At 39.3% G+C, this 72089-nt stretch overlaps 1 pseudogene; it reads left to right on the forward strand.

Moving 5' to 3' along the window:
• Nucleotides 1–23482: 23482 nt before the first annotated feature.
• LOC147001036 (prolactin-like) lies at nt 23483–54091 on the forward strand (annotated as a pseudogene).
• Nucleotides 54092–72089: the final 17998 nt, after the last annotated feature.

A 72089-nucleotide genomic window follows, 5' to 3' on the forward strand; every position in this document is an offset into this window, starting at 1 on the left:
CTGTTAGGTGTGCATACACACACAGCCATCCAGCTTCATTGCAACCAGCTGACCCAGAATGGTTAAAGGTAATCCAGAGGTGATGTATCCAGAGGTGATGTAGTAGGCTACCAATTTACAGTGAAGTAAAGAGTGGATGGGAAGAACCCACTCCTCCCATTTGGGTTAGAAAATCCTCTGTTGTAGTAGATATCCAGTGTTTCATGAGTTATTCAGCATTGTCCACAAAGTCTAGATATCAGTGAAAAACACCACTATATAACCTACCAATGACCCAGGATAAGAGAATATGAACATTGTATGTCAATACATTTGACGCAAATATAGAAGATCAACAAAAGACCAGACATCAAAATTAATCAAAGAGGAAGCAGAAACTTTGACTCCACTGGTGTCAATAAAAGAAATTGTATAAAAGTATGTTCAGGTTATGTGAAAATGAAACATAAGTTTTATACATGGACTTGATTCTTACTCCTGAGATACTTTATGCTAGATCTGCAAGCTTTATAGTTGGAAAACAAATTCCAAAGATGAAAGCAGTCTGGTCCCTCCCAAGTCTTTCACACCATTTGCATACAGATGTAACTTCTGTGATTCATGTACTGATAGCTCATCCATGACATATATTTAAATTATAAAAAATACATTCTATAAAGCACTTGCATACATACTATGAAAACATATATTTACAGTGTTGTAATGTGTTAATTAATATATTTACAGTGTTGTAATGTGTTATATGAAAATGCTAAGTTTATAAGTGGAGATGCCTGGTTTTTAAAGCACTAAGGTTTAGTAATAGATAATAAAGTTTGCTTTCAGATGTAAATCTTTTTTTGAGAATGCAGAATATATCTTACAACCAGCCATAATCACAAATATCAATTTTGACATTAGGAAAACTCAAAATTGCTAGTAAAAAATAAAGAAAGAAAGAAACTTATGGTTGATGGAACATCACACATTCAGGCTTCCACTGTAAAATGTTCCACAGGCCAAAGCCAGTATTGTCAAAGCCCTGCAGGTCATACTACAGATTCTAAAGAGTTGGTGTCATTATCTCTTCCATAGTATTAGATGGATTGCAAACAGAAAAATGTTCTTCGCTCAATTTGTCTCTCTCTTTTTTCTTTTCTCTTCTTTTTCTTTCTTTCTTCCCTTCCCTTCCCTTCCCTTCCCTTCCCTTCCCTTCCCTTCCCTTCCCTTCCCTTCCCTTCCCTTCCCTTCCCTTCCCTTCCCTTCCCTTCCCTTCCCTTCCCTTCCCTTCCCTTCCCTTCCCTTCCCTTCCCTTCCCTTCCCTTCCCTTCCCTTCCCTTCCCTTCCCTTCCCTTCCCTTCCCTTCCCTTCCCTTCCCTTCCCTTCCCTTCCCTTTCCTTTTCTTCCTTTTCTTTTCTTTTCCTTTCTTTTCTTTTCTTTGGATGAGAAAGTAACAGCTTTATGTAAGAAATTATTACCCTGATAATTACAGTATAAATTTTCTTTAGCATTGAACACTGGAACAAAGTGGTCACCAGTGGGTCCAGACAGAGAGCTGATATGTGTTGTGCACCACAGTTTTTTTTTTTTTGTACAGCATAAAAAGGTGGTACATGCTAGTAAGTTAGCTCCTTAGTGAAACATGCGTTCTATGTTCACTATTAACCCCATAAAGCAGTTGCCAGTGAGTCACACACACACACACACACACACATACTGTATTATATTACACATTTTTATAATCACACAGACTTTGTGTTTTCTCTGCCCTGATTGTGGCATAGTCTCTAAAAGTGCATGCCAAATTGTCAAAGGCTGTCAGACTGTAACACGGTGTTCGATCTGGAGCGAAGAGTGTGTCCTCAGGTTTCTGGCCTGTCTTTTATGTCTCAGAAGCACGGATTGTTAAACAATCTGGGGAAATTGAAAGCAGCAAATGTGCAATAAAATACCCTATGTAGTTCAAGGCTACCAAACAAAGAAGGCCAAGAAGCTCTGCTGTACTCTGGCATTTCAGGGTGGTTTACCTGAAGAAAGTCCAGTCACCAGACATTTAAAGAAAAACAGATGCAATTTCACAAATAGACTTCTGGAAGTGCATTTAATGCCACTTTTTCTGTATTTCTGCTAAAGCTCAATGCTTTCTTAAATATTCTGTCGTAAAAACTAAACGAGACAAGAGCGATCTTTGTGTTCCTCTCCTCCCAAGGCTTTCAGCATGGCCTTTAAATGACCTCCCTCTTGGAGAGCACTTTAATTAAGGACTGTATTGTGAGAGGTCATAATGTAAACCTAAGATCTCCCTGTGATAAGCATGCTTTGTTTATGACTCTCCCTCAGCCCTGTGCCGTATCCTGTTGGGACAGTCACTGCTTCTTCCTTGCTTCTGCATGTGCCAGAAAACTCCCGGGAGCTCAAGATGTCTGTCCAACTGAGGCTCTGTCTTTGTGCTTCTGGGAGTGGCTCCCAGGGCCTCAGGCATTCAGGGTAATCATTGTACCCTAGAGTTGCAATCTAACTATCTCTTTTTCCTCATAAAGTTCTTTCTCCCTCAAGAACTCTCCTCTGGTCACTGCATGGGTCCTGGTGAACTTATTGTCTTAAAATGTTGTATTTACTTAGATCAAACGAAAAGCCACTATATTGAAAATGAGACAGTTAACTTTTTTTTTTTTTAAAGAGAATTCCTATCTTTCCTGCCATGAACACTATATGTATTTTAGTCACACCAGGAAGTAGGGATGAATTTGACACCTTCTATTTTATCTAAGAAAGCATTTTACTTTGGTTTTGCCTTGTAACAAAGGTAAAAAGGATAAAAACACCTTAACTCTTCAGGGTCAGAATTAATTTACATGGATATGTTTTAGAATTGTCTTCATCTTCTAATGCTCAAATATAGCACTTAATCAAAGAAATGTAAGGCAGGTGTCTGTAGCAAGGTAAAGGGATAGAGCTCAAAATGCGGAAGGCATTATAAAGAAGCTGGCTTAGCAAAGTCTGAATCTAGATGCTGCAAGGCACGCTCATGTGTCAAAACAATCCAGCATGGGGCTCTGCCATTTAAGCTAGGTGAAGAGGTGGTTGAACTATGGACTCCTGAAAAATATGCCTAAGATCAAACTCTGGCAGCAAACTCTTTTCCTCGGGCTCCTATACCAAGTTCCACCAAATCAAGCCATTTGAATTTAACAGAAATATAGTTTGGACAATGTGGAAGCCGGAATCAAAGACTGGACAGGTTTGTTTCTTTGGGAGCCAGTGAAAGAGAAATGATCATATCTTTCTTCTGGTTCCCTAGTGTGTGTCAGCCGTTGTGATGTTCTTCAGCTCAGAGTCATAGCACTCCAGTCTCTGCCCCTACCTTTACGTGGCGTCTGCCTCATGGTGTATCCTTTTCTGATTCTTACAAAGAAACATGTCACTGCACTTAGTGACCTCCACAATCCAGGGTCATCAATACATACCTAGATAAAGACTCTATTTCAAACAGTATCCCATCCTAAGGTTTTGGGTGGACAAGTATTTCACTGGACCAGTATTCATTCCACTGCATCATAACAGGAAGTGACTGATGCTACAGAGGAGCGAATGCACATAAGACATGGCCTCACCTGGGGTGTCAGGCTCCAGCAGCAGTGAGAAGGGCTGATGAAGGATTGGTCAATGAGGGTAGAGTGCTCACATAGTTCAGTGTCCCAAGGAAGCTAAGTTCTTGCTGCCAGGGTAGGAAGTTAGCATTTGCTACCTAAATGGAAAGGGTGGTAGGGTTCCCAGATACCACCCTAGAGATACTGAGAGGTGACTTTACAGTATGGTAACAAAAATGTAAATGTGAATGTGTATTACCTAGCCTTGACCTGTTGTGACCTGGCCACAAGGCCATGCAACAACAATAAGCGCAATCAGCTTCCACATCTTTGTAGCTCAGCTACTTGAAAAATGGCTTGAGGGCAGCAACCAAAGTATAATGGAGACTTTGGTTTGTTTAGACCTTTTGTCTATGAGGTGGACCCACTCACATTCAGGAAAACCATGTGCTCAAAATAATCCTCCCTTCCCCCCCACCAGAACCCCATCATAGATACAAATAGAAGTGTACTTTACTAATCTCTTAATTGCCTCTAAGGCCAATCAGGTTGACAAGGTTAGTCATGGATGGGGGAAACTATTATCAGAGAGGCAACTCAGAACTAAGAGTCTAGCAGATAGGAAGAAAAGAATAAAAAGGAATCTAGCAAGGCAGGAATGTGAACGTTGGTGTGTGATTCTGAACTGGATCCAGAATTTTGACCAGTGAATGTGGTATGAAAATAGGAGTTCCTTTGCTTAGGGAATACCTGGAGTAGAGATGCCCATTGCTTTTAGTTGTGGTAGTGGTGGAGGAGGAGGAAGAGAAGGGTAAGGAGGGTGAGGAGACATCTATGACAAGAATGAAAATGGAAGGATGGCTGAAGAAACCTTGAAATATCTACATAGCTTCTGTGCACTAAATGTTTTAGATTCCTGGAATAGAAATTGCCTGATTTCATATGCAGAAACCACTTGTCTAAGTCTAATCATGTTATTTCAATTTATTTATTTATAGCCGGGCAGTGGTGGCGCACACCTTTAATCCCAGCACTTGGGAGGCAGAGGCACGTGGATTTCTGAGTGCGAGGCCAGCCTGGTCTAAAAAGTGAGTTCCAAGACAGCCAGGGCTATACAGAGAAACCTTATCTTGAAAAACCAAAAACCAAAAACCAAACAAACAAACAAACCCCTCCAAAGTCCCCCAGAAGACCCCCAAAACATTTATTTTATTTATTTATTTATTTATTTATTTATTTATTTACATTCTAAACACTGTTCCTTCTCCTGATATCCCTGACCCACAGAGTCCCTTCCTGTACCCCCTCTCCTTCTCTTTTGAGAGGGTGAGACTCCGTGGGGTTCCCCTGCCCCCACATATCAAATCTCTGCCAGATTAGGCACATCCTCTTCCACTAAGGCCACACAAGGCAGCCATACAGATTGAACTGCATGTCTACTACAAATGGGTGTGTGTGTGGGGGGGGGGGCTCGTTCCAGCCAGTGTATGTTCTTTAATTGGTGGCTTTGTTTCTGAGACCTCCCAGGGGTCCAGGTTATTTGACACTATTGGTCTTCCTGTGGGGTTTCCATCCCCTTCAAGGACTTCAATCCTTCTCTCACCTGTTCCATAAGAGTCCCAGACCTCCGCCCAATATTTGGCTGTGGGTATCTGCACCTTTTTCAGTCTGCAACTGGGTAGATCCTCTCAGAGGACACTTCTGCTAGGCTCCTGCCTGCAAGCATAACAGAATATCATTAATAATGTCAGGGATTGGTGCTTGCCCATGGGAAACAGAAACCACCTGTCTAATCAAGTTATTTAAAATTTATGTTATTTTCTTTTTAGCCTTTAGAGAACCTGAAATGTACTTTGTCAGGAAGCCCAACACTGGAGACCCAGAAATCATGAAATTAAAATGTTTTCATGAAAGTGAATAATACAGACTCCTTCCAACAACTAAAGAAGATGGATGAGTATGAGAAGTCAGGACTGCATTACCCCAACATGGGAGAGTTGGGAGCTATTCATTGAGCTTAAGAACTAGAGGAGACCATGGAAAGCATGCCAAGACCTTTTTATGATGCCAGTTTGGAAGGCTGAATCCTCATACTATTCTTCAAGGGAATAATAACTCCAGCTTAATATCTGTATATCTCTGTAGACAGGTTTATGAAATTCAGTTCCCATTAGAGCATTCAGGGTAGTCCTCTGGGTCTCCTCACACATTCATACTGCAAGTCAGTTACAGGGATCAAGCCCATGCATCCACAGGTCATCATTTCAGCCACGCCAACTAAATGCAGCATGCAGCACAGCGGCATCAGAGATGTACCTAGAAAAGTAGTTTCAAATCTGCCACAAAGACATTGTTCTCCAGCCATCCCATGTTGTTGGATTAACTGTAGTATTGTCCCTATCAGCAAAGCTTCATCCTCTGACTTCACTGAGCCTGTCATGTAAAAGACAAATCATTGTTAGTCTGACCAAGGTGGTGAGAAAGATGGGCATGCAGGGCTGTGCTAGTCTGTTTTTGTCACTGTGACAAATAACCTGAGGGTGAAAACATTACAAAGATTTGTTTTAGTTTATGGTTGCATATGCTTTGGTCCATCATAGTGGGAAGGGTATAGTGGAGTAGAGTAAGTCACATCATGGTGACCATGGAACAGAGACAATGTCTGAGCTTGCAATGTCTCTTTCTTCTTCTGCCTTGATTTTATTCAGACCTCAAGCTTATGGGGTGTTTCAATTCACATTCAGGGACCCCATATGCCCAAATGAATCTTCCTGGGAATTGTTCTTATAAATACAAATAGAAGTGTACTTTACTGATTCTTTAGGTGTCCCTAAAGCCAATCAAATTAACAGGTTTAGTCATGAATAGGGAAAGTAACATCAGAAAAGCAACTCAGAGGTGAGAGTCTAACAAAGATGAAGGAAAGAATTAAATAAATAAAAACCCCTAATATTATCACATGTACAAAAGAGAGAGTTGTGGTCAAGAGAAGACTATACTGAAAAGTTTTACCAGCTATGGGAGGCCTACAGAGTCACACAATTAGGATATCTCTCTTTACATTTAGAAAACCAAGACAATAATAACTTCCTTGGTTATAATGCTACCTCACAGCATTGTAATAAGGAACAATTTAAAACAAGAATATTTTGTATTTCAAGTTGTACAGAATTGTGAGGCATCATTCAGTTGAATGTTTATAACGGTGATAGTTTTTAAGAATTATTTTAAAAAACATTCATCTCTGCAGGAGTCCACAGAGATATTTATAATAAATTTGCAAAGGGTTTATATTGTAGTCACATTTCAACATAGATAATATGGTGAATAATTTAAGTGGTAGAATCATCTATGTGGTATATATTGCATAAATAAAATTTACTTAGCACATTATTGAGGATTTTGCTTGTGATAGAGGGTTGACTAAAGATTAGGCAAAATACAGACATGAAAAGCTTCATGGCAGAGCTCAGAGTTCACCAATAGGAAAGTATTGGGCCTGATGGGCATTTTCCCTCCATCATTTTTATTACCAGAAGTTCCTTTGCAAATATTGGCAAAATGGCTTCTACAAACATATGCCTACATCAATTTATTTATGTTTTATTCTTTCACCATTTCACATATGTGAATTTTAGTCATTTTCATGTCTATTATCCTCTCTCACTCCTCCCCTTCTTCCCAGGAAGTCCCCTCCTATTTTCATGCCTTTTTATTTATGTGGCCACTGAGTTTAATTCTGGGTTATTTTGGTAAGTGGTTGTTTGGTTAGGAGTGTGTTGACTTATATTTTTCAAAACCTATTTTAATAAGCATACTTAAATATTTTAACCTCCCTTCTAGTTCACCAGACATTAGAGGTATTGGAAAGGAAAGATTAATAGGGCCAAGGGGGATGTGGACATGTTTAGATATAGTACTTTGGGGAAAATCCAATCTGCATTGTTGGGATATCAGCTGTTCAGTTTATATAAATCAGCAACAGCTTGTCAATAAAAAAAAAACCCAACAACAACAACAAAACAAAAAAACCCAAAACTAAAAACAGACAGACAAACAAACAAACAAACAAACCTGCCAGGTTCTGCCCAATAGCCCGAGTCTCTGGAAATTACAAGAAGCACCAGACATTCTCTAGTGAGTTTTGCTCTAAGAAGTCACAACAAATGATCAGCAGAGTGGCAAAGTGAACCATTGTCACACAGCATCATCCAATGTGCATTGTATTATATTTATAAGCTTCCAAAAATTACATGTTCTCTCAAGTGTTTGCTCAAGCAAAATATTGCATGTTCTTTTTCCAGCTATCTTCCAGAAAAATACCATGGGGCTGTTCTCAGTAAAACATCCCGCATGTGTCTGCTTCAAGTAAAAACATCCTCTCATAAGACAGTTTCCAGAAAAATGTCACATAACACAACTGAGTCTCCAAAGAAACCAGAAATTTCTACTTCAGGGATGGGAGGTTATTTACTAAAGCATGAACAACTTATTTGTGGTTACACCACTGAAGAATGAGATAGCCCTTTCCCAAGCAACCACTAATTACCAGTAGTCACTCAAAGAGAAAATAAGGCCTCATGAGGTTCTTTTTACCTTCATGGTGAAGTACTGATGGGTCCAAAACCATATAGGACTTGTATGGATAGCAACAGCTACAGTGAGTTCATGAATGAAACAGTGTCATGACCAGATGGAATCTGTTTGTAACAGACTTCCCATCCTACAGCTCTTCTATCCTTTATGCTCCTTTTCCTGTAATGTTCCCTGAGCCTTAAAGAGGACATTATAGATGGCCCTTTTAGGGCTCAGCATGTCCTATTCCTTATTCTTAGCATTTCCATGAGTTTTGAATCCTTGCAATAACTATCACTTACTCCACTATGAACCTTCTGTGATAAAGATTGAGAGCAGAACTAATCTATGGGTATATACATAAGTGCTAAACAGGAAATTTTAGCACATCTCCATTTAGCAGAATGGTAGTAGGTTCTGCACTAGGGCTTATTATCTCCCTACCTACCAGTCCTTGACTAAGTTAAAATTCTCTCCTGTGGAGCAGGCATTAAATCCAATCAGAAAACAGTTAGTTACTTCCATGACATTTAGGCCAGTATTTCACCAGTGAGCTCATCTTGCTAGGCCAGTGTTAGTGTGGCATGCAGAGTTTACAACTGACATACTTACTGTGATACTTAGTTTTAGGTCAACTCAACATAGGCTAGAGTCCTTTTAAAACAGGAAAACTCAGTTGAGAAATTGCACCTACCATACAGGTCTGTGGTCAAGCTTGTGGTGTATTTTTTTGATTGAAGATTGATGTGCAAGGATCCAGAAGGAACAAATCAGTAAGAACCACTCCTCCATGTCCTTTGTGTCAGTTCCTGCCTCCAGGTTCCTGCCTTGAGTCCCCTTGATGAACTACAAGCTCTAAGATGAAACAGACCCTTTCTTTTCCAAGTTGGTATTGGTCCTGGTACTTTATCACAGAACTAGAAATCCTAAGTAAAGCACCTACTTTTAAAAAATTACATTAGAACAATGTTGAAAAAAAAACTACTTTGGGTATACTGTCTTCTCTCTATAGTTTGTGACAAGCAGGATATTGATCTGAGATATAAAATAGCATTCTATGATACGGGGGTAGCATAGTGAATGTCATCTGCTTTGCAGTGTGGCTCTTGCAAATGATATTTTGTAGGAAAGAAGACATATCCATTCAATTACATAGTTCGTAGCTGTGTTGTTGCTAAAGTGGCGAAGTTTGTGTGGTTCCAAAAGAGATAACAGGACCACAACATCTAGAATATTTATGAATTTGGACTTTACAGAAAGAGTTTTCTGAACCTTCCCTAGAGAAATGTGTGCTTCTAGGCTCAGCAACATACTCCTTAGAAACATTTGCCAATGTTCACACTGGTGGTCATAGGCTATGGAATCCTTTAGGATTTGCATGGCACTGCTTAGTCTATAGTTTTTGTTTTTTGTCTTCTTAAAGCTGCTAGATATTCAGTTTGATGTTCTGAAAATTTACTCCATTTTCTGTTAAATCAATGTTGCCTCAGATATTTAAAATCCTGTTTAGTCTTTTGCACATTAGTCTGAAAGCACGTTCTCCAGCCTGTTTTTTGATAAAGAAGCCAGAAAGACACAATAGAGAAAAGACACCACCTTCAAAAATGGTGTTGTTCTAAATGGATGTTTGTATGTAAAAGAATGCAAATGGATCCATACTTATCACCCTGCACAAATCTATAGTCCCAGTGGATCAAAGGCCTCAAGCTAAAACCATATACAATGAACCTAATAGAAGAGAAAATAAGAATAGCCTTAAACTCATTGGCAAACGAGAAACTTCCTGAGCAGAACAATAGCATAGGCACTAAGACCAACAATTAATAAATAGGACCTCATGAAACTAAAAATCTTCTACAAGGCAAAGAACATAAAGGCAGGCTACAAAATGGGAAATGGTTTTTACCAACTCCACATCCAACAGAGGGCTAATAGTCAAAATATATAAACAACCCAAGAAACTATGTATCAATAATCCAAATAATCTAATTAAAAATGGGGTATAGATCCAAACAGAATTCTCAATAGAGGAATCTCAAATGGTTGAGAAACACTTAAAGAAATGTTCAACATCCTTAGCCATCAGGAGAATGCAAATAAAAACTACTTTGAGATTCTATCTTACACCTGTCAGAATGACTAAGACCTACAACACAAGTGACAGTTCATGCTGCAAAGAATGTGGAACAAGGGGAACACTATTCCATTGCTGGTCAGAGTGCAATCTTGTACAGGTACTATGGAAATCAATATGGCAGTTTCTCAGAAACTGGGAATCAGTCTACCTCAAGACCCAGCTGTACCACTACTGGGCATGTACCCAAAGAATTCTGCATTCTACCACATAGCTACTTGCTCAACTGTGCTCATAGCAGCATTATTCATTATAGGCAGAAATTGGACACAACTTATATGTCCCACAACTGAAGAATGAAGAAAATGTTGTACATTCACACAATGAAATATTACTCTGTTGTTAAAAATAACACCATGAAACTTGCAGGCAAATATATGGAAGTAGAAAAAGAAAATTATCCCAAGTGAGCTAATTCAGACCCAGGAAGATAAACATGGTATGGACTCACTTATAAATGTATATTAGTTGTTAAGTAAATGGTAAGCATGCTACAATCTACAGGCACAGAAAGGCTAAGTAACAAGGACACATGAATCTTCTCAGGAAAGGGAAATAGGATAGATTTTTTTCAGGTGGACTATGTGTGAGTGGGAATGGGAACAGGAGCGAAAAGGCGGGTTGGTGGAAGGAAAGGAAGGAACGAGTATGGGGAGAGATGATAGGAACTGAAGGACACTTGGGGGGTGATGTAGAAACCAAGTGTTGTAGAAACCAAATGTTTAGAAACTCCCAGAATTCAATGGGGTGACCCTAGCGAGGCTCCTACTAATGGGGGACATAGAGCCTACATAGGACATCTTTTGTAACCATGCAACTTTCAGTGGTGGGTCTGAGCCACCAACTCAACCACAAAATCTTTGACCTACAATCTATCCTGCCTGCAAAATGAACTGGAGCAATGGAGGTATAGAACTCATGGAAGATATTAATCAGTGACTGGTTTAATTTGAGGCCCACACCTCAAGAGGGATCCCATCCTTAACACTCCCTGGATGACTAGGAGTCAGAGTTGGATAGCCCAGATACCTAGGAAAAAATCGATGAAATGATTCCTAATGATATTTTGCTATACTCATAGATCTGAGCATAGCACAATCATCACAGAGAAGCTTCCTCTGGAGGCCGATGGGAGCAGATACAGAGAACCAGAGCCAAACATTAGGTGATAAAAGAGCCCAAATTGGACATCTCCATTGGGTCCCTCCCCTTGGAACTCAGGGAACTCAGGGAAATCTCACAGAAGAGGGGTAGGAAAAACTGTAGAAACCAGAGAGGTCAAGAAGAACAGGAGGACATGGTCTATAGGATCAACTAAGTAGGGCTCTCAGGGCCTTAGAGAGACTGAAGCAGTAGTCAGAGCCAGAATGAGTCTGTGCTAGGTCCTTTGTAGAAGTGTTATGGTTGTTAGCTTGGTGTTTTGTGGGACTGCTCATAGTGGGAGTGAAGGTGTCTCTGACTCTTTTGCCTGCTCTTGGGACTCCTTTCCTCCTACTGGGTTGTTTTGCCCAGTGCTGATATTAGGGTTGGCGCCTAGTCTTACTGTATCATGTTATTCCATATTTGACTCATCTCTCTGGGAGGTCTGCTCTTTTCTGAAGGGAAATGTAGAAACAGGGGATCTGAGTTAAACGGGAGGAGTTGGGCGAAGTATAAGGAAGGAAAACTGGGGTTGGGGTGTACTGTATGAGAGAAGAATAAATAAATAAATAAAGAATGGCTAGATTCAAACCTACCCACTATATCATTCACAGTATGGTTAGAAAGGGATGATTTTTTTTCTGCATTGTATTGAAATTTGGATATCCAGTCTCCCTTTCATGTGGCAATAGAAGCATTTTCCACAATATATGCAGTTGTAAGTTGATATTGGAGCAGTTAGTTGCAGTACCCATGTGGATAACAATGTCTAGGGTTGCATAACCCTTTTAATAGGAAATGAACCAATATTTTTATTTTGCATTTTCTTGGATGCTTTATTTCTCTCCTAGATGACTCCAAATACCTAGTTCAATTAAAAAAATTGTGATGTAAATGTTTGTTACACTGAATTGTTTAGGGAATGACAGGAAAAAACTGCATATGTTCAGTATTGACACATAGTTTTTCTCAATAGAAATCTGTGGTAGGTTCAGTCATCAGATGCTGAACCCAACTGTGCTATGCATGTGCGAGTCAGAGCCCTCCGTTACCATGGAGAATAAGGAAATGAAGATGTAGGATTAACTGGTATCTAAAGCATCATGGGATACTGAAGTGGAAACTTCTGGTTTCTTTGGAAAGTCAGTTATATCAAATGATGTTTTGCTGGAGCACGCAGGTGAAAGAATGTTTTGTTAAAGCAGACATATGAAATAATGATTTTCTGAAGCAAACACAGATGAAAAGATGTTTTGCTATAGTAGACATGTGAAAGAATGTATGATGCTTTGAAAGGATATAAATATGATCCCATAGACAGTGGGAGCTCAAGCATTGGTTCTCTTCACTCCACCTTGCTTACTAGTGTTTGCTGATGATATCCATGTATTGGTTCACCTTACATTGGATTGCTGAGCTTTGCTTGTGGTGAAGTCCATCATAGAAAGAAAATCTTTTGTGAGGTTTCTGTGGCTTCTTGACACATCCTCAGACTTGGGCTAGTTGGAGAGCCTTGTGGTTTCTTCTGGCTTGAACTGACCTTGCTGATTCCTATGTGGTGTCTGCCAAGTGGACTGGTCTGTAACTGCTGATTCGTGTTTGGTGTTTGCTAGCAGACTGGATTGAGAACAATGAAGATTGGAATTGCCCCAAAGAACTATTTTTAAACAAGTCCACTTCCCCGAATAACCTTTCTTTTCTTACTACCTCTGATGGGTGGTGGGCTAGAGTGGTGATTAAACCCTTATAAAAGCATGTTGAGAAAAATATACACCTACAAAATATGAACATTAGAATAAGAATGTGAGATATGATTGTGTTTTGGTTTTAAAAAGAGTGTGTCCTGGTAACTCTCACCTTTTTGCAACATTCTGGAAATAAATTAATGCTTGAAACTCAAAGTCTCAAAACAGGATTTTTAAAAATTTTAGGTAATGAAGTTTATTTTTCTAAGGTCTTAAAAATGAATTAAATCAAGACAAAATTCCAGAGCCAGTTTCCTGTCGTTTCTCCTCTGCTCTGTTAGTATTGGTTCTGATGTCTTGCTCCAGTCAAGTGATCCTCTGTTCTATCACTTGCTTTCTGATCCCTGCAGCATCTATAGCCAGATCAAGTGAACCATTTATATGTTAGTAGCTATACTGAATGCTTAAATGCTTCAGCATTAATATGCTGAAGGAGGATAGTGATGTCTTCTAATGTATAATCCCTACTGTGTATGTTTTACCTTGTAGGATTGGTATGTGGCTTTGGATAAACATATTGTCTTAATTGAAATTGTTTTGAAGAAGACTATGTATTTATGTCAAGATATCAACATTTCTTGCTTAGAATACACCTGTACATCCAGCACTGGGGAAACTGAGGAAAGAAGATCATAAGTTTAGCACTAGTTTGGACTACATAACAAACCACAATCTAAATAATTAGATACAAAATAAGGCTTTTAAGGATGGCTCAATGGGTCAAGCACTTTCCACACATGTAAAAGAACCAGTAGAAGGATTCCCAAAACCCTTGTAAAAAGCTGGGCAGACCTAATGTCTCTCCATTGACTCCAGTTTATAAGAGTTAGACACAGGGGATCTGTTGGTTGTAGGCCTCAACAAGAATGTACACACACACACACACACACACACACACACACACACACACATTCACAGACTATACACACATATGGAAAGCATAAAGGAAAGAAGAAGAAAAATAAAGGCAATAGTTTCAGTAAAACACTGGCCAAATGTAGACATAATTGTTTTCAGTTTGCATCATACAGGCAAAATTAATTGTTAAAACGTAGAGCTTGAAAGTTAGCACTTTAGGTCAACTCACGTATTCCTAGCTATTTAAGCATAGATATCTAATTATTGGCAACAACCTAAGAATAAAAAGAAACATTTTTTAACAAGCAAAAAGTGTTCCATTAAGACCTATGACTTAGTAAAGAAGACACAGAATCGTCTCTATAGACCAAGAGAAAATGAAGCCTCAGTTGTACTTAAGCTGAAGGAATGTTATGAATGTAAAAAGCAAGCTAACCAAAATATCCCCTCAAACTTCATGTTATTGCAAGACCAGTGTTTCTTAGTTTTAAAAAAAAGCATAAATCATTTTTACCCACTTTCATTTAACATATATTAACTTTGTTTTTATAATTTCAATTCCTGAAGGTTTTAACTTCAGGAATGACATGGTGGCTGTGATATATTTAAAGAGGGAGCAAATGAGAAAACCAGAAGTAAATTTTCTTAAAAAGACACAGAAATGCCCAAAAGTCAAGAATCTAAGTATATTATCTGAGTAAGAGATGGAGCTTTCATACTTCTCAAATGTACAGAGAAGTTTCAGATGAATTTCTTATGTGTATGGTAAGATAATTACAGTTAAAATTCTAATTACCAGGTACAATTGTATTACAGAAAGTATGAAGAGATTTAAGCTGTCATAGCAAGAATAGCTATGGGAATGATGCATTTTGCTTTATTAAAATGATTTTTATTAGATTCAAATTTTTGTGAAAGGTGATTCCAAATGTAAATTATCTAAAGTACTTTCTAAGTTTAAATTTTAATACATGGCTATAATGTGATTCTCTGTCTCCAAGGCAACAGGTTTTCTTTTAAAAATGTTCTGCTATTCGCAAGTTTTGCAAAAATTAGCGATGAAAGAAGAATTTATGTTTTATAAATATAATTACTTGGTTTTTTGCTAGTCCTTTCCAGATTCTTTGACTATTTGGGAAACTGAGTCTTAAGCTTCACTCAAAAATATCATTTAAATAACTATTTTACAAACAATGATTTTAACAGGACTTTAGTGCATTTAACACAAGTGTCTTTGAATATAAGTATTTAAAGCTGCATATCTGAACTTCATCAAACACTATGCCAAAGGTTTCAGAGCTGAATGCATTTGAGGTTGCTGTGTGTTCTTGCTTATACTTCTTTTTCCATCGAGACATGTACTAAAACAACTCATTTAAGTGGTGTTGTTTATGCTACTTGTTATCAGTGCTCCCACCCTTTGGGAGCTTCTGCTTTTTAAAATGTGATCTACAGAACAAAGATAGAATATTAAAAGCTGCAAGGGAAAAGGACCAAGTAACATGCAAAGTTAGACCTACCAGAATTACACCAGACTTCTCAACAGAGACTATGAAAGCCAGAAGAGCCTGCTCAGAGGTCATGAAGACTCTAAGAGAACACAAATGCCAGCTCAAGCTACTAGTCCTAGCAAAACTCTTAATCAACATAGATGGAGAAAACAAAATATTCCAGGACAAAATCAAATTCAAACAGTATCTATCTACAAATCCAGTCCTAAAGTGGATCCTAGAAGGAAAACTCCAATACAAGGAAAGTATGTACACCAAAGAAAGACAAGATATTAAGCATCTCACAACAAAGCCAAAAGAAGAGAACCACAAGCACATAAAAACATCTTCAAAAACAAACATATCCCGGTCGGTGCCAGCACCGGGTCACCTTGGGCGTGGAGTCGGCAGACACCCCCAAGGTCCCCTAAAGGACTCTCCACTCGATCTTAGGACCACCAGTGAGTGGAACACAACTTCTGTTACAATCCAATCGCATGGGACCTGTGACAGCATTATGAAAGCAGGAAAAGCAGCCTGACCAGGGTCACAAGTCCCTTCCGGTCGACACCAGCACTGGGTCACCTGGGCACAGAGTCAGCAGACACCCCCAAGGTCCCTAGAGGACAGCTTCTGAGAGAGACCCCATTTTGGGCTTCAGACATCCAGGCACCTTCCCTGCCAGAGGAGAGGTGTCCACCCAGCCCAGGATGGCTTTGCCAGAGCACCTGGGGGAGCCATCTTGGTTCCCAGATCCCTCTGAGAGTAGTCTGTACAGGTGAGAATGTGGACTACAGAAGCTAACAGCTTCTGGGACAGGCCGAATCAACACAGCTTCTGGGACAGGTCCTGTTTCAGGCCTTCATCTTCTGCCAGGAGGGAGGTCCGAATGCCAGATATCTGTGCACCTTCCCTGTAAGAGGAGAGCTTGCCTGCAGAGAGTGCTCTGACCACTGACACTCAGAGGAGAGAGCTAGTCTCCCAGGTCTTCTGATAGAGGCTAACAGAATCACGAGAGGAACAATCTCTAACCAGAGACAACTATAACAACTAACTCCAGAGATTACCAGATGGCGAAAGGCAAACATAAGAATCTTACAAACAGAAACCAAGACCACTCACCATCATCAGAACACAGCACTCCCACCTTGCCCAGTCCGGGGCATCCCAACACACCTGTAAAGCTAGACCCGGATTTAAAAGCATATCTCATGATGATAGGAGAGAATATCAGGAAGGAATTTAATAACTCACTTAAAGAAATACAGGAGAACACGGCTAAAGAGTTACAAGTCCTTAAAGAAAAACAGGAAAAGACAACCAAACAGGTAGAAGTTCTTAAAGAAAAACAGGAAAACACATCCAAACAGGTGATAGAAATGAACAAAAAATACGAGACCTAAAAAGGGAAGTAGACACAATAAAGAAAACCCAAAGTGAGGCAACGCTGGAGATAGAAATCCTAGGAAAGAAATCTGGAACCATAGATGTGAGCATCAGCAACAGAATACAAGAGATGGAAGAGAGAATCTCAGGTGCAGAAGATTCCATTGAGAACATCGGCACAACAATCAAAGAAAATGCAAAATGCAAAAAGATCCTAATCAAAACATCCAGCAAATCCAGGACACAATGAGAAGACCAAACCTAAGGATAATAGGAGTAGATGAGAATAAAGATTTTCAACTTAAAGGTCCAGCAAATATCTTCAACAAAATTATTGAAGAAAACTTCCCAAACCTAAAGAAAGAGATGCCCATGAACATACAAGACGCCTAGAGAACTCCAAATAGACTGGACCAGAAAAGAAATAACTCCCAACACATAATAATCAGAACAACAAATGCACTAAGTAAAGATAGAATATTAAAAGCAAGGAGGGAAAAGGGTCAAGTAACATATAAAGGCTGGCCTATCAGAATTACACCAGACTTTTCACCAGAGACTATGAAAGCCAGAAGATCCTGGACAGATGTTATACAGACACTAAGAGAACACAAATGCCAGCCCAGGTTACTATACCCAGCCAAACTCTCAACTACCATAGATGGAGAAACCAAAGTATTCCACAACAAAACCAAATTCACACATTATTTTTCCACGAATCCAGCCCTTCACAGGATAATAATAGAAAAAAACCAATACAAGGACAGAAACCATGCCCTAGAAAAAGCAAGAAAATAATCCTTCAACAAACCAAAAAGAAGACAGCCACAAGAACTGAATGCCAACTCTAACAACAAAAATAATAGGAAGCAACAATTACTTTTCCTTAATATCTCTTTATATCAATGGACTCAATTCCCCAATAAAAAGACATAGACTAAAAGACTGGCTACACAAAGAGGACCCAACATTTTGCTGCTTACAGGAAACCCATCTCAGGGAAAAAGACAGACACTACCTCAGAATGAAAGGCTGGAAAACAATTTTCCAAGCAAATGGTCTGAAGAAACAAGCTGGAGTAGCCATTCTAATATCTAATAAAATTGTTTTTCAACCCAAAGTTATCAAAAAAGATGAGGGACACTTCATACTCATCAAAGGTAAAGTCTTCCAAGAGGAATTCTCAATTCTGAATATCTATGCTCCAAATGTAAGGACAGTCACATTCACTAAAGAAACTTTAGTAAAGCTCAAAGCACACATTGCACCTCACACAATAATAGTGGAAGACTTCAACACACCACTTTCATCAATGGACAAATCATGGAGACAGAAACTAAACAGGGACACAGTGAAACTAACAGAAGTTATGAAAGAAATGGATTTAAAACAAAACATTTTATCCAAAAACAAAAGGATATACCTTCTTCTCAGCATCTCACAGGACCTTCTCCAAAATTGACCATATAATGGGTCACAAAACAGGCCTCAACAGATACAAAAATATTGAAATTGTCCCATGCATCCTATCAGATCACCATGGACTAAGGCTGATCTTCAATAACAACATAAATAATGGAAAGCAAACTTTCACGTGGAAACTGAACAACACTCTTCTCAATGATACCTTGGTCAAGGAAGGAATAAAGAAAGAAATTAAAGACTTCTTAGAGTTTAATGAAAATGAAAGCAAAACATATCCAAACTTATGGGACACAATGAAAGCATTTCTAAGAGGACAACTCATAGCTCTGAGTGCCTCCAAAAAGAAACTAGAGAGAGCACACACTAGCAGCTCTACAACACACCTAGAACAAAAGGAAGCAAACACATCCAAGAGGAGTAGACTGCAGGAAATAATCAATCTCAGGGGCAAAATCAACCAAGTGGAAACAAGAAGAAATATTCAAAGAATAAACCAAACGAAGAGCTGGTTCTTGGAGGAAATCAACAAGATAGTTAAACCTGTAGCCAGACTCACTAAAGGGCACAGGGACAGCATCCTAATTAACAAAATCTGAAATGAAAGGGAGATATAACAACAGATCCTGAAGAAATCCAAACCACCATCAGATCCTTCTACCAAAGTCTATACTCAACAAAAGTGGAAAACCTGGATGAAATGGACAAATTTCTAGACAGACACCAGGTACCAAAGTTAAATCAGGATCAGGTTAATGATCTAAACAGTCCTATATCCCCTAAATAAATAGAAGCAGTCATTAATAGTCTCCCAAACAAAAGAAGCCCAGGACCAGATGGGTTTAGTGCAGAGTTCCATCAGAACTTCAAAGAAGATCTAATTCTAGTTCTTCACAAACTATTCCACAAAATAGAAGCAGAATGTACTCTACCCAACTCATTCTATGAAGCCACAATTACTCTGATACCTAAACCACAGAAAGACCCAACAAAGATAGAGAAATTCAGACCAATTTCCCTTATGTATATCGATGCAAAAATACTCAATAAAATTCTCACTAACTGAATCCAAGAACACATCAAAACAATCATCCATCCTGACCCAGTAGGTTTCATCCCAAGGATGCAGGGATGGTTTAATATATGAAAATCCATCAAGGAGTCCACTATATAAACAAACTGAAAGACAAAAACCACATGATCATCTCGTTAGATGAGGAGAAAGCATTTGACAAAATCCAACACCCATTCACGATAAAAGTCTTGGAAAGATCAGGAATGCAAGGCCCATACCTAAACATGAAAAAGGCAATCTACAGCAAACCAGTAGCCAACATCAAAGTAAATGGTGAGAAGCTTGAAGCAATCCCACTAAAATTAGGGACTAGGCAAGGATGCCCCCTTTCTCCCTACCTATCCAACATTGTACTTGAAGTCCTAGCCAGAGCAATTCGACAACAAAAGGAGATCAAGGGATACAAATTTGAAAGGAAGAAGTCAAAATATCACTTTTTGCAGATGATATGATAGTATATAAAAATGACCCTAAAAATTCCACCAGAGAACTCCTAAACCTGATAAACAGCTTCAGTGAAGTAGCTGGATATAAAATTAACTCAAACAAGTCAATGGCCTTTCTCTACACAAAGGACAAACAGGCTCAGAGTGAAATTAGGGAAACAACACCCTTCTCAATAGTCACAAATAATATAAAATACCTTGGCATGACTCTAACTAAGGAAGTGAAAGATCTGTATGATTAGAACTTCAAGTCTCTGAAGAAAGAAATTAAAGAAGTTCTCAGAAGATGGAAACATCTCCCATGCTCATGGATTGGCAGGATCAATATTGTAAAAATGGCTATCTTGCCAAAAGCAATCTACAGATTCAATGCAATCCCCATCAAAATTCCAACTCAATTCTTCAATGAATTAGAAAAGGCAATCTGAAAATTCATCTGGAAGAACAACAAACCCAGGATAGCAAAAACTCTTCTCAAGGATAAAAGAACCTCTGGTGGAATCACCATGCCTGACCTAAAGCTGTACTACAGAGCAATAGTGATAAAAACTGCATGGTACTGGTAAAGCGACAGACAAGTAGACCAATGAAATAGAATTGAAGACCCAGAAATGAAACTTCATACCTATGGCCACTTGATCTTTGACAAGGGACCTAAAATAATCCAGTGGAAAAAAGACAGCATTTTCAACAAATGATGCTGGCACAACTGGCGGTTATCATGTAGAAGAATGCAAATTGATCCATTCCTATCTCCTTTTACTAAGATCAAATCTAAGTGGATCAAGGAACTCCACATAAAACCAGAGACACTGAAACTTATAGAGGAGAAAGTGGGGAAAAGCCTCGAAGATATGGGCACAGGGGAAAACTTCCTGAATAGAACAGCAATGGCTTGCACTGTAAGATCGAGAATTGACAAATGGGACCTCATAAAATTGCAAAGCTTCTGCAAGGCAAAAGAAACCGTCAATAAGACAGAAAGGCCACCAATAGATTGGGAAAGGATCTTTACCTATCCTAAATCAGATAGGGGACTAATATCCAATATATATAAAGAACTCAAGAAGGTGGGCTCCAGAAAATCAAATAACCCCATTAAACAATGGGGCTCAGAGCTAAACAAAGAATTCTCACCTGAGGAATACTGAATGGCTGAGAAGCACCTGAAAAAAATGTTCAGCATCCTTAATCATCAGGGAAATGCAAATCCAAACACCCCTGAGATTCCACCTCACACCAGTCAGAATGGCTAAGATCAAAAATTCAGGTGACAGCAGATCCTGGCAATGATGTGGACAAAGAGGAACACTCCTCCATTGTTGGTGGAATTGCAAACTTGTACAACCACTAGGATAATCAGTCTAGTGGTTCCTCAGAAAATTGGACATAGTACTACGGAGAATCCAGCAATACCTCTCCTGGGCATTTATCCAGAAGATCTTCCAACCGGTAAGAAGGACACATGCTCCACTATGTTCATAGCAGCCTTATTTTTAATAGCCAGAAGCTGGAAAGAACCCAGATGCCCCTCAACAGAGGAATGGATACAGAAAATGTGGTACATTTACACATTTACTCACCTATTAAAAACAATGAATTTACAAAATTCCTAGGCAAATGGATGGACCTGGAGTGCATCATCCTGAGTGAGGTAACCCAATCACAAAAGAACTCACACAATATGTACTCACTGATAAGTGGATATTAGCCCAGAAACTTAGAATACTTGGGAATTAGCCCAAGATATAAGATACAATTTGCTAAACACATGAAACTCAAGAAGAATGAAGACCAAAATGTGGACACTTTGCCCCTTCTTGCAATTGGGAACAAAATGCCCAAGGAAGGAATTTCAGAGACAAGGTTTGGAGCTGAGCGAATGGATGCACCATCTAGAGACTTCCATATCTGGGGATCCATCCCATAATCAGCTTCCAAATGCTGACACCATTGCATACACTAGCAAGATTTTGCTGAAAGGACCCAGATATAGGTGTTCCTTGTGAGACTATGCTGGGGCCTAGCAAACACAGAAATGGATGCTCATAGTCAGCTATTGGATTGATCACAGGGCCCCCAATGGAGGAGCTAGAGAAAGGAACGAAGGAGTTGAAGGGATCTGCAACCCTCTAGGTGGAACAACAATTTGAACTAACCTGTACCCCCCCGGAGCTTGTGTCTCTAGCTGCATATATATCAGAAGATGGCCTGGTCAGCCATCAGTGGAAAGGTCGTGCAGACTTTATATGCCTCAGTACAGGGGAATGCCAGGGCCAAGAAGTGGGAGTGGGTTGGTGGGAGAGCGTGTGGGGGACTTTTGGAATAGCATTGGAAATGTAAATGAAACAAACACCTAATTAAAAAATAAATAAAATAGAGATTTTCCATTTTATAGGTTGATGCTTCTCCTTTTCAGCATACATCTTTCCTCCTCCATTTTTCTCTCGAAACACCCTCACAGCCACCACTAAACTGTGTCTCCTGGGTGATTCTAAATTCAGTTATGTGGATAACCATGGGTAGCCATCACATTATCCTTTTCAAAAACCTCTACAGCTGATCACCTACCCATCTTTCCATTCATCTTGGGAAGATTCATATTTAAGCCTCAACTATGTGGTTCCCCTGTGCATTTCCTCTTTTGCATGGTTCCTGTACACATGTAATATTTTGGATCTACTGTTCTGGTTTCTGTCTATTGTCAATTTGTTTCAGGAGGCTCATTAGGAAATTTCACATGGACAGTTTGAATTTTATTACAAAATTAAGATAGAAAAATCAGTAGCTCAAAAGGAAAAAAAAATAGGGTCTAATGAAAATAAAAGTGCACTCCTCTTTTATCTTGTTAGCCAAATAGCCAAGTGTTGCTAACTCACAGACTCTAAGTGCTCCTGCTCCTCCACAGTGTTCCTTTCTGTGTGCAAAGAGACTTTAGTTTGGAACAAACTAGATGTCCTAACTTTCCTTTATTAAATGTACCCTTGAGACTATTGCTTATTATTTTTTTTTGCTCCTTCCTCCTGGAAAAGCAGGCATTTTCAATAAGAATTGATTCCATTTATCTTTTTCATTTAGCCTAGTGTCAGGTTATATCTTTCCTAGAGTAATGAATAAAACTGTGTAAGATGAATAAATGAGGCCAGAACCAAGGAATACAAGGTAATATTTCAAAATATTATCCTGCCATAACTAAAGAATTGTATGCCAATGGAAGAGTTATATGGATTGAAATCCCATCATTTTCACTTCTGCCAACTGTCTTACTTCCTAGATGTCAGAACATAAGTGACACAGGGATGCAATACTAAGCCAAGATTGTGATCAAAGAGGTCTAAACACTCTATGTATTGCCTGAACCAACTGTTGCAATCTGGAAGTCTTAAATTAGGATCAATTGTTCCAGTTTGCACCAGTGCCTGGAGCAGACCTCTGTTCTGGATCCAAACCGAAACATCCCACACCTCAGATGCACCTCGACTCCCTAGGTATTCTGACACATCTAGGATCACAGGTGAGACCCCAATCCCCACCCAAATACCTGGCATCCCCATGCAGATACCCCACCCAGACAAAAATCATTATACCTTATGGTTTGCATCTGTGCTTGGAGCATAGCCTCTGCTCTGGATCCAAAAAGACATGGCTCACACCCCAGATTTAGCTCGACTTCCCAGGTATTCAGACACATCCTGGATCACAGGTTATACCTCAAACCCCATCCCAATATTTGGTGTACTGGGTTTCCTGGGACCCCAGGTACAGATATCTGGCCCAGTCAAAGTCCCTTGTGCCTTCTGGTTTGCACCTGTGCTTGGAGCAGAGCCTCTGCTCTGAATCAAAACACACACAGCCCACAACCCAATTGCACCTTGCCTTCATAGGGGTTCTGGCACATCCAGGACCAGGCATCACAGGGTCACAGGCTCACAGGAAGGATAGGCTCCAGTCAAAGACAGAGAGGCCAGTTAACTCCAGAGATAACCAGATGGTGAGAGGTAAGCACAAGAACGTAAGTAACAGAAACCAATACAACTTGGCAACCACAGAACCCAGTTCTCCAAACACAGCAAGCTCTGGATACCCCAACATACCTATAAGGAAATATTCAGATCTAAATTCTCATGTTATAAAGATGATAGAGGACTTTTAAAAGGACATAAATAGTTCCCTTAAAGAAATACAGGAGAACACAATCAAACAGGGGAAGGAATTGAACAAAACGTCCCAGGATATGAAAATTGAAATAGAAACATTAAAGAAAAAAACATGAAGGAAGATGGCCCTGAAGATGGAAAAATGTAGGAAAGAGAGTAACAGATGCAAGGATGCAAAGATTCAAAAGAATACAAGAGATAGAAGAGAGAATCTCAGGTGTAGAAGATACCATAGAAGGCATCAACATAAGAGTCAAGGAAATTACAAAAAGGAAAAAGTTCCTAACTCAAAACATTTAAGAAATCCAGGACACAATGAAAAGGCTCATGTCTCTAGTTGCATATGTAGCAGAGAATGGCCTAGTTGGTCATCAATGGGAGGAGAGGTCCTTGGTCCTGTTAAGGTTATATGTCCCAGTATAGGGGAATGCCAGGGCCAGGAAGCAGGAGTGGGTGGGTTGGTGAGCAGGGGGAGGGGGAGGGGGTATGAGGTTCGGAGAGGAAACTAGGAAAGGAGTTAACATTTGAAATGTAAATAAAGAAAATATCTAACAAGAAGAAAGAAAGAAAGGAAGGAAGGAAGGAAGGAAGGAAGGAAGGAAGGAAGAAAGAAAGAAAGAAAGAAAGAAAGAAAGGAGAGAAAGAGAGAAAGAAAGAGATAAAGAAAGAAAGAAAGAAAGAAAGAAAGGAGAGAAAGAGAGAAAGAAAGAGAGAAAGAAAGAGAGAAAGAAATAAAGAAAGAAGACTGAACCTAAGAATAATAGGTATAGAAGAGAGTGAAGATTCCCAACTAAAAGGGCCAGCAAACATCTTCAAAAAAATTATAGAAGAAAAGTTCCCTAAACAAAAGAAAGAGATACCCATAAATTTACAAGAAACCTACAGAACACCAAACAGATGGGACCAGAAAAGAAATTCCTCCCATCACATAATAGTCAAAACATCAAGTGCACAGAACAAAGAAAGAATATTTAAAGTGGTAAGGAAAAAAAGTCAAGTTACATATAAAGGCAGACCTATCAGAATTACACAAGACTTCTCAACAGAGACTCTAAAAGCCAGACAATCTTGGGCAGATGTCATACAAACCCTAAGACAATGCAAATGCCAGACCAGGCTACTGTACCCAGAAAAAATTCTCAGTTACCATAGATGTAGAAACTAAGATATTACAAGACAAAAACAAATTTAAACAGATTATTTCCACTAATCCAGCCCTACAGAGGATAATAGAAGGAAAAGTCCAACACAACAAGGGAAACGACACCGAAGAAAAACAAAGAAATTAATCTTTTTACAACACACCCAAAAGAAGAAAACCACACAAACATAATTTCACCTCTAAAACCAAAAATAACAGAAAGAACAATCATTGGTTCCTAAATATCTCTCAACATCAATGGACTCAATTCCCCAATAAAAAGACGTAGGCTAACAGACTGGATATGTAAACATCCAGCATTTTGCTGCATATAGGAAACATACCTCAGTGACAAAGACAGACACTACCTCAAAGTGAAAGGCTAGAAAAAAATTCCAAGCAAATAGCCCCAAGAAACAAGCTGGAGTAGTCATTCTAATATCTAATAAAGTAGCCTTTCAACCAAAAATTATAAAAAAAAAATATGGGGAAGGACACTACATATCAAAGGAAAAATTCACCAAGATGAACTGTCAATTCTGAACAACTATGCCCCAAATGCAAGGGCACCCACATTTGTAAAACAAACATTACTGAAGGTCAAGGTACACATTGAATTCCACACAATAATAGTAGGAGATTTCAACACCCCACTTTCACCAAAGGAGAGATCATGGAAACAGAAACAAAACAGAGACACAGTAAAACTAACAGAAGTTATGGAACAAATGGATTTAACAGCTATCTACAGAACATTTCACCCTAAAACAAGATAATATACCTTCTTCTCAGCATCTCATGGTACCCTCTCAAAAATCAACCAAATAATCAGACAGAAAACTAACCTCAACAGATATAAGAACATCGAATTAATCTGACATATACTATCTGTTCACCATGGACTAAGGCTGGTCTTCAATAATAACAAAAATAACAGGAATCTCACATATACATGGAAGCTGAACAACTATCTACTCAATGATAACTTCATCAGGGAAGAAATAAATAAAGAAATGAAAGCCTTTTTAGAATGTAATGAAAATGAAGGTACAACATATTCAAACTTATGGGACACAATGAAAGTAGTGCTAAGAGGAAAACTCATAACACTGAGAGCCTCCAAAAAGAAACCACAGAAAGAATACACTAGTAGTTTGACAGCACACCTGCAAGCTCTAAAACAAAAAGAAGCAAATACACCCAGGAGGAGTAGAGGGCAAGAAATAATCAAAATCAGGGCTGAAATCAACCAAGTAGAAACAAAGAGAACTATACAAAGAATCAACAACATTAGGAGGTAGTTCTTTGAGAAAACCAACAAGATAGACAAACCCTTCACCAAACTAATTAGAGTGCACAGAGACAGTATCCAAATAAACAAAATCGGAAATGAAAAGGGACACATAACAGCAGAAACTGAAGAATTAAAAAAAAAAAAACCCAGAGCTTACTAGAAAAGTCTATATTCAACAAAATTGGAAAGTCTATATGAAATCAATGGTTTTCTAGACAGATACCAGGTACCAAAGTTAAATCAGGATCAGATAAATCATCTAAACAGTCCCACAACCCACAAGGAAATAGAAGCAGTCATTAAAAGTCTCCCAACCAAAAAAAGCCAAGGGCCAGATGGGTTTAGTGCAGAATTCTACCAGATCTTCAAAGAAATCCTAATATCAATACTTCTCAAACAATTCTATAAAATAAAAACAGAAGGAACCCTACCCAATTCTTTCTATGAAGCCACAGTTACACTGATACCTAAACCATACAAAGACCCAACTAAAAAAGAGAACTTCAGACCAATTGCTTATGAATATCAATGCAAAAATACTCAATAAAATTCTCACAAACCAAATTAAAAAACATATCACCATGATTCACCATGGTCAAGTAGGCATTATCCCAGGAATGCAGGGACAGTACAATATATGGAAATCCATCAATGTAATTGACTATATAAACAAACTCAAAGGAAAAACCACATGATTATCTCATTAGATGCTAAAAAAGCCTTTGATAAAATACAACACCCCTTCAAGCTAAGAGTATTGGAAGGATTAGGAATTCAAGGTTCATACCTAAATATAATAAAAACAATATACAGCAAACCAATAGTCAACATCAAATTAAATGGAGAGAAACTAAAAGCAATCCCATTAAAATCAGGGAAAAGACAAGGCTGCCCAGTCTCATCCTACCTATTTAATTATTACTCCAAGTTCTTGCCAGAGCAATTAGAAAACAAAAGGAGATCAAAGGGATACAAATTGAGAAGGAGGAAGCCAAGATATCACTATTTACAGTAGATATGATAGTATATATAAGTGACTCCAAAAATTCTATCAGAGAATTCCTACAGCTGATAAACAACTTCAGTAAAGTGGCTGGATATAAAATTAACTCTAACAATTCAGTAGCCTTCCTCTACTCAAAGGATAAACAGGCTGAGAAAGAAATTAGGGAAACAACACCTGTCACAATAGTCACAAATAACATAAAATATCTTGGTGTGACTTCAACAGAGCAAGTGAAAGATCTGTCTGACAAGAACTTCAAATCCCTAAAGAAAGAAATTGAAGACCTCAGAAGATAAAAAGAGCTCCCATGGTTAAGGATTGGCAGGATTAATATAGTAAAAATGGCCATTTTACCAAAAGCAATCTACAGGTTTAGTGCAATTCCCATCAAAATTCCCAACTTGAGTCTTCATAGAGTTAGAAAGAGAAATTTGCAAATTTATTTGGAATAAGAATACAAAAACAAAAACAAAAAACAGGATAGTGAAAACTAGTCTCAACAATAAAAGAACTTCTTGAGGAAGCACCATCCCTGACCTCAAGATATACTATAGAGCAATAGTTATAAAAACTGCAAGGTACTGGTACGGAGACAGGTAGATTAATGGAATAGAATTGAAGACCCAGAAATGAACCCACACACCTATGGTCTCTTGATCTTTGACAAAGAAGCTAAAACCATCTAGTGGAAAAAAGACAGGATTTTCAACAAATGGTGCTGTTTCAACTGGTGGTCAACAAGTAGAAGAATGCAAATTGATTCATTCTTATCTCCCTGTACAAGGCTCAAGTCCAAGTGGATCAAGGACTTCCACATAAAACCAGATACACTGAATCTAATAGAAGAGAAAGTGGTGAAGTGCCTCAAATGCTTGGGCAAAGGGAAAAACTTTTTGAACAGAACACCAATGGCTTATGCTTTAACATCAACAATTGACAAATGGTACCTCATAAAATTGAAAAGCTCTGTAAGGCAAAGGATACTACCAATAGCACAAAATGGCAACCCACAGACTGGGAACAGATCTTTACCAGCCTTACATCTGATAGAGGGCTAATATCCAAAATATACAAAGAACTCAAGAAGTTTGACTCTAGAGAACAAAATAACCCTATTATAAAATGGGAAGCAGAGCTAAGCAGAGAATTCTCAACCAAGGAATCTTGAATGGCTAAGAAGCACCCAAAGAATTGTTCAACATTCTTAGTCATCAGGGAAATGTACATCAAAACAACCCTGAAATTCCACCTCACACCAGCCAGAATAGCTAAGATCAAAAACTCTGGTGACAGCAGGTGTTGGCAAGGATGTGGAGAAAGAGGAACACTCCTCCATTGCTGGTAGAACTCCAAGCTGGTACAACCACTGTGGAAATCAATCTTCTGGTTCCTGAGAAAATTAAATACTTTTACCTGAACACACAGCTATACTATTACTGGGCATATATCCAAAAAAAAATGTTCCAACATATTACAAGGACACATGCTCCACTATGTTCATAGCAGCCTTATTCATAATAGCCAGAAGCTGGAAAGAACCCAGATGTCCTTCAACAGAGGAATGGATACAGAAAATGTGGTACTTTTACACAATGGAGTACTACTCAGTGATTAAAAACAATGACTTCATGAAATTTTAGGCAAATAGATGGAACTAGAAAATATCATCCTGAGTGAGGCAACCCAATCACAAAAGAATACACATCGTATGCACACACTGGTAACTGTATATTAGCCCAGAAGCTCACAATGCCCCTGATTCAACCCACAGATAGTAGAAGGAAGAAAGACCAGGGTGTGAATGCTTCAATTCCGCCTTGAGTGGGGAACAGAATCATCATTGGAGGTGGAGGAAGAGGGGGACTTGGTAGGGAGAAAGGAGAGGGAGAAAATAAGGGGGCAGTTTCAGCACTGGAGGGGATGGCAGAGAGGTACAAAGGGTTAGGAAGTCAAATAAAAATATGGAGGAGGTGGTGGGGTGGGATGAGGAACTGGGGATAGCCACTGGCAGGTCCTAGACACCAGGGAAAAGAAAGGCTCCCAGGATCCAATGGGGATGACTTTAGCCAAAATGTGCAGAGGGGGGAGTTAGAACCTGTAGAGACCACCTCCAGCAGACAGGCATGGCCCCTGGTCAAGGGATGGGGGCACCCACCTATCTCAAAAGTTTTTAACCCGGAAATGTTCCTGTCCAAAGGAAGAAAGGACAAAAAATTGGAGCAGAGACTGAAGGAAGGGCCATCCAGGGACTGCCTCACCTGGGGATCCATTCTGTCTGCAGACACCAAACCCTTACACTGTTGCTCTGGTCAAGAGGCACCTGCTGACAGGAGCCAGGTGTGGCTTCTCCTTGGGAGGTCCAGCCAACAACTGACCAATGCAGATGTGGATGCTTGGAGCCAACCATCAGACTGAGTTCAGAGACCCTGTTGGGGAGCTGGCAGAAGTATTCGAGTAGTGAAGGGAGATTGCAACCTCATAGGAAGAACAACATTGGCTTGTTGGACCACTCAGTTCTCCCAGAGACTAGATCACCAACCAAGTAGTATACAGGGAGGGATCCATGACTCCAGATACATATGGAGCAGAGGATGGCCTTGCCTGAGAGCAATGGGAGGGGAGGTCCTTGGTCCTGTAGAGGTTTGATGCCCTAGGGGAGGGGGATTCTGGAGCAGTGAGCCAGAAGAGGGTGGGTGGGTAAGCACCCTTAGGGAGGCAAAGGGGAGAGGGGAGAGGGTAGATGTGGGATGAGGAGTTTGTGGAGGGGTAACTGGGAAGTGGGATATCATTTGAAATGTAAATGAATGAAATGATTATTACAAAATATTAGGATTGATTATTTAATTATACATTGATTAATCTTAAAGATCAATATAAGATGTAGATGCCATGGACTTATTTTATTGTCAGCCCAGATGGAGTGACAGAGTACTGAGTACTGACCAGGAACTTGAAATCCCATGAAGTCTATATTTAGTAATTATCTTCTTCATGTCTTATTTAAAAATTAATAGTTGGGCATGGTGACACATGCCTTTACTACCGCAATCAGGAAGCAGAGGCAGGTGGTCTACATAGTAAGTTCTAGGACAGCCAGAGATACATGTGAGACCCTATCTTAATACAAACAAACAAATAAAAACTATATTTGAAATAAAGATTGAGTTAAATATTTTAAGACATGCATTCCAGTTTTATTTTGAAATATACATATGGGGCAATTTGGGAATATAAGAAAAGAGTAAGAGTTTGGATCATAGGAATGGAGGGAGTTTATGTTGCAGTGATGAGTGGAACACACTTTGGGGAGTGGGATATCAGAGAAGATGTGCTTTCATAAAGAAATACTCTTTTTCTTAGCATTTTTTTGAAGATTCCTCCTAGGGGCTGACGATTACACTTAACTATGTCACGGTCCTCTTTTCACTTTTAAATTTTGAGACAGCATCTCACTAAGTTGTCCAGACTCCCCGTGAACTTGTGTTCCTTTTTCATCAATCTTCCAAAATAACTGGGATGCAGGTATATGCCACCCAGCCCTTCCTCCTTGATTTTTGTAAGGTATTTGTGGTCCCAACAAGGAGGCAAGTCACTAACACTCTTGGCTAGCATTGTTCTTCAAGCTGATTGTGAGCACACAAGTTCCCTCCCCCCCACCCTGCCCTGAGCTCCAGCCAAATTCTTTGTTCAGTCATTATGTATTTAAGTGCTACCTGCCATCCAAAGCCCTATACAACTGGGAACTGTCCAAGACTGCATTCTTAAACTTCAGGAATCAATTTTAATGGAATCGAGTAAATCCCTCTACAACTTTGGTTTCATTTGAACCCCTGAGAGAATCAGCCAGAATAGTGGGATTTAGTTTACATTTCTGATATATTACTCTAACTCCAAGAGTGGTGGTTTTGCCACTGTAGGTCAGCATTAGAAAGCACCCAGATAGATTTATTTAAAAAATCCATAATCGTGTCTCTACTTCTAAAGGTGGTATATTGGGATTATGTGGAAATGTTATCAGATTGGTTTAATAAGAATTGCTTACACATTTAAATGTTAGCTTTAAAATGTGGGAATTGAGAGGGTCAGAATACTTTCGACAACTCTCCATAAAGTTGAATATTGTTCTAGGCTTAAAATTTTGACACAGAAAATGTGAGGGAGGGAAGAAGAAGGAGGAGGAGGGAGAAGAGTGGGGAGGAAGAATAAGAGAGAGAAATCCATATTTGGTAACTAGTAGTCCCTAAAATGGCAGTGTGCTTTATTTGCTACTGTTCATTCCCATGTGTCCTGCTTTAAGGATTTGTGAGACATCCAGAGCTCACAGACTGAAAATAGATAGTTTTCATTGTATTTTAAGAAATGTCAATAGTGTATATAGTCTTAAGTGGTAAAGCTTCATTAGCTTCAACTCAACCCAAACATTTGGAGCAGCAGCTACAGTCTGGTCCTGTGCATCAGGCCTGTGTGGCTGGAAGGACCAAGAGCTGGGGAAGCTTAGAGACAAAAGGATCCTAGAGCAAGGTGTGTCCTGTCTGCCAAGGATTTTTACCATCAAGATTCCCTTTCAATATTGTTTCTTCTAGGCATTCCACTGAGATATCTGGGTTATTAAACCAAGTTCCATAGTGGCACATTATTTTATATCAAAGAATGTTTCTACACATCATCGGCCTTCTGATTGGAAACACACAGAAAACAAGTTTGTATTCAGTGAACCGATTGCTGTCAGTTCTTCTGTGGACTCTTCTGCTTTTTTGGAAGTCAAGGTAGCTCTGTTCTGTAAATAAAACTCAGGGAACTAGAACCATCTAATATTTCCCTCTGTCAGATTCTCTCTGCAGCCAGCCCTTCACTTAGAAGTGGTCTGATATGCTGAACAGGTAGATTACTGTGTTTAGGCTTCAAAGTTCTAGTTTGAGTCCTGGCTCAACTGGTCATATCCTACAACTTTCTCACTGGTTAATTGAACATGAATATTAATCAGAACTGTTTCTCCACCTTTTCATGGGTGATAACTGAGTTGACATATGTCCCAGCCTCAGTAAACTACAGAGGGATTCTGTGGCAAACATGAGCTAGGTTGTGGGACCTTGAAAGGCAGTCTGTGTTCTGGTTGAGCGAGGCTTACTCCAGAGACCCAGCAGAAAATCCTACAAAGGAGGAACAGTGAGCTATGCCCCCAGACACAAATGCCTGACACCATGAGCCCTCAACTCGATCATTCTGTGGCAATCAGTCATGTAGGCTGCCCAGATTCCACCCTCACAGTTACCTGGCAATAGCCATGTATGTTCCTCCCCACAGTTACCCTGCAACAGCAAGGTAGACCAGTGCACTATAAAAGGGGCTGCTCAAAAGAAAAGGGGGGGGGAGGGCTGCTCGGCCCCTCATCTCTCTCTTAAGCTCTTGCTCTCTCCTTGTCTCTTACCTCTCCCTCTCCTTCTTCCCTTCCCTTCCCTCCTCTCTCTCCATGTGGCCATGATATTCTTCTCTCTCTCTCTCTCTCTCTCTCTCTCTCTCTCTCTCTCTCTCTCTCTCTCTCTCTCTCTCTCTCTCTCTCTCTCTCTGCCTTTCTAAAATAAACTCCTTCAAACCATGGACTGTCTCTGCTTATTGAGATCCACTCTGCTGGAGCCATGGAGCAGGTCTCCCTCTAAGGAGCCATGCATCTGTTTAACCTCCTGCCAGGAGGCCTTTCTGAGCTCCAGTCATGGCACCAGTCAATCTAAACTGCCCGCCCAGCTAGCAGCCTGAGCTAGCCAAACTCTTTTGTCCCCCACAGTAACCTGCTAGAGGTCTCCCCTTTTCTTACCCTTTGGTTCCTGGGCTAGAGTCTGCCCAAGGGCCAGTTCTCAGCTCTTCTGCGACATACAGTGGTCTGGGATGACGGAGAGTGAGACCCAGTCCTCCCGGGCCACTGTGAGGCCCAGGGACCCCAAAACCGGCTTTCCAGTGGTACCCAGTAGTCTGTGGTGCCTGAGAGTTGGAGCCAAGACTGCTCCTTCACCACCCCAGCCCCCAGAGCAGGGGTTGTGTGGCCTGTGAGGCCTTACACCCATTCCAGGTGGTTCCACGGGGTCCCGCAGCAGTCTACGGGAGTTCTGGTGGGACGAGTGTCTCTCAGCCCTTTATTTTTATTGGTGCAGATTGCACTGAATCTGTAGATTGCTTCTGGTAGGAAGGCCAGTTTTACATTGTTAATCCTACAGATCCATGAGCATGGGAGTTCTCTCCATTTTCTGAGGTCTTTTCTGCTTTCTTTCTTGAGAGACTTGAAGTTCTTGTCATACAGATCTTTCACTTGTTTCATTAGTTACACCAAGATATTTTATATTATTTGTGACTATTGTAAAGGGAAAAATTGAGGAAGATATCAGAAGTTGGAAAGATCTCCCATGTTCATGGATCCATAGAATTAATATAGTAAAAATGGTCATCCTACTAAACGCAATCTACATATTTTATGTAATTCCTATCAAAATTCCAACACAATTCTTCACAGACTTTGAAAGAAAAATGGTCAACTTTGTATGGAAAAGCAAAAATCCCATGATAACTAAAACAATGCTGAACAATAAAAGAACTTCGGGATGTATCACCATCTCTGAACTTAAGCTGAACTACAGAACAATAGTGATAAAAACAAAACAAAATCAAACAACAAAAGCAAAGGCAAGCAAGCAAACAAAATACAACTGTATCGTATTGATACGGAAACAGACAGATTGATAAATAGAATAAATTGAAAACCCAGAGATAACCCCACCACATACTTGATTTTTGACAAGAAAGCCAAAACCATACAATGGAAAAAGGAAAGCATAGTACTGGCCTAACTGGATGTCTGCACGTAGAAAAATGCAAATAGATTCATACTTATCACCCTGAAGAAAACACAACTCCAAGTGGACCAAAGAACTCAACACAAAACTGGATACACTAAATCTAGGAGAAGAGAAAGTAGGGAACAGCCTCAAACACATTAGCACAGGAGACAACTTCCTGAACAGAACACCAAAGGCTCAGGCTCTAAGATCAACAATTAATAAATGGACGCCCTGAAACAGAAAAGCTTCTGTAAGGCAAAGCACACTGTCAATAGGACGAAACTGCCGCCTAGCGAATGGGTAAAGAGTTTCACCACCCCCACATCTGATAAAAGACTGATATCCAAAATGTGTAAAGAACTCATGAAACTAGACATTTGTCCCTAGAAATCCAAACTAGCTGACTAATTTTCTCGTGCCATTTCTTTGTTGTTTTGTTGTTGTTCTTGTCATTATTTTATTAACCCATTCCAAGATAAAATTCTTATTTGCATGCCTACCAAAATATTTTAGAAAGATTTTGGAGATCTGTGCTATAGGCATGAGAAACAGTATTTTGACTGTCATAATGGCTCCAATGAATAATTCCAGGTGATGAGACCTTTTATGATCTGCTGTGGCTCTCCATATTAGTATAACTATGTGGCATAGTGTGTATTTTCCTGATAAGTGACTCAATAGAGGTGAAAACCAGGCTTCTAAGTCAACTTACTTCCTTTAGAAATGTCTCTAATTGAAGATTCCTATGGCTCTGAAGAGAGGAGAACAATCGTCACTCTGGCCAACTTTGGGTGACTCTGTAGGTGATACTGTTTTTAACGGTGGTAACAGGGTTGGAGGTCCCAGATGTAGTTGTGGCATAGAGGAACACATTATAAGGAACCAGAGATGTTTATCTGGGGCATCAAATCAGGTTCCCTACACCACCTAGATAGAGACTAAGTCAGAGGAAGCATCTAAGCTCTTGGTAACAGTTTGCTATAAAGGATTATCAAGAGTAAGTTACTATCACAAAAGCACTTCTTTAGCCTTAACTCCTGCCTCAGCTGCCAAGATGGGCTTTTACAATATATAGTACAAAGAAACACAGCCTGTCTTAAAACTGTATAATACAGTTGTCTGTTTCATCTCTCCTAGTTTTGATTTTTGTTTTTTTGCATGTTTTACTCTGATGTTTGATTTTGTTTCTTATTCACAAAGCTGTTTGCTAATATTATTTTAATTGGCAATCTTTATTTAAAATGTGTTAGCATTCTTTCTCTGTGTCTCTCTCTCACTCTGTCACTCTCGTCTCTGTCTCTCTGTGTGTGTCTCTGTCTCTCTCTGTCTCTCTCTGTCTCTCTGTCTCTCTCTCTGTAACAGAAACTGCCTTGAACGAAAAATATAGCCCAGGCTATCCCCAATCTCACAGAAGTGTTCTCACCTCAGCCTTTTGGACTTTTTAGAACTCTAGGACTGAGCCATGCCTGGCTTCCTAGTATGTTCAGGATGGCTTTTTTACTTATAGCTGTTTACTTAATTTCTACTCCATCTCCTTTTTTTTTCCTTTCTGTATTCCCTCCCATCTTGTTGCTGTTTGCCCTTAAAAAGCTGGTTATTCAACATCTTTAGCTCAACCAGTCCTAAATGAATTTGACAAGAAAATGTTAACTGACCCTTATATCCTAAAGGACAGCTGCAGGAAGGCTCTGGATCTTGAATACAGGAGCCAGGGAGGGATGCCATGCTTCCCCCACCACAGCTGCTGCCTGTGTCCTTCCATCTTGTCACTCTTCCTAGAATGTCATGAGCTGCACTGATGCTTTTCAGAGAAAGGGCAGTGTGTTCTCCTGGCTTTCTGTTTCATGGCTCTCTACGACTTTGCATGATCTTCCTGCCTCTTTCCTTTTTTCTAGTGCCCCGAGTTTCTCCACAGCGGCACAGACGAGTGACTTCAGACCTCCTTCTTCCTTGCCATTTCTCCTTCCAGATCCTCCTACCACTGCTGCTCATGCTGTGTCTTGTAGTGTCCCTGTCTTTTATTCTAACCAGAGCTTTTTGGAAGTTTTATCTTTGGAAATGTCCTTCATCACATTTGGGTTGCTGATAAGTGTGTGGATTAATTTGTACAGGTTTCCTCTACTGATTTCTAGTTTTCCATCATGATTGTCTGAGACCACAATGTGTGTCAGATTGCTGAACTCTGTTTTGAGTCTGAAGTGTGGTCTGTCTTGACATGATGTCTTCTCCAGCACTGATGCTGGTTTACCTCCCTGTCTTGGTTTTGGAAATAGGATTTTTACAGGACATAAGTCTTGACTTTTTTTCTCCTTTTAGCTCATTGCATTTCCTTCTCTGTGTATTTGGGGAATTGTTGATTGTTGTATACATATTTGAGATTTTTAATGTCTTCTTGCTTGGCACACCATTTAAAGTGTGTGTGTGTGTGTGTGTGTGTGTAGCAGTGTTTAGCCTGTAGTATATCTGTACACCGTAGGCCTTCCTCGTGTCCACAAAGGTCAGAGGAGGGCATAAAATCCCCTGGAACTAGAGATAGACAATAGTGATCCAACCTATGGGTGCCAAGAATGGAACCTGGGCCCTCAGCAAGAGTCAGTGCTCTTAAGTCATCTCTCCAGATCTTGGACAGACCTGTTTTATTTTTGTGTAATGTTCTGTGTTCTTTGTAGGTAAGACTTCCATGGTGAAAATCCCATTTATCAGATACTGATAGTCACTTTATTTTTTTTTCTGAGTAGACAGTATACATACTTGTATCATGTTGGTGCCACTTTTTCTTGTAATGTTTTCCTTTAAGTTAGTACAGAAATGTGTGGTGTCTTTAAGCCATTTTCTTGTGTACATCTCCCTGTTTCTATGTCTCATTTGCTTTTCTACTACATGTGTTCATCTTTTCTCCCCTCCTCTATGGTCCTGTCCTCTAGCAATATCTTCCTGTGTTTGCTTTCACATCAAATGTGGAGAATTTGATCTCTCCTTTCACATTTATGTGGGTTTCAGGGATAAAATTCAGCTCATTGGGATACAGAAACAAATTCTTCTTTCTACTAAGCATGTCAAATACATGTGTGCATATACACATAGTTGTGTACAGTTAAATCTACTTTACACATAAAGAGAAGATATTTTGCCTATTTCCATTCCCCATTTCCTTATTTTCCCTACATGGCTCTCTGTTAGGTTCTATTTTCTACTCAGTTTCAATTTTGCTCTTATATAATATACATATATTGTATTTACTTATTTTAAACCTACATGTTTGCATATGACAAAAGCATGATGCTTTTCTGCAGATCTGGATTTCTCTGCTTCTACAATGGTTTCCATTTCCACTCATGGTGGATGAAAGTTGCTGTGTCTTCACATCTTTCTCAGTATTTGTTGAACTTTCTAATGCAGTCCCTTCACAAATGATGTTACCAATGCTTGTGTCTGGAAGAGTACCCCTACCACTTCAATGTTTGTAATGTTTGTAGTCCATAGTGACATTTGCACCCATTCTGAATTTAATGTGTACAGAGTTAGAACTATGGATATGTTTTGCTTCTTCAAAGTATAGATAGTGAGACTCCTGAGTACAATTTATTGGCAGTCTACTTTCACTCCTTTCACCCAATGTATGTTCAGAACCTTGGTCACTTTATTGCTGAGGCTTTTGCTCCATTTCATTGGCCCACATGTCTATTTTTGTGCCAGGAACACTGTGTTTTGTTTAATGCAACTATGGTACTTCACAAGAAATCATGATTGTGTTTCTTCCAGCATTGCCCTTAGTGTTCATGGTTACTTTGTCTTTTTGGAGGTTTGTATTTCTATATTAATTATAGATTTTTGTTATCATTGAAGACATTGGAATTTGGATGGGGATTTCACTAAATCTGTAGATAGATATGGGTAATACAGACCTTTTCATAGTACGAATTGTGCCAGTTAATAGGCATGGGAGTTTTCCTATATCTACTGTCTGCTTTAAAATTTTCATCAGTATTTAAATATTTGCTTTCTTATTTTAGCTAAAATTTTAAGAACTATAAAGACTAGTCAATACATTATATAAATACAAGTATTTTGATTTCTCTGTTTCCTGTTTATAGCCTTTGTATTTCTAACTCTTGTTTTATGCCTCAGCAAAGATTATAAGTACCATATAGATAAAAGTGAGGAACATAGACACCTTTTCTTTCTCCTGAATTTAGGGGGAAGGCTTTTCTGTCCTTGTCACTTTAGATGATGAAGGTTGCAGGTTTCTCATGTATATCCTTTCTTATGTTAAGGTGTGATGCTTATATTTCTAGCTTCTTCAGTGTTTATATCATGACAGTAGGTTCTACCTTCTACAGTAGCTTTTCTACACCTATTAAAATGATCATCAGATTTCAGTACCTAGACCTGTTTATTTGGTTGACTAGCATATGCTGAACCATCCTTGTCTTCCCAGAATGAGACTAATTGAACATAGTCAATGATGATTTTTAAAATTCATTAGTGAATTTAGTTATCATTAGTCATATTATACAGAAAACCTGCCTATATGCTTATGAGAGGAATAATATTTAAGTTGTTCTTCTTGCTGTGTCCTTGTCTGGTTTTGGTGAGAGAATAGTATAAGCTTCATAGAATGAGTTTGTTAGAATTTCTTCCTTTTCTGTTTCATAGGCTACTTTGAGAAGCCTGGTTTCTATGTGTCTTTACATGTCTTGTAGAATGTAGAAGTGAATCTGTATTTGGGTTTTAGATAGAACCTTTCTTATTGCTTAATTAATTAATCTTTAAGAGTGGGACTCTAAATGCAAAAGTCACATGTCATACAGTTCCACATATATCAAATATTAAAAATATCTAAATTCATAAGCAAAGAAAGTAAATCCAATTGCCAGGAGGAGAGTTGAAATGGAGAATTTATCCTTAATAAATACAACGCTTTGTTTTGGGGGGGGACACAAAAATATTTTGAAACATTAAATACTATAGATATACTGAGTGTGGCTGAAATGTGCAGTTGGAAATGACTAATTTATATAATGTGGAATTTTATATTGGTTAGAGCAAAACTATGTCTTAACTAACACTTCTACAAATAATTGACTTGTCTGGACTTTAGGAAATTAAACTACTTAAGCATTAGTTTCCCCCACATAAAAGAAGGATAATCCATTCTAACTTAAAATTACCTATAGTACCTAACACAATACATGGATGAGAAACATTAAGTGGAAATAATTGTTGTGTGTTATTAATGTATTTATTTTTATTTGACTTATACAAGAAAGACATTTAGTTGTTTTTCTCTTAAAATTATTTATAAAAAAAACAAAGAATAGATCTACTGGATGGAAATATGATGCAACAGTAGAATTGTGTTCTAGAAGTAGGGGTTTGGAAGAAAAGGGTGTGTAGGCGTGACTGGGAGGAGAAGAAGGAAAGGGTGCAATCCTGATGTAAAGTGAATAAGTAATTTAATGAAAAAATAAAACTAATTCATGGAAACCTCAAAGTTAACGAGAAGAATGGGGCAGCAACAGATGAACATGTTTGAGAACAATGTAAGGAAGAAAAAAAGAAAGGAAGGAAGAAAGAAAGGAAGAAAGAAAGAAAGAAAGAGACAAGCCTCTTCCGGTCAGAAAAGCACCTGGGAAGCTAGGGCGCAGGGTCGGCTGACACTTGCCAGCTACCCACAACACCCGCCACAGGATCTTAAGACTTCTGGTGAGTGGAACACAGCTTCTGCTCCAATCCAATTGCGTGCGGGACCTGAGACTGCATTAGTTAGGGAAGCAGAAACCGGCCTGAGTAGAGCCACAGGCCCCATCCGGCCGGATCAACACCAGGGGAGCTAGAGCGCAGGGTCGGCTGACACCCGCCAGCTACCCACGACCCCCGCCACAGGATTTTCAGACTGCTGGTGAGTGGAACACAGCTTCTGCTCCAGTCCAATCACGCGGGACCCGAGACTGCTCGGGTTGGGGAGGCAGAAATCCGGCCTACATAGGGCCACAAGCCTCTTCCGGTCAGAAAAGCACCTGGGAAGCTAGGGCGCAGGGTCGGCTGACACTTGCCAGCTACCCACAACACCCGCCACAGGATCTTAAGACTTCTGGTGAGTGGAACACAGCTTCTGCTCCAATCCAATTGCGCACGGGACCTGAGACTGCATTAGTTAGGGAAGCAGAAACCTGCCTGAGTAGGGCCACAGGCCTCATCCGGCCGGATCAGCACCAGGGGAGCTGGAGCACAGGGTCGGCTGACACCCGCCAGCTACCCACGACCCCCGCCACAGGATTTTCAGACTGCTGGTGAGTGGAACACAGCTTCTGCTCCAGTCCAATCACGCGGGACCTGAGACTGCTCGGGTTGGGGAGAGAGAAATCCGGCCTACATAGGGCCACAAGCCTCTTCCAGTCAGAAAGGCACCTGGGTAGCTAGGGCGCAGGGTCGGCTGACACTCGCCAGCTACCCACAACACCCGCCACAGGATCTTAAGACTTCTGGAGAGTGGAACACAGCTTCTGCTCCAATCCAATTGCGCGCGGGACCTGAGACTGCATTAGTTAGGGAAGCAGAAAACCGGCCTGAGTAGGACCACAGGCCTCTTCCGGCTGGACCAGCACCGGGGTACCGCCAGCTACCCACGACCCCAGCCACAGGATTTTGAGACTGCTGGTGAGTGAAACACAGCTTCTGCTCCAATCTTTAAACAGTGACAACGACAACAACTAACCCCAGAGATTACCAGATGGCGAAAGGTAAACATAATAATCTTACTAACAGAAACCAAGACCACTCACCATCATCAGAACCCAGCACTCCCACTTCGCCCAGTCCAGGGCACCCCAACACACCGGAAAAGATAGACACGGATCTAAAAGCATATCTCCTGATGATGGTAGAGGACTTCAAGAAGGACTTTAATAACACACTTAAAGAAATACAGGAGAACAATGCTAAACAGGCAGAAGACACTAAAGAGGAAACACAAAAATCCCTTAAAGAATTGCAGGAGAACACTGCTAAAGAGTTACAAATCCTTAAAGAAAAACAGGATAACATAATCAAACAGGTAGAAGTCCTTACAGGAAAACACATCCAAACAGACGATGGAAATGAACAAAACCATACTAGACCTAAAAAGGGAAGTAGACACAATAAAGAAAACCCCAAATGAGGCAACACTGGAGATAGAAACCCTAGGAAAGAAATCTGGAACCATAGATATGAGCATCAGCAACAGAATACAAGAGATGGAAGAGAGAATCTCAGGTGCAGAAGATTCCATAGAGAACATCGGCACAACAATCAAGGAAAATGTAAAATGCAAAAAGATCCTAACTCAAAACATCCAAGAAATACAGGACACAATGAGAAGACCAAACCTACGGATAATAGGAGTGGATGAGAATGAAGATTTTCAACTCAAAGGACCAGCAAACATCTTCAACAAAATTATAGAAGAAAACTTCCCAAATCTAAAGAAAGAGATGCCCATGAACATACAAGAAGCCTACAGAACTCCAAATAGACTGGACCAGAAAAGAAATACCTCCCGACACATAATAATCAGAACAACAAATGCTCTAAATAAAGATAGAATACTAAAAGCAGTAAGAGAAAAAGGCCAAGTAACATATAAAGGCAAGCCTATCAGAATTACACCAGATTTTTCACCAGAGACTATGAGAGCCAGAAGATCCTGGACGGATGTTATACAGACACTAAAAGAACACAAATTCCAGCCCAGGCTACTATACCCAGCCAAACTCTCAATTAACATAGATGGAGAAACCAAAGTATTCCACGACAAAACCAAATTCACACATTATCTCTCCACGAATCCAGCCCTTCAAAGGATAATAACAGAAAAAAAACAATACAAGGACAGGAACCACGCCCTAGAAACAACAAGAAGGTAATCCCTCAACAAACCTAAAAGAAGACAGCCACAAGAACAGAATGCCAACTTTAACAACAAAAATAACAGGAAACAACAATTACTTTTCCTTAATATCTCTTAATATCAACGGACTCAACTCCCCAATAAAAAGACATAGACTAACAAACTGGCTACACAAACAAGACCCAACATTTTGCTGCTTACAGGAAACTCATCTCAGAGAAAAAGATAGACACTACCTCAGAATGAAAGGCTGGAAAACAATTTTCCAAGCAAATGGTATGAAGAAACAAGCTGGAGTAGCCATTCTAATATCTGATAAGATTGACTTCCAACCCAAAGTCATCAAAAAAGACAGGGAGGGACACTTCATACTCATCAAAGGTAAAATCCTCCAAGAGGAACTATCATTCCTGAATATCTATGCTCCAAATACAAAGGCAGCCACATTCATTAAAGAAACTTTAGTAAATCTCAAAGCACACATTGCACCTCATACAATAATAGTGGGAGACTTCAACACACCACTTTCACCAATGGACAGATCATGGAAACAGAAACTAAACAGGGACACAGTGAAACTAAGAGAAATTATGAATCAAATGGATCTGGCAGATATCTACAGAACATTCTATCCTAAAACAAAAGGATATACCTTCTTCTCAGCACCTCATGGTACCTTCTCCAAAATTGACCACATAATTGGTCACAAAGCAGGCCTCAACAGATATAAAAATATTGAAATTGTCCCATGCATCCTATCAGATCACCATGGACTAAGGCTGATCTTCAATAACAAAATAAATAATAGAAAGCCAACCTTCACGTGGAAACTGAACAACACTCTTCTCAATGATACCTTGGTCAAGGAAGGAATAAAGAAAGAAATTAAGGACTTTTTAGAGTTCAATGAAAATGAAGCCACAACATACCCAAACTTATGGGACGCAATGAAAGCATTTCTAAGAGGAAAACTCATAGCTCTGAGTGCCTCCAAAAGGAAACTAGAGAGAGCACACATTAGCAGGTTGACAACATACCTAAAAGCACTAGAACAAAAGGAAGCAAATTCGCCCAAGAGGAGTAGACGGCAGGAAATAATCAAACTCAGGGGCGAAATCAACCAAGTGGAAACAAGAAAAACTATTCAAAGAATCAACCAATCAAGGAGCTGGTTCTTTGAGAAAAACAACAAGATAGATAAACCCTTAGCCAGACTCACTAGAGGGCACAGGGAAAGCATCCTAATTAACAAAATCAGAAATGAAAAAGGAGACATAACAACAGATCCTGAAGACATCCAAAACACCATCAGATCCTTCTACCAAAGGCTATACTCAACAAAACTGGAGAACCTGGATGAAATGGAGAAGTTCCTAGACAGATACCAGGTACCAAAGTTGAATCAAGATCAGGTTAATGATCTAAACAGCCCTATATCCCCCAAAGAAATAGAAGCAGTCATTAATAGTCTCCCAACTAAAAAAAAGCCCAGGACCAGATGGGTTTAGTGCAGAGTTCTATCAGACATTCAAAGAAGATCTAATCCCAGTTCTTCACAAACTATTCCACAAAATAGAAACAGAAGGTACTTTACCCAACTCATTCTATGAAGCCACAATTACTCTGATACCTAAACCACAAAAAGTCCCAACAAAGATAGAAAACTTCAGACCAATATCCCTTATGAATATTGATGCAAAAATCCTCAATAAAGTTCTTGCTAACCGAATCCAAGAACACATCAAAACAATCATCCATCCTGACCAAGTAGGTTTCATCCCAGGGATGCAGGGATGGTTCAATATACGGAAATCCATCAACGTAATCCAGTATATAAACAAACTCAAAGACAAAAACCACATGGTCAGCTCGTTAGATGCAGAAAAAGCATTTGACAAGATCCAACACCCATTCATGATAAAAGTCTTGGAAAGATCAGGAATTCAAGGCCCATACCTAAACATGATAAAAGCAATCTACAGCAAACCAGTAGCCAACATCAAAGTAAATGGTGAGAAGCTTGAAGCAATCCCTCTAAAATCAGGGACTAGACAAGGCTGTCCACTTTCTCCATACCTATTCAACATTGTACTTGAAGTCCTAGCCAGAGCAATTCGACAACAAAAGGAGATCAAAGGGATACAAATTGGAAAAGATGAAGTCAAAATATCACTCTTTGCAGATGATATGATAGTATATATAAGTGACCCTAAAAATTCCACCAGAGAACTCCTAAGCCTGATAAACAGCTTCGGTGAAGTAGCTGGATATAAAATTAACTCAAACAAATCAATGGCCTTTCTCTACACAAAGAATAAACAGGCTGAGAAAGAAATTAGGGAAACAACACCCTTCTCAATAGTCACAAATAATATTAAATATCTTGGCGTGACTCTAACTAAGGAAGTGAAAGATCTGTATAATAAAAACTTTAAGTCTCTGAAGAAAGAAATTCTAGAAGATCTCAGAAGATGGAAAGATCTCCCATGCTCATGGATTGGCAGGATCAACATTGTAAAAATGGCTATCTTGCCAAAAGCAATCTACAAATTCAATGCAATCCCCATCAAAATTCCAACTCAATTCTTCAACGAATTAGAAAGTGCAATCTGCAAATTCATCTGGAATAACAAAAAACCCAGGATAGCAAAAACTCTTCTCAAGGATAAAAGAACCTCTGTTGGAATCACCATGCCGGACCTAAAGCTCTACTACAGAGCAATTGTGATAAAAACTGCATGGTACTGGTATAGTGACAGACAAATAGACCAATGGAATAGAATTGAAGACCCAGAAATGAACCCACACACCTACGGTCACTTGATCTTCGACAAGGGAGCTAAAAACATCCAGTGGAAGAAAGACAGCATTTTCAACAAATGGTGCTGGCACAACTGGTTGTTAACATGTAGAAGAATGCGAATCGATCCATTCCTATCTCCTTGTACTAAGGTCAAGTCTAAGTGGATCAAGGAACTTCACATAAAACCAGAGACACTGAAACTTATAGAGGAAAAAGTGGGGAAAAGCCTTGAAGATATGGGCACAGGGGAAAAATTCTTGAATAGACCAGTAATGGCTTGTGCTGTAAGATCGAGAATTGACAAGTGGGACCTCATGAAACTACAAAGCTTCTGCAAGGCTAAAGACACCATCAATAAGACAAAAAAACCACCAACAGATTGGGAAAGGATCTTCACCTATCCTAAATCAGATAAGGGACTAATATCCAATATATATAAAGAACTCAAGAAGGTGGACTCCAGAAAGTCAAATAACCCCATTAAAAAATGGGGCTCAGAACTGAACAAAGAATTCTCACCTGAGGAATACCGAATGGCAGAGAAGCACCTGAAAAAATGTTCAACATTCTTAATCATCAGGGAAATGCAACTCAAAACAACCCTGAGATTCCACCTCACACCAGTCAGAATGGCTAAGATCAAAAATTCAGGTGACAGCAGATGCTGGCGAGGATGTGGAGAAAGAGGAACACTTCTCCATTGTTGGTGGGATTGCAAGCTTGTACAACCACTCTGGAAATCAGTCTGGCGGTTCCTCAGAAAATTGGACATAGTACTACCGGAGGATCCAGCAATACCTCTCCTGGGCATATATCCAGAAGATGTCCCAACCGGTAAAAAGGACACATGCTCTACTATGTTCATAGCAGCCCTGTTTATAATAGCCAGAAGCTGGAAAGAACCCAGATGTCCCTCAACAGAGGAATGGATACAGAAATTATGGTACATTTACACAATGGAGTACTACTCAGCTATTAAAAAGAATGAATTTATGAAATTCCTAGCCAAATGGATGGACCTGGAGGGCATCATCTTGAGTGAAGTAACACAATCACAAAAGAACTCACACAATATGTATTCACTGATAAGTGGATATTAGCCCAAAACTTAGGATACCCAAGATATAAGATACAATTTGCTAAATGCATGAAACTCAAGAAGAATGAAGACCAAAGTGTGGACACTGTGCACCTTCTCAGAATTGGGAACAAAACACCTAGGGAAGGAGTTACAGAGACAAAGTTCGTAGCTGTGATGAAAGGATGGACCATTTAGAGACTGCTGTATCCAGGGTTCCATCCCATAATCAGCTTCTAAACGCTGACACCATTGCATACACTAGCAAGATTTTACTGAAAGGACCCAAATATAGCTGTCTCTTGTGAGACGATGCCGGGGCCTAGCAAACACAGGAGTGGATGTTCACAGTCAGCTATTGGATGTATCACAGGGCTCCCAATGGAGAAGCTAGAGAAAGTAACCAAGGAGCTAAAGGGATCCTCAACCCTATTGTTGGAACAACATGATGCACTAACCAGAACCCCGGAGCTCTTGTCTCTAGCGGCATATGTATCGAAAGATGGCCTAGTCGGCCATCAATGGAAAGAGAGGCCCATTGGACTTGCAAATTTTATATGCCCCAATATAGGGGAATGCCAGGGCCAAAAGAATGGGAATGGGTGGGTAGGGAAGTGGGGGGCGCTATGGGGGACTTTTGGGATAGCATTGGCAATGTAATTGAGGAAAATATGTAATAAAAATATTAAAAATAAAAAAAATTAAAAAAAAAGAGAAAAAGAAGAAAGAAAGAAAGAAAGAAAGAAAGAAAGAAAGAAAGAAAGAAAGAAAGAAAGGAAGAAAGAGAGAAAGAAAGAAAGAGAGAAAGGAAGAAATAATATTGGACATAAAATAATTTATATGATAGAAATTATAGTGTGCATATCTTCACTGCAAATACCTTCACTGGGTTGAATGGGCATGCTGTTATAAATGATGTATACCAAAGATGGAGTTTCTCTGAGGAGGTCAATTGTAAGTTGAGCTTAGTACATAACCAAAATGAAAACCATTAGGAAAATCCAGCTGCAGGATGTGTCACCAGGAAGCCATTGCAAAGCTATCCTGGAGTAGATCAGATATGTAGAGCCTGTGAAACGAGGGAGTTTAGCAAATGTCAATGTGTATTATCATCCATTTGCCCTTGGCCAGAACAGGATGTCTGGATCTTGCCAGTTGCTTGGCCCTTTGAGATGGCTAAGAATGAGGAAGCCGAGTGGATTATGGAGAGTATGGAGAATATTTTGATGTATGGATAAATAAGTGTAGGCCTGAGCTAGGGACCAGCACTGTGCCTTCTGATTTGTTAAGGCCAAAATATACTGGATACTAGGGTGAAGGGTCAAGAAATGACTTGCTAAGATGCTTGTTAAAAATCATAAATCCAGGCAAAATATAACTGCTATTCCAATAGTGGCACAACATTCATGGATACAACCAACTAACTACTCTCTAATTTGGTTAAAGACTTGTTTGAAGGGAACCCACATTTTGTATTCTAAGCCTTGACAAAATCTGTGGATGGGAGAGTCCTAACCTTACACTATTATTTTGGTAAATAAATGTGATATATTGTGGTGATTTGAATATGCTTGGCCCAGGGAGTAACACTATTAGGAGGTGTGGCCTTGTTGGAATAGATGTGGCCTTGTTGGAGGAAATGTGTCACCGTGCTGGTGGGCTTTGAGATCTTCCTGCTGGGTACCTCCAGAAGAGTCAGTCTCTTCCTGGTTACTTTCAAATCTAGATATAGAGCTCTTGGCACCACCCCTACTATGTTTGCCTACAAGCTGCCATACTTCTTGCCACGATGATAATAGACTCAACCTCTGAAAGTGTAAGCCAGCCCCAATTAAATCTTGTCCTTTATAAGATTTACCATGGTGATGGTGTCTTTTCACAGCAATGGAAACCTAAAATCATTTATAGCACACATGACAGCTGTTGTCAGTCTAGGTAGCAAGACCAATTCCACAGAGGTTGGTGGTTACTGGGAGAGAGTCATATCAAGTGAAATAATGTTATCATTTTATTATTCTTACTATGACATGGTGTTCCAAAGCTCACAAAGGAATCAAAAGAGAGTTTATCACACATTTCATTGATCAGCAAACTTTGCTGAAGAGTTGACAGCAGAGTGTAAGAGCCTGAGGGAAAGGATGAAGCATTAGGAAATTGCTACATTCCTCTGCCATGACATCTGCGAGTGCTGATTTATGATCTAACTGAAGGCCATGTGTAGAAATAAGGACAATAATATATATGTGTCTGGGACAATGCTAATGGTGATGAGACTGTCAACGCTACTGGAAGAATCAAGATCACAGGAACCTCTTCTGGGATTTCAAGTGTCATTTCCTCCTGTAGCCATCTCTACACAGCTTTGGGAGTGGTCTGGAGGACTACGTAGGTGGTGTGAGCTTATCTGAAGGAAGGATTCAAGAAAAGTAGCTCTCCTCACTGTTGATACCACACTGCTGAAAATTTTAAGGGATGCAACTGTCTTTGACTCAACCATGCTCCTGTAAGTATTTCTTTACTTCTGCTTCTGTTGAAAGAATTCATCACTTTAAACTAAGCTACACTTGGATACAGTACTTTCTTGGTTTCATGCAGTGCTTCAGAAAACTTTTAATCTTTGCTATAATAGGCATATGGCACATAAGACTTTTAACTAAAAACTTCCTTGTTCCAGAGAAATGCAGCAATTTCTCAAGTTTGTGTTGTCTCAACTGAAGTAAGGAGGACAAGAGGAAAACAAGATATTCATATTACTGACATCTCTTGTCCAGAGTCTTGGGAGAGCTTGGCACAATCTCAAATGTCTAGAGCAGCCTTAGGACAAGAAATGACCCATCTCAAATGAGAATTTATCTGGAATGAGACCACAGGAGAATATAGGTCCAATTTGTCACAACTCCAAAAGAAAACAGGTAAACTTTTCTGCTCTTAGTTCTAGACTAACTGACTTGAATCAACCTAATGAAGCTCTCAATCTCATCCTAAAGTGAACAATACTGACATGTGTCTTATATTGTCTTGAGAACTTGCCTCAAACCAAATAATTTTGTAAAAAGAAAAACATGCTAATGCCAAATTTTTGCCTTTATTTTATTGATAATACATTTTTAAAAACTGCATTGGTAAATATATGTATGTAACAATAATTAATGAGGGAAGAGACCATGAATTTGAAAGAAAGCAAGGAGGGCTACGTGGAAAAGTTTTAGAAAAGGTTGTGGATACAAAATGCCAATAATTATTCAAAAATAAATTTCTTAATTTGTTACAACTAAATTTATTTCATGAAATGTAAAACAAAAAAGTGTAACATATCTAGACTGATACATCTCTTCAATAAATAATATAAGCTCTGTGTGGTGTGTGTGTCTGTTTGTGTTTATCAAGTATAAACTAAAATCATGAAATCATCATATTCTTTGAAAAATTGAGATGCTTGGAATTTTGACAAGAGTCTGAGTTTGATTTTAAAATACTTGGTTAATAACTTTCAAACTGAATAATTTTTCTGATGTATTTAATTATTTGGAGTACGTGAGATTAGCTACTCCCCACACTTCAGCCATTAGCAATCCCCTCTCTTTAGTTTGGACATTTCAAATTCCATCTATTAAAGGTTCTGTGGGACTTAGTTTCTTAGTCTCATAGGTTTTTGACATTGTTTGGAGCTTTGGTTTGTATTTCCTTGCTTGTGTTTTTTGGAGGGATTGCACATTTCATTTCCATGTATACATGTGATTTATGTGTACATCTTCTCATACATGTGTCATCCTTTGAGGCTAGAGGTTTATGTCAGGAATCATCGTTCATAGATCATTCACCTTATCCACTGACGCATCTCAACTATAATGCCAATTTATAAGGCTAGTTTTCCTATCCAGCTTTCTGTGGGGATTCTCTGTCTTATAAGAAGGCTGGACTTACCAAGGGCTTCCCATCCTGCTTTTGCCTAGATTCAGGAGATTGTAACTCCAGTCTTCATACTTTATGGCAAACATTTTAACTACCAAACTCCTTTGTCCTCATATAGTTATTTCTGAAAGTCTTCTGGGTAGCACCCCTAATGCTCAAAAAATCCTTTTTAATGTGGTACATACATGATCCTTCCTCTTGCAATGACAAAATTCCAATGTTTTAGGGTCTATCTGCCAAAAGTGCCTTGGTGATAAAATCAGCACAACTCATTGTCTACCGGAGGATCCAGCAATACCTCTCCTGGGCATATATCCAGAAGATGTCCCAACCGGTAAGAAGGATACATGCTCTACTATGTTCATAGCAGCCTTATTTATAATAGCCAGAAGCTGGAAAGAACCCAGATGCCCCTCAACAGAGGAATGGATACAGAAATTATGGTACATTTACACAATGGAGTACTATTCAGCTATTAAAAAGAATGAATTTATGAAATTCCTAGCCAAATGGGTGGACCTGGAGGGCATCATTTTGAGTGAGGTAACACAATCACAAAGGAACTCACACAATATGTATTCACTGATAAGTGGATATTAGCCCAAAACTTAGGATACCCAAGATATAAGATACAATTTGCTAAACGCATGAAACTCAAGAAGAATGAAGACCAAAGTGTGGACAATATGCCCCTTCTTAGAATTGGGAACAAAACACCCAGGGAAGGAGTTACAGAGACAAAGTTTCGAGCTGTGATGAAAGGATGGACCATCTAGAGACTGCCATATCCAGGGATCCATCCCATAATCAGCTTCCAAATGCTGACACCATTGCATACACTAGCAAGATTTTGCTGAGAGGACCCAAATATAGCTGTCTCTTGTGAGACTATGCCGGGGCCTAGCAAACACAGGAGTGGATGCTCACAGTCAGCTATTGGATGTATCACAGGGCTCCCAATGGAGAAGCTAGAGAAAGTACCCAAGGAGCTAAAGGGATCTGCAACCCTATAGTTGGAACAACATGATGAACTAACCAGTACCCCGGAGCTCTTGTCTCTAGCTGCATATGTATCGAAAGATGGCCTAGTCGGCCATCACTGGAAAGAGAGGCCCATTGGACTTGCAAACTTTATATGCCCCAATATAGGGGAATGCCAGGGCCAAAAGAATGGGAATGGGTGGGTAGGGAAGTGGGGGGGGGTATGGGGGACTTTTGGGATAGCATTGGCAATGTAATTGAGGAAAATATGTAATAAAAATATTAAAAATTAAAAAAAAATAACTGTATCAGTCCACATCTGGACTCAGCCTTGGCCCCTCCCGTGCATTATTAAACAAGTTCAAAGCCATAAAAAAAACCCAAAAAAACCAAAAACCTGTTTTCCAAGTGTAACTAGACCCTGCCTTATGGTGAAGGTGCTTTGAAGGCCAGTATGTCCCCTCCAAGTCAGTTAAGGTGGCAACATAGACAAGAACTTCAAACAATAGTGAGCTTGCAAGGCAAGCCCCTCATATGTGTAATGTCCTATTTAATTGCTAGAAATTCTTTCATTCTGCTGTCTTGAGTGACAGTATCTCAGTTTGTTGGGATCCCTTGTAATTCATTAATCACAATTTTCCTCAGAATAAAATTTAAATAATCCATATTTAAGTAATATATTTAATAAAATGCAGTGTCAATAAATATTAATTATATATAAACACTATATATCTGTATTTTAGTTTTTCACTGTATAATATTTCTACAAATATTATTCTTGATTTTTAAATGACTGCTTCTATTATAATCAGCAAATTGTATTCTTTAATTTTTGAGGAAATAAAGTGAAGTTTTAAAAACTCATTGATAACTGAAATAACAGGAAGCCAAGGATTCCCAAACACAGATATGTATTCAGTGTGCGATTAAGAGCATCATCAAAACACCAAATGTTTTGTAGTCTCCTTTTTTCCTTATTCTTTTCAAATAACAACTCCTTTAAAAGCATGCAAAAACAAGACAATAATAAGTTAGAGAAGTTAGTAGAATCAAACAGGAGGAGGAAAAGTGAGACTACAGATCTCACTCACTAACTACACTAAAGCTTCACTTTCCTCATATCTAAATTTATATATTTAACATAGCACTCATCTTGTAGTAGTAACCACAGACCAAACATATTACGTAGCTGCTCATTAATTCATTGACTCTGTCCTGAATTCACTGAATGTCTGATCATTTCCAGGATGAAAGGTATGCTTCAGGTCCAGTCTTATCAGACAAAACCCTCTGGCTATGCTACAAATATTCCCTCCATATACCATATAAAACAGCACAGGGCCAAGAGATTCAGGTGAGTGTAATTTTCTCATCAAATCAACTGAAAGAGTCCACTGGCTCTGCCAAGCTGCAGGTTGTTACAGGAAGAAGCAAAAACAAACCAAATCACCGCCCACCAAAAAAAACCCCAAAAACAAAAACAAAACCCTGAGCAATCCAAGTGAGCAAAAATCACAATTTTCATTTGATGCCTTCCCCTTGTTCTTTACAAGTACATGTTGTAAAATATTGTATGTGTTTTTACAAGAGGCAAATATGGCTTCTGGTGCGAGGTTGCCATATTATAAACTTCTAAGTAGTAAATATTATATACTTCATTCCATTCCTTAACATAACGAATCTTAATATCTTAGGTTTAAAACAATCAAATATGTACACATATAGCACCTATAATTTGTTTTCTTTAATGATTTTGTATATTCACTATGCATATTCTGTATATTGGCTATGTACAGAATGCATATAAGAAATTGTAAATGTGAAAGGAAGCAATGGCAGAGAATATCTATAAAGACTCACAAAGTACTATAGTAACACTGCAGCAAATGATCCTCAAAAAATTGTACAACACAAGCTACAAACACTACACTAGATATCACAGGCAATTTAACCTGCAGTTCTTTACTTAATGTGATGCTCAATGTTTTTGCCTAGCCTGAGGTCCTTTTGAACATAACCATAGGTATGCTGATTGGCTGGAACAACACCCTGATTCAGGTAGTAGCAGATATTGCTGATCTGGAGTCAGTCCCTGATGTTGGAGATTTCATTTCTAAAGTCAGAGAGATAGCTGCAAAATTCATAAGGCTATCAACTAAAAGAAGTCAAGTCATTACTCAACCTGGTAAGTTCCTGACTTTCACCACTTTGGTTTTTTTATTCATGAAATCTGTGACCCTGGTAGAGACAAATGCATTTGAAATACGTCCTCTCCTGGGAGAGTGTAATATAGCATGCTAATAGATACCCTCATGCCTAAGGGGTTGTTGGTCACTTCAGCTTTCTCTAAGGTGTTGTACTCAGCTGCACAACACAATGTTATCAAGAGATAGTAATGTCTCCTCACAATAGTTTGGGTGATATCCTTCCTGCACAGAATGAAGATCTCTTGAGATTTTGAAGATCTTATCACAGCATCCCTGGTCTGTGCACATCAAAACCACCAAGTAGGGTCCTCATTATTTCTGTAGGTTTGTTTCCTTATAGTAAACAGGAGGTACATTTGACTGAAAATAAGAAAAGGAAAACAGTGAACTAATAAAATCAAGACACACAAATGGTGCCCCAGAGATGACACCAAAGTCACAGGAAGGTCCTTTCTGGGAGAGCTGACACTAGCTTCTCTACTGTCCTTTGGCCAAAACCACATTTACTGTCAAGTATCAAATTCTATTTTTGTGACAACACACTCCATCTTGGATGAGCTCCATATCAAAGATATATGTGGGGGTCTTCTATCTAGTTTATAGATAAATAAAATATATGTTCCTTCCTCAAAATCATGAAAATGTATATTTGGCTGAATATTTTCTTTCCTAAGTATCTCCCAAATCTTTATTTAACATTTAAAGTAATACAGGAGAACAATAACTATTAGCACATTTAATAAGAGATCATTTTTTGGTGATAAGCTTCATCTTGAATTTGAGGAAGATAAGGACTACCTTGCCTCATCTGGACTTTCATCCTTATGCCCATTAAATAATTCCTATCGCCTAGTTTTCTATCACGCACTTCTCACCTGCCTAAATTATGATGGAAAAAGGATTGCAACTCATGTCAAGATCCTGAGATGTAAAATGGTCCACAGACAATGCTAAGTTTCCATTCATTCTATTCTGAAATGCACAGAAACAGATGGGATGCTATACTGCTGTAGGGACCCATTCCTATAAACATTTTGGTTAATTTTATACCTTTTCAGCATGTACTTATCCATTAAGGGACTCTGCTTGGGGTATTAAAAACTAATGATTTAAAATATGTCTGAAAAGATTAGTAGCAAACATAGTAAAAGCATTAAGATATTCCCATCAATAGCTGTCACAAGTTATATGTGTTTCTTGAAAATAAGATGTAACACAACTCATCTCAGAAACATTGTGACTCAATGCATTTCATGTAGACTCTTGGTGTGAGATATTAGTCTACCAAGAACATGAAAATCATGGTATAATTTATGAAAGCCAGTAGCAACCATGAGTCAATTTTTACACTCTCCTGAGAAAGAAAAAACCTGCAAGTATTGTGCACTTTACTGTCCTTAAGTTCTGTGAACTTGTCAGTCCAGAAAGTGTTAGCATCTAAGGAGAAAATGGCATGTCCACCAAAACTGTCTTCAGCTATGCTTGTTTGAGTTCTTCTCTATGGAGCACTATCTTAGAACAGCTAATATTATCACTACCTGGGTTCTAACCAGGTTCCTCTGGGCTAATTTGAACTTCATCTGGACACTGTTTAACACTTTTCCCTCATCCTCTGATGCTTCTAAAGACTTCCAATTGTGACAATGTCACATGAATGGAAATCCAGAAGAATGAAGGTGAAGAAAGGCCGTAAGAGCTGCCCAGTTCTACCATTCTTGCCAGAAGATTTCCATGTATGTAACATGATTACAATTAGATAGAAGATTAGAAGATGGAAAATTTCTACACAATAGCCGGATGAGCCCCAAAACCTTTGAATGTGAATTTCCTCTTAGTGATAGGTACCTCTCTCGTGGAATATCCTAATATGTGTGTGAGATTATTATTAATTAGAATCTCCTAGGGTAAGTGTCTTTTATTCTAAAAACGTCCCTGGCTAGATTTTACTATTCTCATGTCTGTTCTTTGTGACCCCCTCTAGCCTCTGCTTTTTATCCCATTGCATAAGAACAAAACTGGCTCAAATAAGTTTATTTACCAACTGATTCAGAGGATTCTCATAACTACTCAGTTCACAGTCATAAATTGGCATGGCTGCTGGCCTCTACATTAGGTTTCTGCTAATTTTCTTTTTCTCCTGTTCATTTACATACAAACCAGGTCAGAATGTCACATTTATTGGAACTAATTCACATGAATGGTGAGATGCATTTCTTCCTTTGATTTCAAGCCACTGAGCAATTTTTTTATTAACAATCAACCTGTCCATACACACAGACATGCTAAAGAAGGTTACAAATTGGAACACCCAGTCTCCCAGCTATGATCCCTAATAGAACATGTCCTCAGTGTGGAAAGGCATGATGGGTGAGGGTATTGCAATCCATCAACTACCTCAAAACAAGTAAGACTGTGTGATAATTTCAAGACAGAGATGTTGAGCTGCCTTTCTACAACAAAGAGCTTATAAAAATAGAGGAAAGGAAAAAATGACCATAAGACCTAAAAATAAATGAGACAGGATGTCAGTTCCATTGTCATTGAAGTACCAAATGCAGGTTATTAAATCCTGCTATTTGAAGGGTAAAGTCCTCTATGCCCAGACAGGGCTCTTGAACTTAGTGAAGATGGAGGACTCCCTTTTCTTAGCAGGGCTTTCTGTTCTCTGCCTGATCAGGAAAGCCCAACGCATACTCTACCTGAAGGAAATCATGTAATCCCTGGAGAAATTACAGTTCAAATTTCTAGAATGCCTCTCCATGCAAATGAGCTATCTCAGTTACCTTAGCGAATGAAACTTCACCCTAAGAAGAACTTCCTCTTCAAGGTTTTATATATATATCCCTGGTCTAACACCAGTTCACCCTAAATCAAGTGAATTTATTAAGCCCACCCCAAATGATATATGTACCAGCTAACATCTCCTCAGGGAGATGTTTCAATGAAGATCCTTGGAGAAGGCCCAAAAAACCCTAAGCAGGAGCAGGATCCTACAAAGCTCACATTTTCTAGATTCCACTTCACTCTTCCAGCCCAGTGTGCAGCAGTGTCTGGACAACTTGAGAGGGAGGAAAAGAGGAAAATAGAGCTGGACTACAACAAGCATACCACAGGATAACATAACAAATCAAGGAGCTAGATATCCACCATCACATGAATAAAGTGATGTGTGTGTGTGTGTGTGTGTGTGTGTGCATGTATGCATTCATATACCATGGACTTTCATTCAACCATAAAATTAAAGAAGTTATATCCTTTCTAAAAAATAAATGGAACTGAAGCTCACTAGGTTAAGTAAATGCATAAGATTCATAATGCCAAATATCATAGGTTTCTGTTGTGTGCAAAATCTAGATTTAGTAAATGTACATTTTAAAAAGCAAATATATCCAACATTCACGTGGAAACTGAACAACACTCTTCTCCATGATACCTTGGTCAAGGAAGGAATAAAGAAAGAAATTAAAGACTTCTTAGAGTTTAATGAAAATGAAGCCACAACATACCCAAACATATGGGACACAATGAAAGCATTTCTAAGAGGAAAACTCAAAGCTCTGAGTACCTCCAAAAAGAAACTAGAAAGAGCACACACTAGCAGCTTGACAAAACATCTAAAAGCTCTAGAACAAAAGGAAGCAAATTCACCCAAGAGGAGTAGATGGCAGGAAATAATCAAACTCAGGGGCAAAATCAAGCAAGTGGAAACAAGAAGAACTATTCAAAGAATCAACCAAACAAGGAGCTGTTTTTTTGTTTGTTTGTTTGTTTTGTTTTGTTTTGATTTTTTTTTCAGAAAATCAACAAGATAAATAAACATTTAGCCAGACTCACTAGAGGGCACAGGGAAAGCATCCTAATTAAGAAAATCAGAAATGAAAAGGGAGACATAACAACAGATCCTGAAGAAATCCAAACCACCATCGGATGCTTCTAAAAAAGGCTATACTCAAAAAAAAAAAAAACTAGAAAACCTGGATGAAATGGACATATTTATAAACAGATACCAGGTACCAAAGTTAAATCAGGATCAGGTTAATGATCTAAACAGTCCCATTTCCCCTAAAGAAATAGAAGCAGTCATTAATAGTCTCCCAACCAAAAAAAGCCCAGGACCAGATGGGTTTAGTGCAGAGTTCTATCAAACCTTCAAAGAAGATCTAATTCTAGTTCTGCACAAACTATTCCACAAAATAGAAGCAGAAGGTACCCTACCCAATTCATTCTATGAAGCCACAATTAGTCTGATACCTAAACCACAGAAAGACCCAACAAAGATAGAGAACTTCAGACCAATTTCCCTTATGAATATCGATGCAAAAATCCTCAATAAAATTCTCATTAACAGAATCCAAGAACACATCAAAACAATCATCCATCCTGATCAAGTAGGTTTCATTCCAGGGATGCAGGGATGGTTTAATATATGGAAATCCATCAACATAATCCATTATATAAACAAACTCAAAGACAAAAAACACATGATCATATCCTTAGATGCTGAGAAAGCATTTGACAAAATCCAAAACCCATTCATGATAAAAGTCTTGGAAAGATCAGGAATTCAAGGCCCATACCTAAACATGATAAAAGCAATCTACAGCAAACCAGTAGCAAACATCAAAGTAAATGGTGAGAAGCTGGAAGCAATCCCACTAAAATCAGGGACTAGACAAGGCTGCCCACTCTCTCCCTACCTATTCAACATTGTACTTGAAGTCCTAACCAGAGCAATTCGACAACAAAATGAGATCAAGGGGATACAAATTGGAAAGGAAGAAGTCAAAATATCACCTTTTGCAGATGATATGATAGTATATATAAATGACCCTAAAAATTCCACCAGAAAACTCCTAAACCTGATAAACAATTCAGTGAAGTAGGTGGATATAAAATTAACTCAAACAAGTCAATGGCCTTTCTCTACGCAAAAGACAAACAGACTGAGAGAGAAATGAGGGAAACAACACCCTTCTCAATAGTCACAAATAATATAAAATACTTTGGCATGACTCTAACTAAGGAAGTAAAAGATCTGTATGATAAGAACTTCAAGTCTCTGAAGAAAGAAATTAAAGAAGATCTCAGAAGATGGAAAGATCTCCCATGCTCAAGGATTGGCAGGATCAATATAGTAAAAATGGCTATCTTGCAAAAAGCAATCTATACATTCAATGCAATCCCCATCAAAATTCCAACTCAATTCTTCAACGAATTAGAAAGGGCAATCTCCAAATTATTTTGTTATCTGAAATAACAAAAAACCTAGGATAGCAAAAACTCTTCTCAAGGATAAAAGAACCTCTGGTGGAATCACCATGCCTGACCTAAAGCTGTACTACAGAGCAATAGTGATAAAAACTGCATGGTACTGGTATAGGGACAGAGAAGTAGACCAATGGAATAGAACTGAAGACCCAGAAATGAACCCACACACCTATGGTCACTTGATCTTTGACAAGGGGCCTAAAACCATCCAGTGGAAAAAAGACAGCATTTTCAACAAATGATGCTGGCACAACTGGTGGTTATCATGTAGAAAAATGGGAATTGATCCATTCCTATCTCCTTGTACTAAGGTCAAATCTAAGTGGATCAAGGTACTCCACATAAAACCAGAGAAATTGAAACTTATAGAGTAGAAAGTGGGGAAAAGCCTTGAAGATATGGGCACAGGGGGAAAATTCCTGAATAGAACAGTAATGGCTTGTGCTGTAAGATCGAGAATTGACAAATGGGACCTCATGAAACTGTAAAGCTTCTGTAAGGCAAAAGAAACTGTCAATAAGACAAAAAGGCCACCAACAGATTGGGAAAGGATCTTTACCTATCCTAAATCAGATAAGGGACTAATATCCAATATATATAAAGAACTCAAGAAGGTGGACTCCAGAAAATCAAATAACCCCATTAAAAATGGGGCTCAGAGCTAAACAAAGAATTCTCACTTGGGGAATAACAAATGGCTGAGAAGCACCTGAAAAAATGTTCAGCATCCTTAATCATCAGGGAAATTCAAATCAAAGCAACCATGAGATTCCACCTCACACCAGTCAGAATGGCTAAGATCAAAAATTCAGGTGACAGCAGATGCTGGTGAGGATGTGGAGAAAGAGGAACACTCCTCCATTGTTGGTGGAATTGCAAGCTTGTACAACCACTCTGAAAAATCAGTTTGGCGGTTTTCAGAAAATTGAACATAGTACTACTGGAGGATCCAGAAATACCTCTCCTGGGCATATATCCAGAAGATGTTCCAACTGGTTAGAAGGACACATGCTCCACTATGTTCATAGCAGCCTTATTTATAATAGCCAGAATCTGGAAAGAACCCAGATTCCCCTCAACAGAGGAATGGATACAGAAAATGTGGTACATTTATACAATGGAGTACTACTCAGCTATTAAAAACAAAGAATTTTTGAAATTCCTAGGCAAATGGATGGACCTGGAGGGCATCATCCTGAGTGAGGTAACCCAATCACAAAAGAACTCACACAATATGTACTCACTGATAAGTGGATATTAGCCCAGAAACTTAGAATCCCCAAGATACAGGATACAATTTGCAAAACACATGAAACTCAAGAAGAAAGAAGACCAAAGTGTGGACAGTTTGCCCCTTTTTAGAATTGGGCACAAAACACCCATGGAAGGAGTTACAGATACACAGTTTGGAACTGAGACGAAAGGATGGACCATCTAGATACTGCCATACCAGGGGAACCATTCCATAATCAGCCTCCAAATGCTGACACCATTACATACACTATCAAGATTTTGCTGAAAGTACTCTGATATAGCTGTCTCTTGTGAGGCTATGTTGGGGTCTAGCAAACACAGAAGTGGAAGCTTACAGTGAGCTATTGGATGGATCACAGGGCCCCCAATGGAGGAGTTAGAGAAAGTACATAAGGAGCTAAAGGGATCTGCAACCCTATAGGTGGAACAACAATATGAACTAACCAGTACTCCCTGGAGCTCGTGTCTCTAGCTGCATATGTATCAGAAGGTGGCCTAATTGGCCATCAGTGGAGAGGCCCATTGGTTTTGCAAACTTTATATGCCTCACTCCAGGGGATGCCAGGGCCAAGAAGTGGGAGTGGGGGGGGAGGGGGGTTGGGGAGGGTATGGGGGACTTTTGGAGTAGCATTGGAAATGTAAATGAAGAAAATACCTAATTAAAATAAAATAAAAAATATTAAAAAACAAATATAGTATATATGATATAATAGTAGAATCACAACTGCAATTAGGAAAAGAATATAAAGAAGAGAGTTATGAGACATAAGGGAGATATTCAGAGAAAACACATAGACAATATTTTCTCCCACATATGAGGACAAATTTGAATTGTAAGATAATGCACATTCTCTGTTAAACCACTGTTATGATTTCAAGAGTAGACCCCTGAACTGGAGACATGGCTCAGCAAGCTATGAAGACTAATGACCTGAATCAACTACTTGGGTCTCACATAGTAAAATGAGAGACTTGACTCCCCAGGATTGTCTTCTGATTTCTGTGTGTACTTTGTGATATGTGCCCCCCAACATGTGTGTGTACACACATGTGAACATGAACATAATAAAATAAATAAAAGCATCACACAAAAGAAGTGACAACTCCATTAAGGATCTACCAACAGAACACTGATTAATAGGTCCTATCTTTACAAAAAAAAATGCAATAGGTATCCTCACAAGGATTTTTAAACCCACTTGATATGAGACCATTTTCCTAAGCATACAAGAGTCTCGGACCTGTGGGTTCTTAATCCACAGTGCAGTGTCATCATTACCCCAGCTACTGTCCAGGCCTCCAACACAGAGATCGTTTATTTCATATGACTTTGTACTGAGGGGTGAGGCAAGATGAGTCCATGGCATTGACATTCCACAAATGTGGAAATGAAGATGAAACCAAAACCTAAAACAGAAATGCAAAAATCGGCAATATAGAAGGACAAATTAAGTGAGTACTCTGCTACCAAATTCGTGGTTATATGAATTTTCTCCCCATATAGCAAATTAACATACATCAAATTGTTAGACTAAGTCTTCAAACCCACAACACTTTATTTTTTATTATTTCTAATTTATCTATTTAATGTACATCCCAATAGCAGCACTGCCACTCATTCCAGTACCCCCTCACACAGATCTTCCCTCCATTCCCTTCTCCTCTTCTCCTCTGAGGAGGTGAAGTCTGCTTCTGGGTATCTTCCCCAAATATCCCTCCCGACATACCAAGTGAGTGCAGGACTAGCTGTTTCCTCTTCCACTGAAGCCAGGTAAGGTGGCACTGTTAGGGGAACAGAATCCACAAATATGAAGCAAATTCAAGGACAGCCCTGACTCCAGTGATTGGGAGACCTGTATGAAGACTGAGCTACACATCTGCTACATATGTGCAGGGGGCCTTTGGTCCAGGTTATGTTCATTCTTTGGTTGGTTTTTCAGTGTCTGGGAGCCCCCCAAGTGTCCATATTACAGACTCTGTTGGTCTTCCTCTGACAGGCATCTTAAATGTACCTTCTTAAAACTGTTCCTAAGAACAGAAATGTGACAAGTAGCTTGATTGTAAAAATTCACCAAGAACTGTATACATCATAAAATTGAACAGCTAGACTATTCCATATGAGAGAAACAGAGTCTAGATACACATGATTAAAAGATATACCAATATGTACTTGTATCACCATAGGTGCATGAAAATAAAAAAAGTAAATGCTGATTGCTGAAGTGATAATGCCAGAGCATGGAGACAGAAGCCTGAGCATGAACTAGAACTCCCATTGTGCTGGCACGCTTTAGTGATGCCAATATGGAACATGCAGGATACTGGGATGGAGTATCACCAATGTGCCTATTCATCTGCATGTTAGCACAAACATTTCCCAGGCGAGATGGAACCACTAGTCTAATAGTTTCATGGTCTTTATGTATATAGCCAACTAAATTGTGAATGGATTCAAGCCCTATTCTATAGCAGGAGGTGAAAAAATACGACTGGGAAGGTTTTAAGTTGCCAAAAGGAGGTTTGTCCTAGTGCTTGGATAAACTGATATCATGTGCCTTGCTGGGGTTCAGGAGTCTCCACACAAACCTGGAAACATCGATCTCAGTGAGATAGGGATGGTTTATTGAATGCACACCCCAAGTCTCAACCACTGCAGAAACAGCTCAGGCTTGAACATTGAAAGCTGAATGCTGGACATTTCTCAGGGCTAAAACTGTGGTAACCTTGATGAGCTAATACTCAGGTTCTTGAAGTACTACTCAGTGGTTGGCCCTGACCCAAGCCATTTTAGACATAACAGTTCATATCAACCTTTAATTTTATGAGTTCTATGTGAAGTTTATAGTTGTAGAATAGCTTAAGTTTAACAAATCTCATAACATACAGAGCATAACAGGGTATGTGGTTAGTGTGACCCAGCTCTGAGTCAAGTTACTTTTCTACATCAATGACTGGCAGGCATATTACAGCAATAATGTGAAAGAGCTGGTGGACATGGAATAAAATGTCTACAGCTATGCTGGGAACAGAGCAGACCTCAACATTCCTATCAGCCTTCTTTGAATCTATTGCATCCATGGATTGATGCAATTATCAAGTTACAGACACAAACTCTTCAGTGGTGTCTTGTCACTGGCAGAGACTCATACAAGTTAAACTCTAGAAAATGTGTGACTGAAGCTGTGGCCTGATGACCTACTGATCATACAAGAATAGAAAAATGGGCAGGAAATGTGGCTCAGCAGTTAAGAGTGATTGCTGTTATTGTATTGGATTTCAATACCCTTGCTAGGCAGAAAACAATCACCTCTAACTGCAATTCCTAGGGATCTGATGGCTGCTTCTGACCTTTACAGGCAACCATGTTTATGTTGACTCTAAAAATCATTTTTATTTCCTCAGATGGAGGGATGAGATGAGAACTGTACCCAAGCATTATGAATGCATGGCTTGGACTAAGCCCAGAGCATTTCTATCTAATTGTCCTTAGACATAGGTTTGGAAGCTTCCACCCTCTCTAAAATCTAATCTTCTGAAAACCTGGACTTTAAAGGCTTCAGTTTCCAGCCTCTGTACAATCTAATCTGAAAACCTGGACCTTAAAGGCTTCAGTTTTCAGCCTCTGTGTGCTTAAGCTAGGCCTAGAATGTTTCAGCCTCTGAGACTTACTGCTGAATAAATTTACTCTTTCTAGCTCTTTCTGAATTCTAGCTGGTCAGTTAAACTTATCTGTTCTAGCTCAGACTCCTCTCTAAGCTGACTGATTCAAATTGGCTTCTTTCTCATGGCCTCTGACTAAATTGCTCTGCTTGGAAAAACTGTCTCTGAACTCTATAAACTGCACTGCACTAACTGCACTGACTGTATGAAGTGACTGGAACTGAACAGAACTGTACAGACTAAAGTCACTCAACTGAACAGCACCCAATTCAACTGAACTCAACTCATTGAACTGAAATATGCTCAACTCATTTGAACTCAACTTGCTCAACTGAAATACATCCAATTCAACCAAAGTCAACTCATTGTACTGAAGTATACCGAACTCAACTGAAATCAACTCATTCAAATGAAATACACCCAATTCAACTGAACTCTACTCATTCAATTGAACTGTATTTAACTCAACTGAACACAACTCCAGCTCTTACCCTGAATTACTCTTTAGTAGTTTCCCTTTCCATGGTGTACTCATGAAAGCTGATCATATTCTATCTCTGACTCATTCTGTCAAATCTTTCTCTGATTCATCACTTTGTCTGCCCATCAAACAGATAGAAAGAATTGTTTGGGATTAAAAGTGTGTGTCTGTATTTCAGCCAGACACACAGATTAAAGTTATGTACTAAGGGCCTGTCTGTATTCTAGCCAGATCACACAGACCTAGGTCTCTGGATGTGATTCCTTGACAGAAGAGCCATTTTGTTGGGTTAAAATTCCTCTACAGTTCACATACACTCATACACATCAGTTTTTAAAAAAATGACTCAAAACCATACATCACCTAATCCATGTTTCAGGGAACATTGTAGAACAATTGTGTGTGTGTCTAAGATGATGGTGGTGGGCTTTTAATCCTACCTGAAGTAGGAGGGCAGGAGGACCCTCTACTAGGATTTTAGGCCTTTCTCATTTCTACCTCCTTTAGAGGAAGTTATCCTAAGCAGTTCTCCCCACTCTTTCTCTTGTTGTGGGCTGATTTTTATTTTAGCAAACTGGAAGAGGGGTCTAACCTGTTGACATCTCATCAGACTCTATAAACAGAACTGCTGGGTTGGCTTTATAATTGGGGGTTCTTCAGGGTGCTCACCTCCCTGTCATATCTAAGTCTTAGCAGAATGCACATGCAAAATATCAGCTCAACTCATTGGCTTCTTTCTGTCGAGGTTCACATTATAGGTTTTTAATTTTTCTTTTTAAAAAGCATTCAAGATTCCCAGTATCACTTTGAAACAATTAGATTTAGAAACAGTGGATTTATTGTTGAGCTTATCTGCCTTCATGGTCTGCTTGAATAGGTTAGAAAAAAAAGGTCATTCATGAGGTATACCTTTGGGTATGTCTATGAGATGTTTTCTGAGGAGGTTTAGCAAAAAAAAAAAGACCAAACCTTAATATGAGTGCCAGTATCCGATGGCCTGGGGACTTAGTTGAGTGCCAGCAGTACCTCTTTGCTGCTTTCGGGTCCTGCTAGATATGAACAAGCAGCCTCATGCTCCTGGCATGGTGTCTTCCCCACCACAATGGGCTGCATTCTCCGCCTCTGACTCCATACAGGCCTCTCCTCACTGAAGGTATTCAGCTCAGGTGTTTGGTCTCAGTAATGAGAAAGGTAGAGAATACAGTGAATGGTTGAACCTGAGAGGGTCCTTGGAGAGCAGCTGTAAGCAGCATTTATTAAAAAATTAATTTATTTTTTACACTTCATATTCCATTCCCCCATCTACCCTCCAACTGCTCCACATCCCACACCTCTTCCCCACCCCCTGTCTCTACGTGGATGTCCCCACCCCCCACCCCACCTGACCTCTAAATTCCCTGGGCCTCCAGTCTCTTGAGGGTTAGGTACATCATCTCTGAATGAACACAGACCTGGAAATCCTCTACTGTATGTGTGTTGGGGGCCTCATATCAGCTGGTATATGCTGCCTGTTTGTTGGTCCAGTGTTTGAGAGATCTCAGGGGTCCAGGTTAATTGAGACTGCTGGTCCTCCTACAGGATCGCCCTTCTCCTCAGTTTCTTTCAGCCTTCCCTAATTCAACAACAGGGGTCAGCTGCTTCTGTTCATTGGTTAGGTGCAAATAATCTGCATCTGACTCTTTCAGTTGCTTGTTGTTGGGTCTTTCAGGGGGCAGTCATGATAGGTCCCTTTTTTTGAGTGCTCCAAAGCTTTAGTAATAGTGTCAGGCCTTGGGACCTCCCCTTGAGCTGGATCCCTCTTTGGACCTTCTTTTCCTTAGGCTCCTCTCCATTTCCATCCCTGTAATTCTTTCAGACAGGAACAATTTCGGGTCAGAGATGTGACTGTGGGATGGCAACCCCATCTCTCACTTGATGCCCTGTCTTCCTGCTGGAAGTGGGCTATATAAGTTCCCTCTCCCTACTGTCAGGCATTTCATCTAAGCTTCCTCCGTTTGATTCCTGAGAGTCTCTCTTAAGTCCCAGGTCTCTGGTTGTAAGCAGCATTTTTAAACACTGATTACAATGTTCAAAAATTAGTTCAATGTTCAAAAACTAGGTTAATGATGGTAACAAAGTCCTGTGTACATACTAAAATCCATGGACCTGTTCAGCTAAAATGTGTGAAATGTGTCAGGTGCATAATATACATCAGTAGAGATGGACAGCTCCTTGCACGGGATGAAATGACTAGGCAAAATAATGTGGTATCCAGGGTCCAGCATCTTTTCTACTCTGAAGTTCTGTGGTGAGGCAGCTAGTTCAGATGTCTGTGTTTAGAGGAAGACACAGAGGACAGGCCCCTAAATATCACCCAGCTGTCAAGTACACCACTGGGAAGAGCAGGCAGCAGAAGATGATGGGATTTCCTGATGCTACTAAGATTTTATGGATTTGAGTTTTTAATGTTCTTTCTGGTTATGTTCCCTACCACCACCACCACCACCACCACCTCACTCTTTCCACTTTCTTAGTTGCTAAAGCATAACCATCTGTGTTTTCCTCTTGCCTTTTCAAGAGAATTTGTTCAATTTCTGGCTTCTGGATCTTTGGCTTATCAGCTTTCCTCAGCATCTGGACAACAACTAAAGGATCTAAAGCAAGATGGTGACAAGTGTCTGCTGTGGGCTGAGTTGTGTCTCTAACCACAAAGGTGCATCCTGAAGCATGTCACTGTGACTGCAACTGGGCTAGATTGTTAGGAGGCAATGAGGGTGATGTGACATGACTTCATAAAGGAGGGACCATGGCCTAAAATACAAACAATATGAAACAAAGGCTGAAGGTGAAGGGGAGGAGGGGAGGAAAGGGAAGGGGCAGAGAATGTCCGTTGGAGAGATGGAGGTGGAAAAAGGGGATGAAGAGAAGGGAGAGGGAAGAGTTCCCTTCCCATCATTGGTGAACACAACAGAAGACAGTCTGTGTATGCCAGGAGCCTTATTGGGCAACTCTTCCCTCATTTTATACTTCCAGAATTCAAGACCAGGAGAAATAAATGTCCTGTGTTTAATTCATCTAGTCTCTGTTTTGTTAGAAAGAAGGAATCTAGGAGGCTGTTTTCACAGAAAGAACTATGCCTCTGTGTTGAAGGTGTGCATTTCTCTTGTAACAGGGCTTCTGAATATACATGCCCATGTGCTACTGTTTCAAAAGTAGAATAAAATTATTACTCTGTCTTCTTTACTCCAAGATCAGTCAGTCTTTTTTTTTTTTTTTTTTTTATGTAACAATAGGAGGATGAATTCTTCACACCAGAAAGCATGTATGTAATGTCTCTTTCTGGGGTCAGAAGAGATGGCTTAGTTGGAAGGGTGCTTGCTGTGCAAGTCTGAGGCCTTGACTCTAGATCTCTAGCATCTACTTCTAAGCCTGGGCACAGCACAGGGCACCAGTGTTACTGGCACTTGGAAGACATGGACAGAATGCTCTCTGATCAACTAGTCTGGCCTCGTCAGTGAGCTCCCAGAAGACATTTGACTTCCAACTCTGGTGCTCCCCCTCTCTCTCTCTCTCACACACACACACACACACACACACACACACACTTTTTCTTCAATAAAACTTCTTAGAAATATTGGTACACAATTTTGAGCTGGATTGCATGGTGTCATCCTTGCTTCCCTCCATGTCACCGGTCACTAACTGTGATTGGAACTTACTTCATACTTTACTCTCTGGAACCCGTTTCTTCTGTATCCCCTGTGTCTTTATCCATGCTGCTGGTTCTACAATGGCCTCCTAATTCTTCTCTGGCTCTGCCAAATGGCTTTTGGTCCCCTACAATTATAAAACCTCCTACAAGGCCTCCCATTCTGCAGTTTCTGTCTTCTAAACCCTTTCTCTGTGTTGTTACAAAATTTCTCACTGTCAAGCTAGTTATAGGGCTGCATGCTTCATTCCTTCCTTTGTGTTTTTCAGTAGTTTTTTGTTGTTGTTGTTGTTATTCTTGAAAGCAGCCCCCTCAACCCCAATGGAATGCTATCAACCACTTCCCTGTCTAGTTTAACTAGTATTTATGATCAAGATGAACTTAGTTTATATTTTAAATTGAGATGCTTTTGAGAGTAAATGGAGGTACTTGTTAATTATTACTCCAGAGCCACAGGCATGGATGGAAATTATCTTAGCTAAATAATGATTAATGGTTGTGGTTCTCCCAACATGACTCTCTACTCTAACTCCTTTAGGATTCTATCAATAATAAGACCTAATTTCCCTTCAGCCTCCACCCCACACTGTTCATGCCTCAGCTATAATGAACATAAAGGTCATAGTCTGGTTCCTTGGCCAGACTGGAAACTAGAGAAAAATGGACAAATAGAATCTTCCTTGTCTTTTTAGGATCAGTCTGTGAGTGAGCAGCCATGCTTTTCCTATTGACTAAGTTTTTAAAGCTCATACTACAACTAGTATGCACGTAGCAGCTGAGAGGTTATCAAAGTGTGCCAGACCTATGGGCCTGAGACCAAAACTACAGTGTGGGGTTCTCCAATGTTCAGTATCATTTTACACAGGGAGAAAAAGTCAGGAGCAAATAGAAGAGGATCCTGAACAATCTAAACTTGGATTGGAATCAGCAAAATGCTCAACCAAGCAAAAGTGAGCTTCTGACTGGATTTGAGAAGAAAAATCAAGCACAAACCCAGGAAACAGAATCTAGAGCATCAAGTGATCTGCCCAGGTTTTTCTTTGCATATAATATATAGCATATAACAACAACAACAACAGCAGCAGCAGCAACATGGTCAAGCATGTTACAGGAACAGAGAATATGACAAAAAATGAAGAAAAACAATCTAAGAGTCCCTATAAGTCACTCAGACAGAGCTGCTCTGGCTCGCAGGTTCAGTGCTGATTCTAAAAGGGTAAGTATGATCCAATATGACTATTTTTCTTCACTCTTGAAACAGGCTGAGGAGCCAGAAGATATAATGATAATTCTTTTATACATTATACACATTATATTTATATATTATAGCTAAGAATTCTAAGAATTCGCGATTAGTGCATTCAAGGTAACCAGGTGCTAAAAGCAAGGATAACATCAGAGACATGACAAATATTAAGTATAAAATTACTAAAATCAAGATGTGTTTATGTGGATTTGATATTAGATTTAGACATAAAAGGTTTTTTTTTCACTTTTCTGAAAGTAAGAAAATATTAAGATAAGAAAGGGTTAATATACAGAAACAGAGAGGTAGGTGCACAGCAGTGAGGTAGCCGCACATGTTTGCTGTCATAATCTTAGAATGAAGGAAGGACCCAATACAAAATCATGTCAGAAACAATGAAAGGAGAGGGGCAAGTTTGCTTGAAATGCGTGAAAATGTCTTCTGATGCCCATCTCTAAGAGCAATGTCCATGTGCCAATAAAAAAGGAAAAAGCAAGTTTGAGAATTAGTGATAAAACTAGGTAACCCACCAGACAGGAAATTACAAAACCCCTTGTTAATCAGATGTAAAATAACTTATAAGGCAACCAAGTAGGCATGCATTATGACACTAAGAAAAAACAGAACTCAGAGATTTCTGGTTCTAGCCATAAAGAGTGCTCTACGGAACATTAAGACATTCTCCAAATGCAGCTGCAAGCTGGGCAAATGCATTTTAAAGAAAAAAAATCATGGGCATTGGAGTGCAACCCACACATGCAGGAAATGGGCACTATGACATAAGAAGAAAGAAGTTGAAAATTTCATTGGAGACCTGAAATGTCCAAAAGACTCTAGCTGAGCTACTATCTGAAATTAAGAAATCAGTAGCGGGACTGGGCAGGTAGTTCACTGGATAAAAGTACTCACTACACAGCATGAGGACCTGAGTTTAAATCCCAAGCAAATACATTAAAATCTGGGTGTGGTTGGTCACATGCCTATAGTCCCCAGGCTATGGGGATTAGAGACAAGAAGATCTCTGAAGCTTGTTAGCTGCTATCTAGTTCCAGGTCCAGTGAGAGAGCCTATGTTAAAGGACTATGACAGAGAGTGACATCAGGACACTGAAGACACATATGTACATATAACACACACACAAACACACACACACACACACACATTTAGTAGATTGTTTCTTTTAGTTAAGCAAAGGGAAGCACAGAGTTTGTAACTAGGAAGTCAGATCAATGTAAACCCACTACAGTGAGACACAAAAAGGAGAGCTGGAACACAAAGACAGAAATTTTAAGAAATATACAAAATGAAGGCACAGATATTGTGAAATAATTTTACAACTTAAAACACACTCAAATCTCAGTTTTAAGATGCTTCACAAGTTCCACACAAGGGCAGCCGTACTGAGGATGAACTACCTCTAGTACTACATAGGCAAATTGCTTTAGGGAGGGACAAATAATGAAACTGAAAAACAGTGGAGCAGAAGTTTGCATTGAAAGAAGCTTTGATGATATGGAACAGAAATGACAGAAGAAGATAAGAGTAAAATACAACTTCAAAATTAGGATTTTACCTGCCTATAGAGGCTTTAGCATTTAGTGAAAGCATATTTGAATGTAAATGCAAAATAAAATAATTTCAGCAAGATGATCATTTTTGAACCATCACAAACTTTCTGGAGAACTCATGATCTTTATATGGAATAAAATATTCTTCATGTGGCTACCTTGGATGAAATACTTTATGCTGTTGGTCTAGAACCTCACTCATTGATATCCTCTTGTAATAGAACACTCAATTAGCATATACAAACAAGTGGTAGAGTGTTAGCTTTAACTAAATGCTTAGAAATTTAAATGTAAATAGATTAATTCCCCCGGTGAGGATAAAGATGAGAAAATCCAGCTAACATTTTCTTTGAAAGTAATGGTGTTTGTGTACTTCTGCTTACTTAGGCCAATTAAATCTTACTTTAGTGAGATATTGTATTTTCAGGTTTTGCAGTATTAAATTTGCTTAATTTTCTGAAAATAAATTACCTATAAACAAATAAATCAGCATATTTAATGTTGTATCTCAAATAAGTACCATTCTTATATTAAAATACTTTTATCTCTAGTGAAGCTTACATATAATTAAGATCTGTTTAAATGAATGCTTTTTGATAGGTTTTTAAAGACAATTATTAGATGTAAATGAATGCTTTATAGTCCTATACTTACTTTCTACTAAATAGAGCAACTAGGGTTTCCTACTGTAATGGAACACCATGTTACTTGATAACTTAGTTCTGGCTTCTGGGTGCTCTGAGCTCAGTAATAAGTTCCCAGCTTAGCTTTAGCTTTAGCAGTCCTCCCCCTCCCTCTCACCTTCCCCCTCCCTCTCCCTGTTCTTCTTCTCCTTTTCCTTCCTCTTCCTCTTCTTCTTTCCTCTTCTTTCTTTCTTTCTTTCTTTCTTTCTTTCTTTCTTTCTTTCTTTCTTTCTTTCTTTCTTTCTTTCTTTCTTTCTCCTCCTCCTCCTTCCCCCCTCCTCCTCCTCCTCTTCCCATTTTCATGGCATAGCTGAAGAGTACATTAGAGTGTATTTTCTCCTTAATGTACCAAAGAGACTTACTATCAAAATATTGTGGCAAAATTCTGGTACTCAAAAAATACTTTTATAAGTTTTAAGTTGCTCAGATCTTTCTTTCTCCTGGTTGGTGGCACTTTGTTAGTACAGTCTATGAAACTTTTGTTAGTGCTCAAATAGCATCATGTTTGCAAAATTCTTTCTAAGCTGTGATTCTCCCACTAATAGTGTTTTTGAACTCTTTGTGCATAGAGGGTTCAAAGTGGGCTGTATACATATCCTATTTGTCCTGAATAAAGAGAATTGGTAGCCCCACAACAAAATGATGCCACATGGGTAATTTTAAAGCACTAAGCAGTAAGTGGGGTGCTCAAATCATGCCTAAGATTTGGTCTTGATATTGAGATCAAGTCTAATCTTTATTACTCAAAAATTTCTTAATATTTTCCATTTTGTTTGAAGTTCTAAGGACTGAACTCTGGGACTTGTGTGTGCCAGTCAAGGACTCTATCAATGAGCAGCAGCCAGTCCCTGATACATTGAGACTTAATATCAATGTAGACTAAGCTTGCTTCACTTCAGATCTTCTTCCTCAGCCTCCTAAATAGTGTGATTACAGGGGGACACCGCCATATCCAGCTCATAATTTATATCCTTCAACCCTACTAGAATGGCTTGAAATAAAAGTTTATTTATATGTGCTACTATTTATTTATTTTACTCCAGATTTTATTCCCTTCGTACACCCCGCAACTCTTCCACATCCTATACCTCCTCCCCACCCCTT

The sequence above is a fragment of the Mus caroli genome, unplaced genomic scaffold (assembly GCF_978045245.1).
Source record: "Mus caroli unplaced genomic scaffold, Mus_caroli_1 scaffold_15, whole genome shotgun sequence".
Classification (NCBI taxonomy): domain Eukaryota; kingdom Metazoa; phylum Chordata; class Mammalia; order Rodentia; family Muridae; genus Mus; species Mus caroli.